The sequence below is a fragment of the Carettochelys insculpta genome, chromosome 4 (assembly GCF_033958435.1).
Source record: "Carettochelys insculpta isolate YL-2023 chromosome 4, ASM3395843v1, whole genome shotgun sequence".
NCBI lineage: Eukaryota > Metazoa > Chordata > Testudines > Carettochelyidae > Carettochelys > Carettochelys insculpta.
Window position 1 is genome coordinate 50,135,109 of NC_134140.1, and position 72,089 is coordinate 50,207,197.

Genomic DNA, 72,089 nt, shown 5'->3' on the forward strand with positions numbered 1-72,089 from the left:
CTCTGCATGCCATCAGAGGCACATGTTTTACACAAGAGTCTGAATGTGTAAATCTACCACCTCAGTTTGTATCTCATTAACAGAGCTATCCCACCCACTTTGATTTCAAAAATAACATCTCGGAGCACTCTAATGAAATTATTGTTCGATGTCAGGAAAGTGAGATGACGTCAGCCAGTAAAATAGAGTAGGATTTTTATTTTAATGTCACAAACACGCAAGATGTTCTCAAGCAAATGGCTGACTTTTGCTCATTATCATCAGGTGTGAATCCCCGCTCACCTGTATAACCACACATATGGATTGTTGTTTGCTCCCTCGCAATAATTTCAGCAACAAGCGCATGGGTGTGCATTGTAATGGTGCAGCTGTTTAGATGCCAGATTTTTTTACTGGGCTGAAGAAGAAACACGTCCCATCAAAAGCAAATGCACCTCTCACATCTCTCACCATTTGTTTTTCAGCAACAACTGTCATTTTTATTAGAGACTGTCATACATCTACTGCTACATGCTGTCCTGCAGATAGATTCATAAACACCTCTGGATGTGATTCAGGGTCAGATTGGTCTGACATAGTGCTGATGATGCAGCTGGTAAGAGCTGTAACATGCTAGTCCTCCCTATAAAGTGCAGAGGCAAGGACTTGTTTGCGGACTTTGTCTTTTCTATTTCTTGTTGAGGCTGCTTCTTTCACTCATTGCTTTTTGCATATTCATAACACGAGGACTGTCATCTCAAACACTAATACTGACCACCTACACAAAAGTATCACTGAATTAAAGAGTTAGTTTTTAGAAAGTTTCAGAGTCTAGTACTGCATGTGTAGGCAACTAAATTACAATTTTCTACCAGGCAGATTACATGCTAGATTGTATGTAAAAAAGCTGACAAATAGGAAGCACGACGTTTGCAATTCACATACATTTATATCTACCCACTATGCAGTATATGCAATCTACTGCTACTGATGCACAGTCTTCAATGAAAGACAACTGAAAACTAGCATCATCTGAGATACTTTGACAAGAATAAATTATTTGGAAATGTATTTTCACCTTTGTATAGCGACATTTTGCAATATGTCTCATAGATCAAGAGCATCTGGCAAAAATACTGGATCATGCCAAAATCAACTTAAAAAAATCCCTTTTAATATCAACAAACCCCACATGACAGTGAAATTAATTCAGACGGGGAAAACTGTAGTCATAGTCATGTTGTGTGTTTCTAAAATTGTGGGGAAAAAAAGGAAGACTCATTCAAGGTATCATTGTTTCACCTTGCCTACAGGTTTATGGCACTACTTGACAGTTTGATATTATACCTCATAACAACACACAAAAAATAAGCTTTCAAACTACCTACAATGTGGGAGCTTTTAAATAGAGACATTAAATTCCAAATATCTTTACCAAAGAATTGTCACATACATTTGAAGCTGTTACTAGCACTTCTTACCATACACTTGTGTTATACTTACTGGGGCAAGTTTTAAAGAACAAACAATGAAGGCTTATTACTGGATCTGAACACTGGGTAGGAATCGTGGATTACTGGTAGAAGACGTGGATTATTGATAGAAGATGATTTGTTTTTAATATTTGAGAAGTATGTTGTTAGTACTGGAGAAGGTATGCATCTTTTCTTTTCTTTCCCCCAGTTGGACATAGCTGGAGATAATTTGGCATGGCTTAAAATGAGTTCCTCAAGTGGCTGTCCACATGGATTTTTTTTTTGGAGGGGTGGGGGCAGAATCTCCAGGTCCTCATGCTTGGACCACCCAGAGGTGTAAAGAACAGAATCAGCTCAACTATCCCACAGTTCCATATCACTGATCATAGAGTGAGACAGAATTCCTCTAGTGGTGTTTTCCTGCTTCTTTGAGCACTATTATTCTTTGAGCTCGATTAGTACTAGTTACTAGAATTGTTAACAATTTAGTGGTGTTATTCTTTTTGCCGGTTGGCACAAAAACCCCAAACATTTTCAGTTAGACATTTAATTTACAGACTAGACCCCTTCCCCTGTACAGGGGTGTCAGAGATCTGACATAGGGATTGTACCTGAGGTTCAAACCTGGCCCTTGTTTGAAGTTTCAGTGCTGCTTAATGACAGGCATTAAAGGTGCTTTGTTTGCTTAGTAGATGATGATTTTCCTGAGCAAGGATCCTTTTCCGCATAGGCTCAAAAAGGCCTTTAAATTACCTTCTTTAGATTAGTCCTCTGGCAGTACTCTGTGCAAGCTGTTGTAGACATCAACAGGAAGATGTCATAGACTTGGTAAGCTCCTTACTGTGATAGTCCCAATGATCCAAGAGATTCTAGTCCAAGGTCCTTTGATATGTTCAGCAAAAGTCTCCAGTTGTCTGCCTGCATTCAGGAGATCAGCAGGAATGAACACAGCTCCAGAGAAGATCTGAGGTGTACGTCACCCTCTCTGGTGCCTCACGGAGACTAAGTATTAGCAGGTGTCTGAGTTGTTTTGGGCTCCCTAGTCAAAAGGTAGCTAATTGTCTGAAAAAGAGGCAGTGTAGACCACAGTACACTGCTGTCCAAAATAATCTGACCCTGAATGCATATGCACCAAGAGGAATTTATGAGGACATCATCTCTGGAAGGCCCATAGTTACTGGAAGGTGAGTAACCATAATTTCCTCTATCTCCTGTAACCTTTGAGAATAACTATTTGTCCTGTTGCATACTCCAATAAAATATATTACTCCATTCAACAGTGATGAATTAGAATATTGTCAGTACATTTCTGCTAAAATGATCAGTAGTTTGAAATTACATTTGAATTGTCATAATTGTGTTTTGCAGTTAATATCCCCTTGAGAAGAACGTGGCTGTTGACCCCTCAAATATATTATTTGCTGCATGTCTGCGAACTGATGTGCAGTATTGCAACATTTTATATTTAGACGATTTTCTTCACATTCTATATCCTAATTCTGTGGCATGACAAGGATTGAATGGCATATTATGTGGTATTGTAGAAAACACATACCTGGGCCAGATTTTGCTCCCCTTCCAATGGATAGTGATCAATACATGTTGCATACAAAAATACATTACTTCTGCAGTTAAATGCAAATGAGTTGCCCTTTTCACAGCAGGGAGCCATGTTGTAGTACTGCACCAGTGCAGTGACCATTAATATGGATCCCCATGGAGAACAGGAGCCATATTTTGGGCTCTACTTGCAGTAATTCATGAAATAAGTACACACTGAAATTTGGGGGTCAGTAAGTAGGTGACTACATTGTGTCATATTTCTGAGGTTGGCGTTCTTAAGATTTAAATAAAACTTGAGTTAAATTTATCTCTAGTGAAACTCCATTAACTTAGCAGTGCTAAAACATGGATGATTTATACTCCGATAAACTAAATTACATACTTATATATGCTAGCTCATGCTCTGCTTCCAAAACATGTAATTGGACTGGAATGTGACTCTATGAAAATATTACCCACATTTTATTTAGCCTGCTAAAACAAGCAAAATTAGTTATCTGTGAAAGGTTGCAACAGCGTCACTATTTTTCTAGTCATGTGATTTATAACGATCAGCAACAGTAAATGCAGATATCCTCCACATGAACTATACAAGCATCTCTCAGCAATTACTGATAAGACTGGAATCTGTAGTCTGCAGTGGATAGAATTTGAATGATGAATAGAACAGCAGAGTGTTTGCGTGCACATATGGGAGGGAAAGTTGGCCATAGTGTTGAGTTTTAAATAAGAGATTACGTATAAACTGAGCCAAGATGCTGAACGTCATCTTTCTAAGGGTTTTTTTTTTTTGGTTGGTTTTTGTTTTTGTTTTTGTTTTTAAAAACTCCAGCCCAAACATTTAGTTAAACTTTGTAAATTGAACTGCTCACCTCTAACTGTTTTCTGAAGGACCTTAAAATTCATTGATTGTTTTTAGATCTGAAAGCAGTTGGCAGACAGTCAAAATTTGAATCTGATGAAGTACAATTGGTCTGTTCACAAAAACTTTGGACAAGAAAATGATGGAAGATGGAAAAGACAATAAAACAGTCTTGATGAAGCTAAGCCATCATGTAAACAAAGAAGAAAGCAAAACGGAGTTATTGAACTGGTTGGATCATACAACATTTGAAACAAGATTATTCTGTTGGAGGAGACCTGGTAGGTTAGAAGTTAATGCCTGTGATGATCTTCAACAAATCACTGGCAGCTCATTTATACCACAGCTTTCAATTCAGGGATACACTGGCAATATGTCAAAGACAAATAGACATATCTGATTTCCATAAATTGGAGCAGATATTTTAATTCAGTGGCATGGTTGTGGAAACTATAGTTCATAACATGATATGCTCCTTGTTGGTCCTACGAGGCCAACATTTAGAACTCTGTCAGCTTTTAGATTCATCCTGGGGACTTCACTTAGCTACCTTCTGGTTTTGATGTTTAAAAAACACAAACAAAAAAAAAAGCCACCAATCTCTACCCGTTATATACTTTGAAATTCTACTAAAATGTAATTTGTACTAAATAAATTGTATGGTTTGGTATGTATAAATCAACATTGCTCTACATGATTAGCTAAAATTTAATTCTGGTCTAAATGCAAAAAACAATACAGCAGCATGTACGTGATCACAGTTGGTAGAAAAAATTCTTTTGGAAAATGCTGATTAGTGAAATTTAAACATTTTATCGGAATGTGCCTGTTCTCTCATTAGTTTAGAGGGAAACCAGGCAGGCAGGCAAGCTAACTGGTGGACTTTCCAAGCTGCCTACCTCATGGCCACCCTCTCTATCTGGTTTCCTAACAGTCCACTCACCAGCCAGCCACTGGGCTGGTAGAAAATCAATGTCACGTGCTACCCAGCTAACTCCTTGGCTTGCCAGCTGGTGAGCTCATGGGCTGCTTCAGCTCTCTGGCTGGCTGGTGAAAGCTCCTTGGCCAGCTTGCCAGGCAGTAAGCAAGCCATCTAGCTTCTCAGCTCTGGGTGGGTTGGTGGGCCTGAAATGGGTTGTTTTGTTTTGGCAGGTCAGAAATACTGTGATGTCAATGTTTTGTGCTGATGCAGAACAATATGAAACACTGACAACCTGTACATTCCTTGTAGAATAGAAATTCTGTTCAATGGCCAGCTTTACAAGTAATAAAAGCTGTCTGGAGTACTCTGTTTTGTAGAAATGGACAATAAACATGGGACTTTAGTGTTTCACAGCCTTAGAGAAATTACCAGAGGGCAACCAGGGATGATGTTGGAGGCCTCTAGAATTTTTTTGTCCTTGGAGACTCAAATACCTAGACAATTCTATCAACCATCTAGTATCTTGACATGCATGGTAAACATTTGGTTTATCCCAAGTTATCTTCAGATCTCGACAGTCTGCCAGACACGTACGACGCTATCTTTAGCAAAGGGGTGGATAGTGGGAAAATAAAAACCTTACTTCTCTTAGTCAGATGATCACCTCATCTAAGTGAAAAATTAGCTTTCCCACTATCTGCCTTGGCTGGCAAACTGAGTAGAAGGGTTCCTTCTTAAAAAGTCTCCTGAACCCAATGAACTCTGAGAATTTTAGAATCCAGCAAGCCAAGAATTTATAGGGAACCTATTTAACAGCATGACCATTATATGGATGAACGGATGGAGAAATATAACCATGTGGCAGGATCAACCATGATACCATACCCCCAAAGTACCTCTTTCTCCAATTCCATAACTGACCAATGAATTACATCAGATAAAATACACAAGCCTGAGACTCAAATGCTGCTGGTGTAAGCTGTGCTTTGAACCAATTCAGCAGCAGCACAAGGATTTTTCACTGACACAGACTATTCGAAAGAAATGAAAAAGTCAGCAAGGCAACAAATCTTCCTAGAGAGACTAGAAATAGAATTTACTCTGAGTTGGGCTAATGCAAGTACTGCTGCTACTTCACCTACTGCTGAGAAGACTCCCCAGTCAGGTAGTAGGTCTTCTTGATGCTTGTCTGACCTAATGAGCTCTCTTCTCACCAGTCAGTGAAAAGGCATGAGGAGAGGACTTATTTTGATTTTAGAGAACAGGAGGGCACTGTATCCCCTGCCTCCCCTTCCCATGTTATTAATGCCTGCCCATATTTGTTCATAGGAAACAATGAACCATTTCCGATGACAAATGGCAGTCAGTGAAGTCTAAGGAAGATGCAAAAGCAGATCCTATTGTTATCCCTCCGTTAAATTAAATTAAAGACTCCTGCTGTAGAACTCCCATTTTATTCCCTCAAAGCTTTGAGACAAAACCCCAAGGAGACAAAGTATTCCATTGTGTCTCATCCTGAATCTGTGGGGACTTTTGTTTGTCTTTAAAAACACAGTAGATGATAATGACACGAAAAACATACACTGCAGCAAAAGGTAGCTGCTAGATGGGCAAAAGGCTAGCCGATCAAGAAACATACTGGTTTATAACAAAATCATGATACAGTACTAAGAGTTGGGATTTTTCTTAACCTGGAGTAAAAATGGTAAAGAAGAAAACTGCTGCAAAACCTGAAAAACGCCTTTGTTGTGAGCGGGCATAACCTTTGAAATTTCAGTTAAAAAGGACATCCCATGAATTGAAGATGAGGATTTTTAGACTTTCTAGTTCCCTAAAATCCTCTTTTATTTTATGCTGAAAGTCATGGTGTCTCTTAGTAGGGAAGCACAGGCAGGCAGTAGATTAGTACTTCTTTAGATGATCAATTCAAGTCTATTTGAATTGTATTAAGCATTCTCTTTACTTCTGTAGGATTTGTCATAAATCTTGCGCAAATATACTTAGCCCAACCTCAAAGACTGAGAGTTTGATTTTTCAGAGGGCTCAAATCTTTAATCTTTAAAACTTCTCTTGTTTAAGGGAGATAAAGCAAAGGAATCTACTTGTCAAAACAAATATAGCAAGAAACCTGACTACAATCTTAGAAATTACCTCAATGGGAAGTGACACACATGCTAGGCTTTTCGGTAGCATTCTTTGCCCAGAAGTGAAATCTATTCTAGGAATTAGTGCAGCCTGTTAAAATGATAGCACTGCTAAAAAGCAAATGAATCTTATTCTCTTTCCCTCTGTCACCCCATCCATTCTTCCTCTTTTTAAATAGTCTTCAAAGGTCTCCATCCTATCTTTGTTGCCATGGTCGCTCGCAGAGTTGAATCAACATTTTTTCAAAAGTAGTGTCTGCTCTACATGCTTTGTTATGGGAGCTACTGAATCAGTTCTGCACTGACTAGAGCAACAGAAGAACAGTCTTTTTCAAATCAAGTTTACTCAGCACATTAAACTAATCTGAGTGGGGGGAAAAACAAATCATGTGCTTGCCTTTGGTTGGATGCAAAATGTAGCAGGAATGAGGATGACCTCATGTCCTGGATGCAACATTTGGAGCAACAAACGGGGTTGAGAAGATACAGCTCTTCTGTGACATCTAAAGATGTTTTACTCCCTCTTTTTAGTCACACTGCAATGAAAGACAGCTGCCTCCGCAGAGGGAAGGAGGGCCAGGAATCAAGAAGCCTTCAGGGAATTTAAAAAAATATAATCAGACTTCTTCCTCCCCCACAAGTGAGCAGGCTGAAATAAGGGTGACCTCTGGTCAGCAGTGGTAGATGGAACTGGCTGAGTCAGTCCAAGACAATGCATGTTGGAAGAACTCTGGGGCAGCTTATTTAGTTGAAGAGTTAATGCACCTTTTGAAATTTTGCTGAAACAGAGTATCTCATAGCCACAAAGTTACTTTGTTGTTCCCTGTAAAATCTCTTCTTATAAGTCTCCTTTGCTCCCATACCTACAAAACTGTGATGTGGTTAGCCTGCTGGTATGTTGAAACCATTGCCTGTTAATGCTGACCAATACTGTTGCAGTGTTACATCTGCCTATATCCATCTGTTGTTGGCTTCTACAAAGGTTTCCCCTTGGAGGAGGGATCATCTTTATGTTCAGTGTTTGTACAGTGCCTGGTACCAGGGTTCCTAGTCCACAGTTAGGGCTCCTAGGTACTGTGGCAATTCAAATACTAAATGAAGTACATGTTGGATTTCTTCTGAGAGGAGACAAGGAAGAAAGATACCTCATCTTCACTTTGCTTTCCATGACTGTCTCCTTTCCCTGTGTCTGTGTTCCATGCCCCCATTCTTCCTCTAAATCTCTCCTTTTTTGAAACAAAAAAGCAGTCAAGTAGCACTTTGAAGACTAACAAAATAATTTATTAGGTGAGCTTTATTGGGACAGACCCACTTCTTCAGACCATAGCCATATGGTCCCACGAAAGCTCGCCTAATAAATTATTTTGTTAGTCTTCAAAGTGCTACTTGACTGCTTTTTTGTTTTGATGGTATATAAAATAACCCAGCTCCCTCTAAGTTACTATTCTCCTTTTTTGGTTATTCATCTCTGCCATTTGCTCTCCCAGAGCTGTTTTTTTTATATATATAATTCATTCTTCCCACATGAACTGTTTTTCCCTTGCTAAAAATCTTCTGACTTCTGCCTAGGTTTACTGTCCAAAGCTCTCATTAGTCTATGCCCCACTCTGCCAAAGACTCCCCTATGCTCTACTGACCTGCTGTCATGACTTCCCCCTAGATTTTCTTCTCTTTTCTCAACTTTCCATAATCTGTTTTTCTCTTACCATCCATTGGGGCTGGAGCTCCCATAGCCTTCTTGTCCAGTTCCTTTGTTTCCATTCACTCTTCATTCACGTCAGTTCATCCAACCAGTCACTCCTGCAGCCCAGTAAAAGCCTGTGTCCTCACCAGTTTCCAATCAGTCAGTCTGTCCTGCAAGCCTTCTCTCCAACCCGTTGTGTCTCTCACTCCAACCTCCTACCCACTTAAACTGATTCTCTGGCCTCACTCCTTCCCAAAAAAGCAATCCAATTTGTCCCCTTTGCTACCCAGTGCCCCCGACCAGCAAAGAAATCCTGTGAGTCACAGCTATTAATGCAGCCATTTGATTGTCCATCATTATCATAACTTAGCTCCCGTTGAGCCCATTCATTCTCTGGCCTGTCATGGGCTGCCATACTCACTGCTGGTTTAATGCTTCCTCCTGGTCACTAGGGATCAACTCTTGAGATTAGTTCCCCCTTCCATGCTGTCACTGTCTCCCACACAGGTCTGCAGCTCCTCTTTCATCCCAGGCAATACAGCATCCCCTTTGTGACTCAGCGCCTCCCCCTTCCAGGGTAATAAAATCTCTGCTCCCTAGGAGCTACAGGTAGTCTTCCCTTCCACTGCCTTAGTGGCACTCTCTCAGTGACTGCTAGCGTAAGCCAGGCCCACCTTATACTCTGGGTTCCAATCTAGGGCTCTGCAGTTCTGGGCTTTCCCTCACTGCTGCTTCCTGGACCTCTTCCTGCCACACCTTCCTTTCTCTCTGAGGCTGTACCAACTTCACTTTTCCAATGGAGTTGCTGCTGACAGCTTTCCTGCAGCCGTTCCAGGATCCCCTGCCAGCTACCTAGCTTTATTCAGGCCCTGCCTGTTACTACACAACTGAACCTGCTTCCAGTTAATTTGCAGCTCTCTTCTCGGTGCAGCCAACTTAACCTCTTTCAATGCAATGTGGGGTAGTCACCCCATCACACTCCCACAAAAGATCAGTGTTTTGTGAATCAACCTCACTTTATCAAGATAAGTTTGCCGCAGTTTTCCTGATCCTTTTTTTGCTTCTTTGGATCTCAGCACAGAAAGAATCATCAACAAGATTCCTCTGTTGCCTTCCACTTTTACCCACATCTTGGAGGTCCTTTTGCTGCTAATGAGCGGCCTAACATTTAGGCAATGACTCCGTCCTCTGTTCTTTTTATGAAACTGCCAAATCAAAAAGTAAACATATACTGTATGTCCTCAGACTTTTGAGCAAGAGTTGTCAGTGCAAGAAGGAACATAAGACTGAGCGAAGGGGATGCTACAATGGATCAGACTGTTACATAACCTGAACAGAGGTATATCCCAGGTGAAAGAGAACACGTCTATATCAAAAATGTTGTAGGGATGAGATAAAGGGTTAGATTCTGCTCTCCTTACCAAAGTAGACTCATTAAATGCAGTGGGGTTATATGTGTGAGAAAGCCAAGCAGGACTGGACCCCATATGTCAGATTTCACTGGTTCCTCACAATTTAGAATGGGTGACAGTCTCTGCTCAGGCAGAGTCCACGGATTGGAATAATTGATATTTCAGGTCAACACTTGAGGTGACTGAACAGTCAAGTTGTGAAGCATACACACTATAAGGCTACATTATGCATGGCTCTAACCAGCATTAACAGCCTGTCACAGCATACTATGTTCAAACAGTTTGAGCAAATACAGCCTGGAAAGGATGATAAACAACATAATATTTAGCATACCCCATGCTCAGATATTATAGTGATGGGAGTCACACACAGACCTGGGTAGATAATAGAAGGTAGCAATGTGATTTAATTGTGAAATAATGTGAAATCAGGTTTCAGAGGCATAACTTTGTCAAATTTAAAAATCTATTCAGCCAGCAATTTTTTAGAATTACATAAACAGTCATTCTTGGTTTAATTTTGTCTGATCATGAGAGTTTCTTAAGAGAAAATATTTTTGGTTTACTGGAGAGGAAGCGAAAAACGAATGTGAAAAGAAAAACATCTTTTCAGAACAACAAAACAAAATAAACCACATCCACATAAACAACATGGAAAGTCAATATAAAAACGTTCTAAAATAGTAAACTTTGAAACCATATTGCACTATTTAGTCTGAAAATAATAAGCTTTAGTGTCTATGCTAATAGAGAATGTATTTAATCTGATGCAGAGTTGGAGATGAAGCAATCCAGTTTACTATGGGAATGCTTAGCTCAGTGTCTGGTAGATTGCCAACCATTTAAAACGTTTCGTGTTAGTTTAATGATTGCTCCCATGAGCTTTGATGGTTAAGGGTTGACATCAATTCAAATACTAAGTCATCAGAGTTTGTACCGTGGAGTGGAGGGAGAAGGGGTTGGATCCAACTGTCTTCAAGGTTTCTTTGACCTCACACATTTTTCTTTTAGATGCATTGTACGTGGTAAATATCCTTTTAGTTGAGGTACAGCAATGTAAATAGACTTTCTCTGCAGCTACAACTCTTTAGGTTTTCTACATCTTCCCATTTAATTGATCAGAGGACATTCATTAAGATCAGCTAAACAAGTAACAGGATTGCACACTGAATGTTAACTATATAAACAAAAAAAGAGGATTTTAAAAGATGTATGCTGTATGCAATGGAGCACAATACCGTGGAACCTTTTAGCCTCATCCTACTCCTGCTGACGTAATGGGCAAAACTCTTGTTTTCTTCTCTAGGAGCAGAATTTACCTAGAAAAGGTAAAATAGGGAAACATATGTGAGGGACTTTACATACCATGTACTGTAGTTGATAACCAGGCACAGACATGTGAATGTGTATGGAAGGGTATAATTTGAGAGACTAATAAAGGTTTCCCTAAAATAGTACAACATGCGGTGAATAAGGTCTACTGATAAGATAATATTGGCAAAATTTTAATGAAAGTTTTACTTTTTGTCTAAGTACCTGATCACAAAGAGCAGTACTTACAACATTAAACAATTGCTGGGTGTATTTTTATATTACAGACTCAAAGTCCAACCCTATGAGACATCAAACTTTCTACTGTTAGTATTCATTTTCATTGAACGAAACAGTGGATGAAGAGAGGCTGCAATGTGTCTAGCTGTCATTAGGCCTTAGAATGCAATTATTTGCATAATACAGAAAAACAAACTGAAAATCAAAGTAAGTTTAATGTGAGAGAACTGCAATAACACCTTATATCAGTGAGGGCCGCCTGAAGTTCAGCCATAAATAAAACTACTCAGGCATTCGTAATGCAAGCGATAAACTGGTCTCTTTTACATGAGATTATAGGTCCTCTTGTGCAGGGAGGCATTCTGCATTTTGGTTCTTTTACCAGTTTTGTGATCTTGGGGCAAGCCTCATTTACCCTCTGCTGGGTAACAGTGGAATAACTAAGATATCCTCTGAAAGTACTAAGCTATTGACAAGCGCTATTAGATGTCATGACAGAGCAAATCTTATTTAGGGAAGCAACACTTCTAAAAACTGGAATGTTATTTTGATTCATTAACCAGGTAGAAATTTGTCTGTCTCAAATATACATAGTGTATCTCTATATTAACTGACAGCTGCACATGCTGCAGTGCAAATACCAACATGTTTTCCTATATGCAAGCATAATTTGTGAGAGATGCATTAATCATGATTGTGTAATTGGGCTTAGGTTTTTATTTTGTACCTTTCCAAAGTCAAGAGAAAGAGATTTGGTCACCCAGTGGAAAGCAGTAGAGCCCAAATGATGGTAATCCTGATTTGTGTGAACATTCTTGGAGATTTTCAACATGTATGAACATGAGATTACCTGTTTGAATATATTTTGTTAGATCTTGGTATTCTTTAATATATTGGCTGAGATCTGATTTTTCAGAAGATCCAACCTATAGAGATTATAGGCAAATTATCTTCAAGTTCTTCTCGAGATCTGCCATTTCAGGGGATTGGAGTGCCAGGCAACCTGTTGCTTGTAATGTTTGACTTTCAGCCCATTGCTTGGTTGAGAAGTCTCTGTCTTTAAGACCGGGAGATAGGAGGACCCAGACCATCCTTTCCAGACTCCCACCCCCTGTGTGCTTTGATCCCTGAACCACATGTGATTAGTGGGAAGGTGATAAGGTGTGTACCAGCCGGGCATGGGGGGGGGGTCATCATGTGACCCCCCCCATGTAACTTATTCCTGTCTCCAGGCAGGGGCCCCCTACACTGTCCCAGTTGCCTCCCCATAGCACGTTACCTGGCGGGGGATGCTCTGTCCTCTTCCAGGCAGCCTCCAGTGACTGTTAATAGATTTGTAAAATAATCAGTAAGATTCAAAACAGCTCGTGTGTATTATTTTGGGAAGAAACTGATCTAGTGACTGACTAGAATGTGGATCTCAAATTCAGGTGTGCTGAGTTCTCCTTCCAGGCTCTGCTACTGACATCCTTTGTGCCCACAAGTCACTCAACATCACTTGGCTTCAGCTAAATGAGCAGCATGTTGGGAATCACAGAACTGAAGTGAAGCTTCATTCCTTGCTTGTGTTTTGACTTTCTCAGAGATAAGCACAAAATACTGTTCAATTGCTACTAATCATAGTTTGTGGATCTGTTAAGGGAGTTATCACAGTGCTCCCATTATGCAGCCAACACTATTTCTCTTTTGGAAACTGGGCTCTTTGATTTGAATAGCACAGAAAGGCACAAATAATTTTAAAAACCTCCTGTCCTGTAAAAGGTAGGGAAGAAAGAAAATGCTGTAAAATCTATTCACCTTGCTACTGGATTTCTTATCTGCTCCCATTAATTCAGGAATGTAACATGCTTGTTCCAAAAATGTCTTCACTTCATAATCTGAAGCATTAGTACCAAATCTTCAAAAGGAGAGTTAAGTATTATTTTCAGTCAGTAAAGCTGCCTCTTAGAAAGGTAGAGAGCAGGGAAATGAAAAGGACTGGAGCTAAACTGCCTTCTCTCTTTATAGGCAATTCTTCGGTACCATCAGTGCAATAGCTGTCATTGCCTTCCTAAGAAGGTGAAAGGTAACGAAGTCAGCCAACCAGCACACATTAGAAGCTTGGAATGCCATTTGATATAGGTGAAGAGACAGACCGATATCCCCTGTGAAAATGCTCATTTTTTTCAGTTTGTAAGACATCTAGCCCAATGAAAAATAATTGTACATTTGAAAAACCAAGGGCGTTTTTCTAACCTAAAATGAGTTGTTTGCCTGTAACTGCTCACAGGGTATTCACGCTGCTGCTCTGATCTGGCTGTGTCAAACTCCTGCAGTCAGGAGGTTTACTAGAAGATAGTTCATTTTCTCAAAAAGTGGAGCTGCATTTGGTATACTTCCACCAAAACAAATCAAAAGAGCTTGAGCCCTGTGGCTCCTGTAGCAGCACAAATAGTTTGCATGGTGAATTCCTTGGTGTCCAATACTGTCTCCATTCGCCACGTCGTGAATAGGAGACCACATTCTGGAGAATGGGGCTCTTGGAGTGGAGTGCCGGGCCAGAGCGTGAGCCCAAGCCCCTGCCAGAGTGCGGTGCTGGTGCCAGAGCCTGAGCCCCTATCACAGGGCCCCCCAGAGCACGGTGCTGGACCCTGAGCCCCTGCCACAGGACCCCCACCAGGGTGGCACCAGGGCCTCTGCTGCAGGGCCCCCTGGAGCACAGGGCCCAGCCAGGGCTCCCTTTGGAGTGTGGAGCCAGAGCCCAATCTTCTGCCATGGGGCCCCCATTGGAATGTGGTACTGGGGCTGGAGCCTGCGCCCCTGCCCTTGGGGCCTGCTGGAGAGCCAGGACAGGGCTGGAGCCTCCTGCAGCAGATCCCCCACAGGTAATGGAGGATGCAGGACAGATGGATGGGGATGCCTATGGGGGATGCAGGGCTGAGGCGTGGGGAGGCCTAAGCAGAAGGTCTAGGCAGGTACTCTGCCTTAGAAAGGTTGCTGACCCCTGGGCTAGGGGGTGTCTGGCTCTGGGGGAGGGGCAGGGCATTTATTTAGAGGGTGAGACGGGTTAATGTGGCTAATAAGGAAAGATGACAACCACAACTGTGGCAATCTTTGAACTCCTATTGGACATCACTGAGCTAATGACATTTTTGTAGGAACTCCTTGGCAGGAGGAGGGGTGATGATGGCGCAGAGTCCTAAAAAAGGTGCACAAGAGAACTGTGTACATGATGGGCAAATATTTAAAGGGTCAGATTGTGTCTCAGCTGTGTATGTATAGGAAGAAATAAAACAAGCTGAATGTGAGCAGAATAAAAGAAAGAAGTGAGAGTAAATGCCTGGAGGCCTGATTGGACAATACCTCTATTCTGAGTCCTCTCATTGCATGGGGTTAAAAACAGCATTGAGGACTTTAACCCTGGTGACAAATCTCTAATACCTATCCACCAATACGGTGTTTACCATGGTACTTTTCAAACGTGCCTGGTCTTCCATTAGCAGTTCTACCTAACAGCATCACCTCCCCACAGCTGAAGCTCCACCAACTCCCTCTTGGTCCAGACTTGACTTAAAACCTTGTACTCCTCCTGGAGCATAGATCATCTACAAGTCTCCCCCACTTCACTCCGTCTCCAGACAAAACTTCTGACTCCAGTACCCCACTTCTCCTTCAGTCTCAGTAGACCTTCTCCACGTTGTCTGAGGTCTTCCTCTTGTCTGTGTCTACACTAGCCCAAATCTTTGAAATGGCCATGCAAATGGCCATTTCAAAGATTACTAATGAGGCGCTGAAATGCATAGTCAGTGCCTCATTAGCATGCTGGCAGCTGCAGCTCTTCACAATTCCCAATTTTCGCTGCTGTGTAGCTCATCCAAGCAGGGGTCCTTTTTGAAAGGACCCTGGGAACTTCGAAATCCCCGTATTCCTATCAGCAGATGCAAATAGCCATTTTGAAGATTTGGGCAAGTGTAGACGTAGCCCTTTTGTGTTTTTCTTGTGGGTTCCATGTGAAAGCTTGGTGGACTCTGTTGGATGATGGCTTTCTGAGAGTGTGACCTAACCCTCCCCACTTTCTTCTCTTGATTTGAACATCAACAACTTGATGTTCTTGGCCCAGAAGCTCTTGTAAAAATAATAGTAAGTGAGGCTGAAGGCAAAGGACAGCCTGGGTCCCTGATCTGAGCAGATCCTACCTTTGCGAAAGCCAAACTCTGTGCACCCGTCCTGTTTCTTTCCCAAAACTGACCCTCCTGGGGGGAGGTGGGGAGTTGATGGTTTAGTTAGGGGTACCACATTTAAAAAAAGGACACCCCTGAGATCATAACAAAAAAGCAGTCCAGTAACACTTTGAAGACTAACAGAATCATTTATTAGGTGATGAGCTTTCATGGGACAGACCCACTTCTTCAGATCATGTGTCTCTTTTGATACCTACCAACTCACATTTTATTAATGTTAGGCTACATTTACACAACAGCCTAAACTTGAAATAAGCTATGCAATTTGCACTATGCAAATTGCATAGCTTATTTAGAGTCAATTTCAAAATAGGCTATGTCGGCGTGGGGCACTGTCTAAACGGTGCCACCTGTCGAAATAAAGCGCTATTTCAAGGCATCCCTTCCTCCTCCTGCCATAAGATGTACAGGGACGCCCAAATAGCGTGCCCATTACTCTGAACTGACGGGCACGTTGCGTAGATGCAGGGCAGCTCTTTCAGGATGCTGCAGTATCCTGAAGTAACTCCCACCATACAGAGGTAGCCTTATAGTATACACAGCACAACGGGGGCGGGGGGGGGGCGAGTGTTGGTAGCTACTGATACAGATCCAGTCCCTCTGAGAGGTGTCCCCTTTCTGGAATTAGGGTACAGAGAAGTCACTCTCCCTGGGGCAGTAACAATTGTTCTTCGAGGTGCGTCCGGTGGGGGCTCCACATCAGGTGTGGGGCTTGCCCAGCGTCACGCGAGTCTGACAGCTGATGTGGAGCAGCCACGGGGACCGCTGGAGGAGGAACCCTGGTTCGGTCCGAGGTCACAAATGTGCACGTCCTCACAGCCTGTCCTGGGCAAATGGCACTTGCCAGCCGCTCGTGGGGCCCTGCCTTGGTTCCTGGCGCTGCAGGGGACTATTTGGCGCTGGAGCTGCTTGTCACGGGGCTGCCACAGCCCGAGGCCGGGTCCATGCTCCGGGGAGGCTCCCTAGGCCCGGCCAGAGCGGCACAAGCTGCCCCGCTGTTCACACAGGGAGGCGAGCGCCCTAGGGCAGAGCGCGGGCCCCTTCCCGCTGCAGGCTCGGGGCGGGCCGAGCCGAGCCGAGCCCGTGGACTCCCCCCCCACCCCTGGGGAAGCAGCAGCGCCGCCTCCTCCCGCCGGTGCGAGCCGCGCGGTAGCCCCCGGGGAGCTGCGAGTGGGTGGTCTCTGCGGAGGGAGGCGCTCGCTCCTCTCCCTGCGCCGCTGGCCTGAGCCAGTTCCTGCAGCTGGGCCGAAGGCGGCCCGCAGCCCGCGCTCGGCACATTTCTTCATTTCTCACTTGAGTGCCCTTCTTTAGTCCCCTTTCAACTGCCCACTTTATATCGGCTTCATTACACCACCGCTCCGTTTGTAATGTAAATCGGGCAACTCGGGGAAGTTTTTCTTTTGGCCTTGTCTGCGGAAGAATACCGAGAGGTATTCAAAACGTATTAACACAAATCAATGGCACCAATAAAAGCAAAATCTCCTTAGCAACATAATCTTGATTGCAAAAGGAGAACTGAGAGCATTTAGCAGAACAGTGGCCCACATGGAATACGCATTTGTCTCGAAGAATGCCGCACAAAGCCTAAAAGGGAGATGCTGAAAAAATCCAAAATTAACTCACCCTGAACAGTTACTCTTTTTTTCAAAAGTACACAACTGGCTACACTAAATCTATCGTGCGCTTTTCTGCTCAGCAACATTGTATCATACCGCTTTGCAAGCCGAAATTACAACACCCTGCATGCTTCAGAACAGCCCCAGGGTGGTTTTTATTTTTTTTTTAAATATATCTAAAAAGAGGCAGTTAGGATTTCCATAGCACAGTAACTGCAGGGATATAATGTTAGAGGCTTAAAGAAATAAGTTGTTTGATTAAATTCAGCGCTCTCCTTACAGCACTGGACAGAAGTCGAATTAGTATTGCCTAAGGAAGTAGTTTAAAGAACATGAGGGGGTTTTGTAAGACAGTGGCCTAATATGAAGCAATTAATAATGATTCTTCAGGGAATGATCTGCTGACTGTCATTTGCATGGAAAGTATATACTAACTATGTAGGTAACTAATTTATAAAACACACTTGAAACAGTGCCAGCTATGGTGTTAATAACTCAACCATAAAGATAATATATATGTCACCGAGTAAGAACAATCGTATTCTGGTCTGAAATAAAACTTCAGCTGCAGAGTTAAATAAAAGCTAGTCTGAAAGATTCAGCGTAGGCAAGACTAACTGATTTGAATGCAGCACTTCTAGAGAGTTCATGAACATTAAACCACTCAACACTGATTTTTTCATTCTCTCAATCAGATTTAAAGCATTAATTTGATATGAGTTAACACACACTCCTGAAGAGGAGCTCTTTGTAAAAAAGACAACTTGTCTCTCTTTGCCAAAAGTTGGTCCAATAAAAGGTCTTACCTCACCCACCTTGTCCCTCAAGACTACAAGTTATTATTCCACAAAATAGCTTTCACGTTCACAGATTTTATGAAAAGAAAATAAGCCTTAGCATACAGTTTCACAATTCTTTTATTAGTTTGTAATACATACAACTTATATGCTTTAAAAAGGTATTGTATTAGAATCCATTCCAACTCTGGGCCAGGTGCAAACAACAAACAAAAAAAACCCACAACCCTAACAGAAGACTGATGCATTAAATAAATTCCACAAGAGATTATCTTAAATAATTGTAGCAGATGTGGTTAAATGTGTATATTTACAGTTGCACAGTTTTTAAACTATCTTGTTTCCCTTTCCTCCACACCTCCCCCTTAACATAGTAGTGGCCTTTAAGATTTCAGTCACTCATCCTGGATTTAAAATATCTCAAGAGTGATGTTAAAATAGTCAAGTCACTGCAATCCACTCATAATATTCTCAACTATTTATTATCAGGATATCCTTAAGTTAGATGGTTACTTTTGGATTTAGGTATTTCAGAGGCTGCTACTAAGTCTTACTGTAAATTACATTTATTTCTTCTGCTATATTAACATAGACTGATGGCAGTGTGGTTATTTTAACAAGTTTATTTGGCCAGTTTGAGGTCATTTTTGTGATTACTGCTCTGTAATATGTTTCCCAGGATTTTACTAATCAGCTACAAAGCATCTTTATAACTTCACTTAATTGGCTGAGTTACATCAGGATTAATGTAGTCCACACAATCTACAATAAATTGTCCTTACTTTACTTGAACATGGGAACAGTCTTTTAAAAGTCAGCTTTTTTTACTGCAAAATTTAGATCTTTTAGGGAAACTAAATAATTTACACATTTGAATGCAAAACTACTCAGATTTCCTTGGAACAACTTATTCATTGAAAAAAAATTCTATTTTAAAAAATATATACAAAGCATATCCTGATGGATTAGGAGGTGTATTGCAACTAAAATAAATCAAAAAATAATTTTTAAAACTCACAAGAAAGTTCTTCTTTATACAGACCAATCAAGGAGGCCATTTAGGGGTCTTGGGCCAATAGATTTAAAAAAAATTTTCAGGGATGATGCTTGGTCCTGCTGAGAGGGCAAGCGACGGAACTCAATAACTTCTCTAGGTCCCTTCCAGTTCTATGGGATATGCATGTATACATATATATATATATATGTATGTGAATGTGTATAGTAAGATTGTCAGCTATCAAATCCACTCACTTAACCTGAATGTAAGCTAGCCTCACTGGATCCTTACTCTTGGGTCTTATATATGTTGTCATATTATAGGAATGGATGGACAATTGTCTTTGGAAACAATTATCTGTGCATTACAGGATCTAGTTCTGGAACATACTGTCGTGTAATTAAAGCTGTCCTGCTTTTATCTGTGATTCCTTTTCGTGCTAGACATCTTAAAGTTTCAAACTGAAGATATACAGTTACCAGAAAGGTAAAAGACACTTTTCTCTTTAAAGTGGAAGCATTTCTCATAAGTAGCATGGCTGGAGAAATCTATCAATTAGGGCACAGCCAAAAAGGTTAATGAGGCACTTGCTAGAGACCCAAAATGTAGTGGGAATTACAACTCTGTCTACAAAAGCTCAGGAAAGGGATTCAATTAGCTTTGACATAGCCTTCATCCTTCAATACTGTTTGATACAGAAAGAAACCCATTTTGAAGTATACTCAGTTCTGTTACCAAGCTCTATGCTCAGCCTTTTGCACCTTGCCTTCGTACTACAATTTATTATAATTACCTTGATTGCACTATTGCCTCATTGTAACTTGCACAAATGCTTGACTCCTGAAAATAAATGGGACAGCGTAAATTAATTTTACACAAGCTCATTTTAATGAAGGAGTATCAAAGGAAATAAACCTGGATGAAATTTTAAAAGAGACTGCCTTCCAATTAAACAAAACACAATTTAGGTTACAAAAAACCTGTTTAATCCAGCTGTGATGTGGTGGGGATATACACTGACAAAAGTAAATTTAATACACATGACTCAGTTGAAGGATTCTTTTTAACAGCCTTAACATACAAGTCTCAAAGCATACCGAATCAGGCTGACTACCCATTTTTCCAGGAGATTCATAGGATTATGACTGATGTTGTATCAATAGACAATAACAAAGTCCAGTTTGACATACTGCTACTAACACCACTAAGCATCTTCATCTGGTGCTGAACTCGAGCACTGCATTAACTGAGGCTATGGCATACTTGTCCCACATCACACAGTAGCAAGAACATTTGCTTCCACTGCATTTTTTTTTTTTTCACTGGAGCTCACTGATTAAATCTTCCAGCAAAAAGAACACTTGCATGTATCAATACCAGAAAATTCTGTCTCACCCAGTTTGCAGTCACACCTGTCATTGGAAGTGAAAGCAGACAGAAAGTATTTCAATATGAACCTAGTCATCTTTAGAAACACTCATGTTCCATACTCTAAGGCTGCACAATACAAGAAGGTAATTCATTTAAATTGCTTGTTGTTTAACATCCCAACACCATACTGCGAAGTGGGCTCTCTTGGCCACAGGCTGATTACATCCTAAATGGTCATGCATTCTGAAGTCCAAGTAGCATTCTGGGAAACAATGTGTAAAATAAGACTTCATGTAGACAGACCCATTCTGCCCATTAGTTCAGTTATCTTTCCTATGAATACCTAAGTCGTTATACTTTCATCTAAGTGTGGCCAGCAGAATCATAGAAAGTGGACCAAATTAGTCATAATGATGAAAGAATACAGATTTCTCTTCTGAAAGGCTGACTGCTTCAATAGCAAATTATCTAAGTAACAACTTGATTTTAGTCATGGATCTGAAGACATTCATACTTCAGGGGTTCTACAGTGAATCCAAGACATCTTTTCAGACTCAGATACATCCTTGATTGATATTAAGCAATATTCACATTAGTATTTTTGATCTCAGATGGGGAGAAGGCCTTTACCTATAAAAATGCAGTGCTTCGAGTTGCAGACCAGAGGTGCTAATATTATATATATGATTACCAACCTCAAATATTCAAAATTTTGAGTCACTTCCCCTATTACATTTGTTTAAATGCCTCTTGTTTTTTTTTTCTTTTTAAATACGTTTCCTTCTAGTTTCTGAGCCTTTAGGACTCATGCATTCAAGTGTTTACCTGCAAACATAAGGGCTAGAAATTTACTGGGTTTTTTGTTTTGTTTTGTTTTGTTTTTTTAAAGCTAAGATTCTAACCTCTAGGAGCTTCCGATAAAATAATGAGTCGGTAACACTGAATTTGGTAACTATTTGGGAAAAGAGTTTTTAATCCTTTCCTATGATATTTAGAACTCAACTACCACTAGTCCTCGGAATCTACAGCATATGCAATGAACAATTCTCTGATTCTGATGGGTAACTGGGACTCTAGGATTTCCTTGTAAAATTTATTAAAAAGTGCCATTACTAAAGGGATTTCAGAATGCTTATTAGCTTTACGTAACTTTTGTCCATAAAGATTCCCTCCTCTGCTTACCGGGTCATTGAATCAACTCCGTAAAATCCCAAGAGAGGCTTCAAACCTTAACAAATGGCCAACTTTACGGCAGAAACTAAGCCACTCTATAATGGACAGAGAAAGATGGAAGGAAATAGTGACAGAGGCATCAGACACCAATGGGCACTGAGCCCATGGTGGTGGTTGATGATGATGATGAACTTTAAATGTTCTTGCAGATATACTGTCAGGACTTCTCATGTAGGGCCTGATCCAAAGCCCTCTGAGGTGTCAGCCTTTCCCCAAGAACTCAGTTATCTCCAGTATCAAAAGATCAACTGATTTCTTTGCTTATACAATGGAAATAGAGAAATTCAGGCCAGCCAAGTCAAGGCACCTGCACTTACAATCAACTATCTAAAACAGCTTCCAGATACAATTACTGATGCCCTTAAGCTCCAGTTTTTCACACTAGAAGTGAAATAGGCATAATCACATAACTGAGTTAATTAAAAAGAATATACGTAAGAAATCTTAAGTGAACATCCAGCCGTCAAAGTCCAAGCAAAGATTGATGAGTAAGTAAAGTTAACTAGCTAAAGTGAATCAGAAAGACCACTTTCTTCTGTAGGGTATTTTCAGTCTATCCTTTATAATGGTCAAGAGGTTAATAAAGAGACTAGTCTAATGCATTAACTGTTTTTCAGGATGTCCTGTATAATTGAAAATATCATGCAAAAGAAAGTATTATTCTCTTTCCTCCTTACCATTGTCTTGTGGCCTGCCTAAATAATACATTGTTTTTATTTTGGTAGTTGGACTCATAGAAAACGAAACCATTGTTAGAGGCACATAAGTCTACTGAAGACTGGACAAAATACTTATGGTCTTAAAAAAAGCCCTACTGGCTGCTATGGAGATTAACTTCATGACTTTTTAAGGTCTTTTCCCATCTCCAGTTTCTATGGTTTTTTTGTAAAGGGATTCGTGAAAGGAAGTTTTGTAACTACTACTGGATGGTCTATTTTAACAGGAGACACCACAAAATTTAGCAATCTTGCTCAGCAGTAACTGCCTTAATGATCCAAAACTCCCTAGTCTGTCTGAAGGCAAACCCAATTCAGAGAAACTGACTCTGATGAGAATGGTTTCTGAGAGCATTTCAGATGTTTTGCTTGTCCTTTACATCAAAAAGTTTGCAAAGTTTTCGACTGACAAAAGTTCCAATTTGAACTTCTACAACAGATATTCAAATGTTGACCCAAGTTTCAAAATGATTTGCAAAGTGTGAATAAATTAGACTGACATCTATTTGATTAATAAACATATGACACTGAGCAGTCATAACTCTGATCTTCACACAGGCTAGTATCGTATATAAGAAGTTCACAACAAGCATACCCCAAGAGAAAAATCTTACACTGCTCAGGGTATGTCTACAGTCAAGTGGAAGGTCAAACTAAGGTACACAACTCCAGCTATGTCAACTACTTAGCTGGAGTCGATGTACCTTAATTCAGACTTCTGTGCTTTCTCCACTGCTGGAAGTCGCCCAACAAAACATCCATGAAATAGGTATTTTATACAATCCAGTAAGATCTTAGGTAACAACAGAACATACTTGTAGCTTACTCAAGAAACACAGCTACTTTCTTTAAAGCAGAGAGTAGGAATCAATAGATAAAAGCTGAGTGGAAGATTTCTGTTCTGCCACATGAATAGAGAACACGGATTAAGGTAATTCAGAGAAAAGCCTGACCTTTATAAGAGAGCTCCTTATATTAAACAATGAATATAACATTCACTAAGTGAAGGTTCATAAAGTAACTATTTTGAAGCATACAAAAATAGTTCATAACATCTAGGTACTTGTATGTATTAATGAAAAATGATACTTGTATTTAAAATGTAAGAAGGGAAAGGTATTCTTTTAGTGATACCCACTTTTCATTCATACAATTATTAAGCAGAGTATATCTGTCATAATTATTCACATTATTGCTCACTACCACAGATGTCTGAAGGACAGTTTCTTTGTATACATTAATGTTCACGTACAGTAATTCCAGACATATAAAGAACAAACTTAAAATTACTGAGTAGCTATTAAAGACGTACAGACATGAAGATATGTATAAACCATGAAAAATAAGCAACAGAATGGAATAGGACTGGCCCGACCCAAGCATACATCACATATCCATTTTTTAAAAATCATATTTGTGCAGCGAATAAACCTTGTAAAACTAAATGGGAAGAAACGCAGGGTGCAAAAAATATTTATCTAATACATTTCTTAAGTTCTCACTATTATCCAGTGCACCCAGCTTTGACTAATTTTTTGATACACGGTGTCTGCCTGCATTTGTGCCTGGAACTGTATTTTTCAAGATCTCTCTCAAACAACTGCCTAGGTGAGATTAGGGCTGCATTTAAAAAATAAAAAATGGAAAAAAAAACCAAACAAAAAAAGCTTCTCTTGGGACAATAAATTTATTGAAACAAATATTTTTGCACCCTCCTGCACAAGATCTGGTAAACAATAGGAAGTAGACAGTAAAGTTGTTACATGGCATTAGCCTGAATTAAGATATACACATCATAAGTTGCAATACTAATGTATTTTTGGGATCCTGAGTGCTAGTAATCATAAGATGCATGCAAACTCTTCCATAATGTTTTTAGTTTGAGTAGAATACTTCAAATTCCAGCTTAACAACATTTAGGTAGAACTTCTTCAGAACCAGCTGATAGATGTCTTCCCAAAACAGCACAGAGACTTCTAATGATGCATTGACATTTGGGTTCCAAAATGTACTATTCCAAACAAGGATAGGTCATTATTCCAGTAGAGATGTCTGAATTATATCTCCTCTCCCATCCCACCCCAAACTACCCCATAAAAAGAAGGGAAAATAAAAACATACAACTAGAATGTCACCAGCAAAATCTGGAGACGGTCACAGAAGTTACTTCTTAGGTGCATACAGGTTAAAGATTAAAAGAACTTCCACAATTTACAGTCAACTCATTATGTGTATTATAGGGTAAAAAAATATCTGCTCACTTGTTGGCTATTTTCAGCTGTATATTTATAGTTCTGTACATATACACACACATATAAAAGACTCTCTGAAAATCAAGATACATTAACATAAAAAGTACAAGTAATAACTTAAGTATTTAATCAGTAGCATAAAATGACTTTTGCAAATTTTGACAAAATGCACTTATAACATGCTGTTATTTAAAAAAAAAAACAAAAAACAATAAAACAAAGAACAAAAACAACCACAATAATTTGTAGAACCAATCCTATGTTACCACCAGGAGAGCACCAAGCAAGGCACCGTTGGAAAGACAACATACTTGGATAAGTCTCTAAAAATAAAGCAAATGCTAATCTGGTCGAAAAATCGGTGTCTTTGGTAAAAATTCTATCAGGATGACCTGTATAAAAGGAAAAATAAATTTAATGAAATTTGGCATCAGTTGTATCCATTAAGTGAGAAGATTCATCACAGCAACCATTCAATTTTTGTTCTTCCGTTTACTTAAAAATGTGAGGCGAGAGGAAGGAATGAACAATCAAAGGTCATGCTACCTTTTTTAGGAAAAGGACCACTAAGAAACGTTACACATTATGTGCCTACCAAAGGCAATAAACCTTAATAGCCAGAGTATCAGATGGGATAGCGAAACATACAGCTCACAGGTCACATTAAAGTAAGCAAACAGCTAATTATTGACAAACTCAGCTACCTGTCTCAATATTTTTTTCCTAACATGCATGAATGTTAAAACGAGAAGATGAATACATGCAAGAATAACTTTCTAATCAAGCTATCTATAGATGTTCTCCTCTCAAATCAGTGTTGCAATCAATTCAAAATTTTAAAAACCGCTCACTTTCAACAATTTTCCAAAAAAGTGCTAATTACTATTCTCCTGTTCTTCTATCTTATGTATTTCAAGGCTAATGTCCATATCAAACAAATTCTGAGGTAGGTAACAAGAAACTTGATTTACGTTTCAACATGAATATTCAGAGCTGGATTCTGATGTGTGATACAAGAAGCCCTCAACAGAACATATCTGAATATAATCTACCCCTTAGTGTGTTTTGAAGGGCACCTTAAAAAAAGCTACCCTTTCAAAACTTCCCCCCTCCATAAAATTGTCCAGAAAATTACTGACACATCAGTAAGATTGGGACTCCTAACACTCTACTCTGTTTAACAAAGGAATGTAATTGAATTTTATTGGTTTCTAACTGTGCAATTCAAAGCACGCTGGTAAAAGGAGGTAGCCTTCCTTTTAATCAATTAAAATTGCATTCCTAAAACGTTTGGAAACAACAGACGTTTTCATCATCAAAAACCTATCATATTAAAAGACTACTACCTGAAACAGTCAAAAAGCTGACTCTCGGTACATTTGGGGGTGTAGGAGAAAACTAGCTGTCTGTTTAAAGGGTAATGATATAAAAATCTATGTATTCTGTTTAGTGAATAAAGCTATTCTGTGAATTAAAAATCTTTATATTTCAGCTAGAAATAGGATTTAGTGTGAAAGTGGAAAAAAGCAGTAAAAGAGACCATTTTAAGGAATTCTACTGATTTAAACACTATTTTAACTATTTTTATATGCCATCTGTGATGGTTTTATTGTTTCAAAGAATAGATAAATTATCACATAACAAAAAACTAAGCGTATTTAAGAAATGCTACCGCTAGTATTTTTCCAAGGTTAGTCTTTATTTTCAATATTTAACCCCTTCCTCACCCATCCACCTACTCACTTCTCTTATTAAGGAACTCCTACGCATTTGAATCAGTTCATCAATTTAGCAGACTCGTCTCTCCACACTTAGTTCTCCCCCCTTGACTGTTCTCAAAGTTTTTGAAAACAGCAATAAACCAGAAAACAAATAAAAAGGCAGGTAGGTGAGCGATCTGAAATCCCATACTGACCGATTATAGAAGTATATATTTCCATAACTTCAGAACTCTTCAGAGAATAAAAGCAAAATCCAAGAGTCTTTTGTAGCATACTTATGAGACTGACTTTAAAATATTTTAGTGATCCTATTAAAGGCACTTTTTTCAAGAGAGTTGAGGTATGGGGCCGTTGATATCTATAAAGGCTAAAGGTTTCTTAAGCTCCAACAGCTTAGCTGAAAGGTCTTCTTCCATACTTTTAGACTTGATTAGCATTATATACAACAGCCATATCTGACTTGCTGCGTAACCAAAGTTGTGGTTATTCTTTATACAGCATCTAAAATTTCACACTCCATCAACACACGTTCAAGCTGTTTTATCTTGGCAATTAATTTATTATTTTTCAGAACACAGTGAAGCCTTGTTTTCAAGTCATTCATAACTTTATAAATCAGTCCCGCACATGAAACCATGCATCTGTGAACCGTAGAAAATCCTTGCACTCAGGCGATTAAGCTCCTGACACCTTTACTGATTAATAATCATGAAAAGAATAAGATCAGAAGCAAAATAAATGATCATTTAATAGAGAAACTCACAAAACAGCCCTTTAACTTACATATTCCATCATGTTATTCGTTTCACATTTCCTTTTGCTCAGTCTCCAATGCAAGCACAGCTAGACGAGGAGGAAAGAAAAAGAAGAAAAATGAGCTGCATTTTATTGCAGCACACAGACTAGCCCATTTGTCCACCTTTCATATTTTTCGTTCAACAAAAGCATCTGTTTCCATACTGTGCAATTCAAACTCCAGCAGTACGAAGCTGCTCCCTGCGGCACTCACCTTGTGGTATAACCTATTGTTTTCCCATTCTAATAACTTCTCAATCGATCTTCGTGTCTGGAAGACAAATGAGAAAGAATTTTACTCTTGACTGGTTTTAGAAAAACTTTGTTTTGCAGCTGCTTTTGTGTGAAAAGGGGAGAGGTATAGGACAGTGACTGAGTACAGGGTGGTCTGCAATACTAGCAAACCTTCAGTAGTATTAAATGGTAACAAGAGCAGAAATGACCTTTTTTAAAATGTAAAATCTATGCGCTAATGTGAAAAAATTACAACTTTTAACCACAGTGGTTCATACATGCATTTTAAATTGCTTGGAGATTAGCTCTGGCCTTAAAATGACTCCTGAGAATACTCAACAGCAATTTTTAAATCTCAGTAAGAATATTACGCAGTAATATTAATCTGAATATACTTCTTCCAAAAGGTCAGCATTTGAACAGCTGAAAGATGTTGTAAACTATTCTGTAATGCAAGGTTACAAATACAAATATCTAATGTTCTATCTAAGCAATGTCTTAAAGAAACATAAGATTTTCTTAATCTTTGAAAGCTGGCCAGGAAAATTGAAATACAGAAAATTAAGATGGTAATTTGCACAAATACTTAATTGCTTACAAAATCCATAGTTTACACAAAAATACAATGTAATTCTAGTATTTCAGATTCTCACTGTTTGGATATTTGCGCTTTAACATTTGCCATTTCACGGAAAGAATTCTGACATTTTAAAATCTAAACCTTAATAAATCTTTACAGCCGACATTTTGCATGTATGCAAAATTTTTTTAAAAAGTCCCTTTTTGAAGTGCAGCTTCTTGCCTAGCGATATTTTGAATATCTGCATATATTTTAATTATATTTACATTTTAGAAATGTGCTCCAACATTTATGGTCATTTGACTGCTGCAATGTATACTGTTCAGCCCTTAATGGGATTTGCTAGCAAGTAGGAATAAAAGAGGATAATTCATGATGCCAGGTGTTAAGATGAGACCAAACAGACCTGCAGGTGCAAAAGGACCCAGTCCTGACAAGGATCAACTGCAACATAGTGCAGCTGCAGCTTCCTTACAAGGCTATAGGGATGAAGGGGGAAAGCATCTTGCTGTGTATTATTGCAAAATAACAGAAGTAGTATAAACAAACACTAAACAATCACAAACTAGAAATCTGTGCATCAAGCAAGTGGAACAAAATAAAAATAACTGCTTTCAAATGATTGGTTTGGCATTTCAAAAGCAAAATGTTAATATTTGTTTAAAGTCAGCTACTTGCATTCTAGTTACCATGCAACTTTTCATCAAACATGTTTAAGCCTGAGCTGTAGTCACATGATTAAAAATAAATTATAATTTAGAAAAAAAACATGATTGGGTTGTGTTTCTACTACATTATATCTTAAAAACAGACATTATAGAAACTTTAAAAGGGGACTTTGTCAGTGGCTAAATTTATTGTATTTTTTTTTTTTGAATTCCAGGGGGTGTGTTTTGGTTTATTATTATCATCATTATTATAACTACTACTTTTTTTTTTTAAAGACAGTGCCCTTTAACAATGATCAGCAGACCTAACTTGTTTCTTTGTAAAGATAGCCTTTTAGAGTCTGCTCTCCTTTTAAATGAAAATAGGGCAGCAGTTATGGTCACACTTTTGTTAATTTAGTTGCCAGTCAGCTCCAAATCAAAAGAAAATAAGGCTGCAGAGTGTAATTAACATTCAGTTCAGTCGTTTTGTCCCTTGTCTAGCCCCCAAGCTTTGTTAAAATTGCCATCTGAATGCTGAAGGCTGTAGGGAAATCGATTTGATTCTAATCGCACCATGAAAAGAACATGATCTAACTGCTTTCAGCCCTCCGTAAATCTGTACTAGGTCTTTAGCACAATGCAACTTCCAATTTAAAAAGCACTGAATGTCTCGTCAATGACTTTGTGAAGAAAAAAGAACAAGGAGCAGACATAAAAATTCCAATAGTTGTTTAAGCATTAAAGTTCATTTGCATCACAGCAAACCTGAAAAGGGCTGACCTCTCAAACCGCCTCTCAGGTCTATGAAGTTGTAGCCTTGACAAGCTCACATTGACAGAGCTCATTGACTCTGAAAGGCTACTCTATCAATGGTGAAAAATGGCAATAGGTTCTACTCTGAGCAGGCATCTGCCTGCCCACCCGCTGCTAAACCAATGGCAAAACTGATTCAAAACCTGAATCTACCTTGTAATCTTCCTTTCCTGGACCTTTTAATAACAGATTAAGATCGCAATACAATTTAATTTTGCTGCTTAGTGGAACAAACTCTCAAGCTTTCCAAATGCCAATAAAATTGTACACATACCCGTGCATGCATACACACACACATAATAGTATACTATATATTGCATGTTATGTACTTACACAAGAAACTGAATATACAGTATTAAAATCTTGCACACAGAATGTACCAAAAGCACTTTCTATAAAATATTAAAAGAGCTCTTGTTACAGTAAAAGTGTCACCACAAATGTTAAACTTGTTAGGCTTATGTTGTAAGTTGAATCAATTTATTTAAAAACTAATCTGTTGTATCCAATTAGAACAACTCTAACTAGCAAGATTTTGACATATAAGCTTTGATGACGCATATTACACAGCTGGTCTTGTTCACTTATGTAAAACTGCTACTACAATACTTGTATCTTTAGTGAGATTTAAAATTCGCAGATCAACACTGAATTACAGCTATAAAAATGTAAATGAAATTTTAAATGGTAAAAAACATTACTGCAAACTCCACAGCTTGGGGAAATAGACATGAATTAAACCGCACCACACAATTCTCTACAGCAAGTCTTCTTCCCCACTTGACAGGTGAAAAAAAAAAAAAGCACTTGCACGTGCAGCTTAATTAATCACTGCACTTGACATCTCAATGATTTACAGTGAGGAGCAGGTGAGGACATACAAAACCAGAAAGGAACCCTTGATTTGAGTGCAACGTTTCCAGCATACTGGGAAGACAAGCATATAGATTCTATCAATGGTGTACAGAAAAACCTATACTGCAAATTATTTGTTAGTAACAACAAAGGCACAAATTAAGTGGACGAATGCTTTAGTTAATAGAAAGATTTAATACTGTTCACATTTTAAAAACTTTTTTAAAATCAATCCCATAACAAAATTATATTATTAATTCAAGTTGATCATGATTTTACAAAAAAAACAAAAAAAACACCACCAACAAATTGTTAAAGGACAGATGATGTGACAAACCAGACGATCTTTTCTCTCCATTGAGAAAAGTGGCATAACAAATTCAGCTTCTTCAATTTATGATCTAGATGGAGAATTTAATAAGACATTTCAGAAGAACGAAACCATAGAATCTTAAATTTCGACATGTAAATTAGATTTGATTCAGCTCCTAAAATGTGCATGTTTGATGGCTGCCTTTGAAAAATTATTCCTCCAACCATGACAAGATTTAAAGTCAAAACCACAATTTTCAGCCAGATATTGCTCCCACTTAAGTCAATGGGAGTTTTGGCACTGTTTGGAAATGGAGCAAAGTTGAGCCCTTCAGCTAAAAGCTAGTTGTGCTTCTTTAGTTATTTAATTTGTGTAGTTTCTCAGGTACGACGAGTGTGATGTCATTATCTAACAAAACTGCGTTGTAAATTCTGCGTGTTACAGATGGAGACAACCTGCTTCTTCCTGGGCACGTTCCTTATTCAATGCTAGTGTCTCTGAATCAATGGAGTAGCCCTTTCATCCCTCTGTATCTTCCTCTCAGGACACTAATCAATAAATACCCAGTGATACTAGCTGCTCTGCGCAACAATGTGACTGAAGACCTTGTCAAAACCCTCCAATTGACAGCATTGCACTTTTTATGTGCGCCCAAGGCACATGCAGCTGTGCACCGCTAACAGAAACACAAGCTGCCCACTGTGGGTGGCTGCGGGTGCCCTGCTAATCAGCTGGGCAGCACCTCAATCTCTCCTTGGGGTGTGGAGGGGCACTCAAGCACCTTACAGGGAACACTGCCGATTACCTCCACTTACTGGGTTTTAAAAACCTCTCAACTTATTTATCCAGAGTAAATTTAACAACTATAACTGCAGCGTTCAGTAACCCTTTTACTTCTTACTCCATTACAAAAAGCATATTCTTGTAAAATCCCAGCAGTGCTTCCCTTGCTAATAACAGTCTAGAAACCTTCGCTGCAGGAACCAAACAATGTTCTCTCAAATTCAAATGGGTAATCTGAGCGCCACTTTTATGCCAGACTCCAAGCCTCTGCTTCTCCATGAACTCAGTAGTATATATTGGTTTTGGTCTTCATTCCACAACATACCCCAGGAAACCATTTTAATTAACACTTTCCTATAACCCCTTGTATCGTTCAATTTCAAGATACCCTTCTCTACATGCATGTCTTCAGCATCTAACTGAATTGGGATGCAATTCCTGATCAAGGTCTCTAGGGCTGTGTCTACATTACCCTTCCCTTTTAGGAGGGACATGTAAATGCAGGGGCCGAAAATGCTGATGAGGCATTCAGGAAGAAGGGTGCTTTTAAAAGTGGGGCTTCCTTTTGAAGGAACCCCACCTACATGGTTAGTTTGCATTTTGAAAGCAGCACTTTTGATGCGAGTGGCTGTCGTTATGCAAATGAAGCACTGAATATTCATATCAGTGCCTCATTAGCATTTCTGATCCGCTGCATTTACATGCCGCTTCTGAAAGGGAGGGGTAGTGTAGACGCCGTCCAAGGGTTACTGCAATGCAAATAACCTGGCACTCATCTTAATGCTATTTTGAAAACTGCCCAATACTTCTAAGTGTGAGGTCCTAGGCTACAGTTACACTACTGCGATCTGTCGACAGAAGTCACCGTCAGAAGAAATTTCCCAACAAAACTTCTGTTGATAGAGTGCAGCCACACACAAAAGCCAATCAGAAGCGCACTCCCCTCTGTCAACAGAGCAGCCAGACTCCCCAGTTGCTCTCTAGATGAAACAGACACCCAGAAACATGGCAGACAGGGCTACGCATTGTCCTGGATACCCTGTCTGTCACAAGGCCCCTCCAGAGTGTCCACACAGCTTTTCTGTCAACAGGATCTGTCAACAGCAGTGTTATGCCTCATGGCTGTGAGGCAGAACACTGCCAGTGAAAGTGTTGAGTTTTGTCATTTTGTGTGTGGATGTTCCATGCTTTCTGTCAACAAAACCGGGAGTTTGTCGGCAAAATTCACTAGTGTAACCGTAGCCCTACAGATTAGTCATCCTATATTTTCATAAGTATATAAAGGACTGTGTTGTTCATAAATGCTAATTATGACTGACCTGTAGAATGAAGCCTTCTATTCAAACACAAAGAACAGTGACAAAGCCGGTTGAATTATAACTTTTTCACCCTACCCATTAATTTTGTTCATATTTCTGTAGGACTGCAAGAAGGCTCATTCGTCATGTTCATTTGGTCTTTGGCTTCTTTCCTGAAATTGCCAGAAAAGGGTCCAGAGATGTGACACATGCCCAGTAAGAACTGCACCAGGATCACCCCCCCACTTTTTTTTTTGGCGTAAGTCACAATCTGATGATCCTGCAAAGACTTATGTACATGCTTGACTTCAAATATGTAAGTCATCCAATTTAACTGATATTCTGCAACACTTGGGGCCTTTGAGGCTATGCTTCCAGACAGGAATTGTACTAAATATCTACACAAAAATGCTCTCTCTCTTATCTGTATCCTGACATATGCTGGATCCTTTTGCCCTAAACAGGAATTTTTACTTATGTAAGATTTTGTTTAGGTCCATGCAAATGTGTTAGCTTCCAGTTAAGGTTATGCAGGTACACATCTACCGACACAATGAAAGACAAGGAAGTCCCTTGTTAGATACATTTCACCTGTACTTTTCAATATACTTTCCTCATCATCCCAGATTACAGAAAACAGACCCTTTACAACCAAATGCCTATCTCAATTCACACCAAATTATCTAGTAAAATGTGTTTAGGTTGAGACACTGGGAATAGTTGAAACTATTGTTACATCAAACTATGGTATAAGGACAACTCAGCAAGAGGAATAAGAGAACTGAGGGATCATATATGTGCAGGAAATTTGCAAGAATGTAATGTAGTTAGTTATGAAAAAGACTTTTGTAATTGTGAAAATGGCACTGTAGAGAGTTAACAGTGTTGATTTAACACTGTAGGAAATCACCAGTGTCAGGAGTCTAAGGCTTTGTCTACACTAGCAGCATCTGTCGACAGTAGAATTCAGGTATAAGGGTCTGGCCACAGAGGGGCTCTTTGCTGCCGGCACCCCCCTCTGCTGAGACTGAGCGCTCGTGCAGCTATCCTAATGAGCAGTGGGACTATGCTAATGGGTGGCCATTTGCAATTTCGAGGCTGTTCATTAGCATGGATTTGCCGGGAAAGCCTTGCCATGTAGACCCAGCCTCTGTCAACAGAAGTGTTTACACTGCACTTCTGTTGACAGAACTCTGTTGACAGAAGTGTTATTCCTTGAATTTTCGAGGGATAACAGTGTTGAGACAAATACAGAGTTCTGCCAAGACACTGTCAACAGAACGCTTTGTGTGTGCAGAGGTTCTCCGAGTTATGTCTCATGCAGACACAGCCTAAGGGAGGTCTGTGTAGTTGTGGAGTGATGGGTAACATAATAGGTAGGTTGAAGGTGCAACTAGGGAGGTCTGTGTAGTTGTGGAGTGATCGGTAACATAATAGGTAGGTTGAAGGTGCAACTGAAGTGTGTATTTGGATTTCCTTTGGTTTTATTGCTGGTGTTGAGAGGATGAGCACTTGAGCAACATTAATTCTAAGCTACGCAAGTGTGTGTTTGTTCCATATCCTAATCATTTTTATTGCCCCTCTCTGCATTTTTTCCAAACGGTAATATATTTTTGTTCCTGAGATGGGGAAACCAGAATTGCAGGCAATATCCATTTTGGTGTATCATGTTATGTTATACAGTGATGTTATGATATTTTTCTGTCTTATGTGCTCTCTCTCTCTCTTTTGTAATAGTTCCTAACATTCTGCTCACTTTTTTGTTTGCTGCTGCTCATAAATGTTTTCAGAGAACTGCCCATGATGATTCCAAAATCTTTCTTGATTAGAAAAAATGGTTTCTTACCATTCCATAATTGTTGTTCTTCGAGGCGTGTAGCATACACCGTTCCACTGCAGGTGTATTTATGCACCTTAGGCACAATGACTGGACATTTTTCCCTCAGCAGTACCAGTCAGGGCAGTGTAAGCAAGCACCCTATGGCACCCCATGCCTCTGCACACACCTAGAGAGGAATGGATGTGTGCAATCACTTGAAGAACAGCAGGTAATTGTGGCTCAACCATTCCGCATGTATACTTGGGATTATGTTTTCCAGTTTCAACACTGAATTTAACTGCTGTTTTGTTGCCCAGTCACCCAGTTTTGTGGGATCCTTTTGTGCTAACTGCTATACTAAAACATAACAAAATCTGTGTGCCAAAAAATTTACAATCTAATACATCTCGATTATTACTACTACGATGAGCAGCTGAACCAGCAACACCAGTCTACAATCAGTCCCCAGCACCAAAGGCATAGAAGAATCCAGTTCACACTTTCATTTTAACATGCTTTACGGTCAATTTACTGCGCCAGAATGCTGGCGGAGGCCCGGGAATTGAAATCCCCTGCAGGGTTTCCCAAACTTTATATAGCTGGGACCTGGTTTGTTTTAGTACCTCTTCTGTGGCCCAAAAATATAAACGCATATTAAAAAAAATGAAAAATGTATAAGTTTTCACTTTTTATTATTTATTCACAATAATAATAGTACACAACAATAATCTGTATATTTTCTAAGAACGGGCATTTTCTTTCTAAGGACCAGTACTGGGCTGCGGACCACAATTTCAGAAATGCTGTTTTTAAGGCATACGTTTGCATAACTAGGAACATATCCCACCAAAGACAAAATGTGAGAGGTAGTGAACACGTTTTAGAAATACGAGTCATAAAAAAAAGCTAACAAGCTTGTCTTTAATCAAATGAATTAACAAACCCCTATTGTTCCTCTCACCCCATGGTCCATTCCTTGTCGTGGTGAGGTGGTTAGTGTGTCTCAATGACACAGAGAGCTATGCTATTGGGAGCTACAGCTCCTGGAAGAGTTAAACTGGAGAGGTCAAAGGATAGAAACAAGACAAATTGGGATCACCTCTCCCAAGTGTAAAAGACATTGGCTTAGGGTTAACAACCCTACCCACACACACAAAAAACAATTTACAGAAACATCTCCAAAAATCCTACAACTACACAAGTCTGGGAGGAGTTGGCAATCCACACAGATTAAGTATGAAGTAGGGTAGGGAAAGACAAAAGGCAGCTGCCACACAGATGATCCTCCTCTCATCAAGGACAACCACCTACTTTGGTATGTGGAACAAATGGACCAAAAAGCCTTCGACAGTGTTGACAGAGACACTTTGCGCAATTCGCTGCAAAACCATGCTATCACATCCAAAAGTTAGTAACCTGATCTATTGAACGTACGAACCCTCAACATGTCAAGCTGTTCACAATGGTGTCTTGAAAGAATCCTTCAGTCTACTCTCATGATTGCGACTAGGGTGCCTATTGTCACCTTTCCTGTTCTTGATCACAGATGACTGGATTACGAGCAGGACCAACGGATGGCCATCAACAGGGCATTCAGTGGACACTTCTCAAACAGCTAGAGGACATGGATTTTTGCTGACAATGTTGCCCTCTTTTCACACCAACATAAAAGCATGAAAGAAAAGGTCACAACACTAGACAGAACTGCCACAGTGACTGGACTGAGTATTAACAAGGGAAAAATCAAGACCGTGATGATCCACCAGTCAACAACATTGGGAGGGGGTGACCTGGAAGATGTGCAGAAGTTCACCTGCTTGGAGAGTATAATGGGAAGAGACGGAGGAATAGACAGGGTTCCTGACAATGCCAGGATAGGGAAACCATTAATTGCATTCAAGACTCTCCGTCCCATATCGAGTTCACAAATAATATGTGCGAAGACGAAACTGTGGCTCTTCGACAAAAATGTGCAGTGTGCGCTCTTGTATGGATGTGAGACCTGGCCTACTAAAAGGCTTTTGAATCACAAGCCACAGTCAGTCAGGAACAGGTGCCTGAGGTACATCCTTTGCATTAAATGGCAAGACTGTCACTAATGAGGAGTTTTGGAACAGAGCAGAACAAGAACCACTTGACGTTGATATCAAGAGAGGAAAGTGGGAATGGCAAGGCCACACTCTCAGAAAACCATCATCCAGCATAGTCCGTCAAGCTCTCACATGGAACCCACAAGAAAAACACAAAAGCGGATCTCAGACAATGTGGAGATAATCTACTGAGATTACAGGACCATAACTGGGGCACTCCTGGAGACAGCTAGAAGTTTTGTCCTGAGACAGACTAAATTGGAGGAGACGTGTAGGTGACCTATGCTCCACTGGGAGTACAAAGGTTTAAGTCAAATAAGTTATTGTTCTTCATATTTTTTGGTATTTATTGGAACAGATTTTTCTTGAAGCTGCATTTTTTTTGTCTTAACTGACATGAGATGTGGTGTCTCTGGAAGAAGACATACTTTACCTTCTGTTTTTCCTCTGCTATTTTTTCCATGCATCTTAGTGCCTTCCTTCTTATAGCCATCTTCTTCTTGCAATGCTCCTGCCTCCTATTGTTTTCCCTACCAAGCTTCTTTTAAATACTAACAGCATTAATTGGTAACTCTTTTAGCAGCTAAAGGACCAGTTAGACCATCAAAAACAACCCGTTAAGGTAATGATCAGAATACCACACTCTGATGTCTTTTCCTCCTTGTAGAGGAATTACACCATGAGAAATAGGTTGCCAGTCCCAGTGAACACAGATAGCCGGAATGGGATGTGTGGGATTTCGAAGTGCTGGGGCAACTTCAAAGTCCCCTTACTCCCCAAAATTTTAAGGAGTAAGGGGATTTTGAAGTTGCCCCGGCACTTCGAAGTACCAGTGGGTGCGCCGCAGCTAGACACATGCTGGTACTTCGAAGTTTTAAACTTCAAAGTTGCCACGGGGGAGAATTTGCTTAATGAAGTGCTGCCTATGCACAGCAGCACTTCATTAGTAAACTCCTAAACCCTAATTACCATCCTTCATTCGAAGGAAGGTGGTAGTGTTGACAAGCCCATGGTGTAATTCCTCTGCAAGGAGGAACAGGCATCAGAGTGTGGTATTCTGATCATTACCTTAACGGGTAGTTTTTGATGGTCTAACTGGTCCATTAGATGCTAAAAGAGTTACCAATTAATGCTGTTAGTATTTAAAAGAAGCTTGGTAGGGAAAGCAATAGAAGGCAGGAGCACTGCAAGAAGAAGATGGCTATAAGAAGGAAGGCACTAAGATGCATAGAAAAAAATAGCAGAGGAAAAATAGAAGGTAAAATATATTGTTTTCCAAAGACACCACATCTCTGGAAAATTCTCAGGAAGAAGGTGCCTCCAGAAGGACTTCCATCCAGAAGACCCCTCAGGGGCCATGCTTCTACACACCGTTCTGGAGTCCGGAAGAGCGTCTTCCGGACTCCAAATCATGCGACCTTATGCTAACGAGGTGCTGGGAATTTATATATGCACCACATTAGCATATTTTGGACCATTTATTGGTAGAAACAGCCTTTGAGTCCTTAAGGCTGTGTCTACACTAGCTCCCAACTTTGAAGGGAGGATGTTGGGAGAATACTAATGAAGTGCTGCGGTGTATATGCAGAACTTTAATAAGCTAATTCTCCCCCGCAGCAACTTCAAAGCGGCAGACTTTGACATGCTAGTTAGCCTGCAGCCGCAGCTAACCCGCCAGTATGTTGAAGTGCCCAGGCTACTTCAAAGTCCCTTTACTCCTCATAGGGCTACTTCAAAGTCCCTTTACTCAGAGGAGTAAAGGGACTTCAAAGTAGCCCAGGCACTTTGACATACCAGTGGGTTAGCCATGGCAACACGCAAGCCTGGTCTTCGAACTCTGCCGCTTTGAAGTTGCCGCAGGGGAGAATTAGCTTAATGAAGTGCTGCATATACACTGCAGCACTTCATTAGTAATCTCCCGACACCCTACTTATCATGCTCCCTTCGAAGTTGGGAGCTAGTGTAGACACAGCCTAAGTCCCTTTATTCGTCTCCATAACAGTGATTTGGACAAACAGTGAAGCTTTCTCTCAATTCTACATTTTACTTGTGGTCTTGCTGAAGGATCAGCTTTCAAGATGCTTTTTGCTACACAGCTTTTGCCAGTGTGAACACACTGTTCTGACATATTTGCACTCTTGTAGACAGACTTTGTATGAGGTGATCCATTATTAGGTCTATTTCCCTAATTTCTGGACCTCAAGCCTGAGCTAATGAGTCACTTAGCTTGTCAAACGTACAACAGAGTTACCTGTCTGAACCCTCTTCATGTGAATTTCAGGGTCATTGTCTGGTTCCATTTTCACTAAGAGACTGGATTTACAGGCAACATGCGTGGTGCATCTGGAACAACCTTTTGAACTGTAGCTGCCAGGCTTACTGGTCGCTGCAACCCAGCCTTCTTATCATTGCTTCTGTTAAGTATCCATTTCATGGAACTGCTCATTCTCCCTCCTTGTGCAAAGTGTTTTTATCCTATCACTGAACACAAAGCTTCTACCCTGCTTTAAACAAAATATATGCTTTCTCTCCATATACAAATACGCGGTGTGCAAAGGGAAAAAGTTTGGGAGATGCACATACATATATTCCAGTGCTTTTTTTTGTGCCATGGGATTGGTGGGAGGTTGGGGGTGTGGGGAGCCAGCTGAGTACCAGCACTGATATATCCCAAACTTATCGACTTGGTAGACCCTGCCTTACTGGTAACTCAAACAACAAGAAACAGAACAAGTCAGACAAGCATCTCTCCTCAAACTCGTTAGTTTCCAGGGTTTTGCTGCATGACTCCTTTTGTCCCCTTCAAGCCCTATTTTCCTCAGTTTCATATACTCCAGTCTCTTCTATTCTCATTGGAAATAAAATGCATCTGTCAGTATAAGTCAGCTATAATTTTCTGCTTCTTTATTCAGGGCTGAAATACTTCACATTAAATTAATACAAGGAAACTATCTTTATTCAAAACCTTAGAGCCTACCCTCTTACATGCTGCTAATGATTTCCTGCTGCAAAAGCACATTTAGGTTGATCCAGTATGGAAAAGCAATGGGTCAAACCAAGACTGCAGGATCAAAATGATATGCACTTGTCTAGCCACAGAACAAGTTCTGCCTTGGTAGTGAAAATGGAGGTTTCCTTTCCATTATACCACAAGCCTGACTGCAAAAGGACATTTTGGGCTGAGAAAATAGATCAAGCACATCCAGGGTACATGCACGCTAGTAGATTATGCTGAATTTGTTAAACTTTAGTTTTAGCACCTGATTTTATAAAGTTGAGTGTGCATGTCCACACTGGCACGTGAAGTTGATGCAGTATGTCCCCATTAAGGTTAGCAGCTTCAACTCTTTCAGCAATGCACTGTGGGTACCTATCCCACAGTTCCTGCTGTCCCCTTGCATTGTGAGTTAAGATCCCAGTGTCTGATGAGACGAAAATGTGCAGTGGGTGGTTCTGTGTGTGCAGTTGGGAGACGGGAACCAAGTGGCAGCCTGGTTCCCAGCTCCCCGATGCTTGTGGGACCCAGAAAACTGACCAGCCATGAGCTGGTCAGTTTCCTGGGTCCCGCAAGCAGTGGGGAGCTAGGAAACAGGCAGCAGCCTGGCTTCCGGCTCCTGGCTCCCCTCCCCTTGCAGGATAACATGAAAAAACTGAAGTAACAGAAGCTCTTGTATTTGTGTGTACTGTTGGAAGTTATCTTCTGAAATAAAACTGTTGTTCTTGTATGTATAAAAAAGCATTCATAAAGCCATGCTATTTGAAACGTTCAAAATAGCATATATTTGGTTAAGTATACTGAACTGGTTCTGTCCATACAACTTGTATTGAAATAACTACATAAATTTAACTCAGACCTTTTGTCATTTTGCTTCCACGTGGACCACACCTAAGGTACTGAGTTTTGAAAAGGAATAAATACACAAATGAACCCCATCACAATTTCCAGATTTACAGTATATCATACTGTACGACAATATAGTCCAACTTACTCTTTTACTGAGGCAAATAACTGGCCACATACTGCAACCTAACGTACAGCAGCAACAAAGGCAACCACAAAGGAGCCATCGGACATTAACTGGAAGGTTCTTCTTAAGACAGCTGTTAACTCTGTTGATGCTGGCTTTAAATTCCTCAGGTGCAACCTGTGAGGAAAGAAAAATAATCCAGTACTACTGCAGTATAAATTAAATGAGCATTCCTGCAAAGCTCAACTATATGCAAAAACCCAAATACCAAGCTTTTCTAGTAACAAAATCTTGTTACCTAAATAATAAGTTTTAGCGACTGTTAACTGAGTCTTAGCCATATAGCCATCAGTGGATACAATATTTGTATCCACATCTGTATCCACAAAAATGAACTGCAGATATCCGCAGATGCAGATACCTATGGATATAAAGCAGACATCAACAAATTTACAAGGTTCTGGAAACAAAATTTGTATCCACATCCATATCTGCAAAAATGAGCAGTGGATATCCGCATCCACATCCACAGATGCAGATACCTGTGATATCTACAGATTTGCAGGGCTCTACTTATCCACAGATGCTCACCTTTCCAGTTAATGATGAAGGGAATTCAGATTCAAATTTGTTGCTCAGTCCAAATCTAAAAAGAAAGATCATATCAGAAACGCAATCATTCAATGAAGAGATTAATAAATACCTCATCACAAAGGCTCTTTTCCAAAAGCAAACCAACATTAAAAGAAAACACACTTATCTGAAAGCGTCAACTTCTAAAGATTACCGTAACCAAAAAAGTTTAGAAGAAAAAAAAAAAACTGTCTTTTTTGTCTTGTTTACTCTGACATATATTTTATGTTGTCTATTTTTGGCTATGTCTATACTCTATAGTCTGTGGCAGCATAACCCTTTAGTGTGGACACAGCATACACCTACAGAAAAGAAAATTTCTGCTGGTGTAGAAACACTACCTTCCTGAACCACATTAATTATGCCAACAGAAGCACTCCTACACAAATGCTGACTCCCTGGGTGATCCAGGTTGGAACATCCACAAAAAACCAAAAACAGGGAGCAATGAGCATCAACTAGTCCCCTGCCAATCAGTTCCTCTCTCCCTCCTCCCACTGCCACTTAGCTGTTCTGCAGTGGGTAGGAGGTACTGGGTGGGAGTAGAAAGAGGCATGGAGACAGAAAGAGTCAGAGTGAGAATGAGGATTGCACAGGTGATCAGGATACCTTGAGGAGGGTTGGAGTTGGCGTGGAGCCTTGGGCAGAGCAACAGTAGGACACCCCCTAGTGAAAGCTCAAAGTTGGCCCCTGCATACACTTGTCAGCACAGTTACATCAAAGCTGTGGTTTGTTACCCTAGCCATATCAGTCCAGAGTGAGGTATTTTTCACACTTGTTACTAGCATATTTTCTGGTACAGGTTTTAAATGCACACAAGATCTTGCTGTTTGTTTACGGCTATGCAGAGTCAGACAAAAGATCCACTTAACACGGTATCCTGTCTTCTGAGGGCATCACTGTTCTATGTATAAGCAAGGGAGCAAAAATCACAGTTCGTGTTACAAAAAATCATTTTAGGACATAGTTAAAGGCTCTGTCAGAAGCTATTTTTTTTACTCAATTTGAAATTCAAGTTGACAGCACCCCTTTAAATACCAAACACACTGGTTTAAGTTTAATCTGCCCCCTCCACAAAATATGTAAAGTCAAGCTAAGACCATGAGTATTGCAACCAAAGCTTCATGAATTGAATCATTAATGAATCTTATGGGCAACTGTGCAATGACAACAATGAGATTACACAGCAATACATAAATCTGACAATTACATATTTATTTGATTAATTTATCCACTCTACACTGCTGTGCTATATTTAGGAAAATATATTGCACTGATATTTGTTAGGAAGCTCTGTCATCCTAGAAATGTAGAAACACAAAGCTATAGTACAAAAAGTTCAAGCTCGGCAACTTGTTCCATGGGGCAGAAGTGTCCCAAGGAGCCTGTCTTTGAAATGTTCATACAAAAGGACAAGTTTCAGGATTGACACCTAAGTTGATGATTAAGCCTAACGGAGTTCCACAGTGCCAGCCAACTCCAAAGAAAATCGACTAGACTGTTTTTAGTTATTAATAGTTAAATGTTTGAAATGATGTGGTCTAACACCGCAAACTATTCTAGCTTTGAACAGGTCTTAAAAACTAGATGAGAGAACTTTCAACTTGCCAATTAAATAGATTTCCTGTGAACTTGAGGCAAATCTGAAGACTTGGCAATTGTAATGTTGTGGAAGAAATCCCAGAATATACTATATACAATTTGACAAACCCAATCATCAATATCCTGTAGGGAGCTTTACTTGGTAAATGGTGGCCTTGCCCAGAAATCTGCGTAAAATTTAAGCTTTTATTTTCATTGTTACTGTTCTAGTTCTTCAGAACTATGGAGGGAAAACCTCCCTTTCCCTACAGGGCTGAGCAGCTGATGGGGACTCCCTGCCCCACTGCGGGCAACAGCTGAGCTGCCACTGAGAGGGGCGTGGCAGGGAGCTATAGGGGGCCACTACCAGTGTTCCCAGTTACCTGTGGCTTGTGCAGCTGCTCAGAAGAGATTCAAATCCTGTGCAGCTGATTAGCAGATTTCCCACAGCTAGGTTTTTTGTTTCTACTGGTGGTGCACATTGTTGATACACACAAAAATATTTATTTCACACTTGGCTGGAAAAAATCCACAGACAAATGGAAAAGAGTATAAGGAAAACTGGCCACCACCTCTGGAGCCTGGGGAGGGACTCCTAGCTGGCTGTGGTGGTCAGGCTGCTGCAGTGCCCAATGTCATGGAAATCATGGATTTCTTGTAGGGTAGTCGAGTGACTAAAACAATTAATTACAAGTAATTGCACGATAAAAAAATTAATCATGATTCACCACACCGTTGAACAATAATCAGAATGCACGTGCCCCTGTATCCTAACACAGTTTGAATCTCCTGCATCCAGCACTCTTTCGTCTGGCAACATCCCTCCTCCAACAGGACCATGGATGTTGCTGGCCCAGAGACCGCCTGGCACAGCGAAGCCCTGCTGGTGGCAGGGAACCCTGCAGGCAGCCTGCTCTGGGGAGTCCCAAGGGCAGGGAGCCAGGTCATGGAGCCCCACTACAGGGACCTATCTTGGGCTGGGGAGCCCAGCCCCAGTCAGAGCCCTGTCAGGAGCCCCACTGGCGGAGGAAGGAGGGATGGAAGCCAGGCTATGGCACCCAGCCCAACCAGCAGCCCCACAGCTCTAAGAACCCCAGCTGGACTGGAGGGGAAAAAACCCTCATCCCTGCGTTTGGAATCCATCTGGGGCACAAAACCCCTCCAGCAGCCCTGCAGTCACGGGACCCCAGCAGAGGGCAGCCCCATGGCTGGGAGCCAGCTGGGGCACAGAGCTCCGCTGACAGCACCAGCTTTCCACGTGCGTTAAGGCCTGCAATTAAATGCATCAACTCTGCCCTGTGTTAATTGCAGGCCTTAACGCACATTAATTGGCAGCCCTAAATTCTTCACTTCCTGATCTCTGAGACACAAGCATTTCCTTTGCTCTTAACAACATAATTGCCAGCGGTTATGAATTATCACACAGCTCTTTCTAAGCAAGCACGTTTATTCTGCAGAGAACATATTTAAAACAATAAAGGAACCTACACGCATGCAATGAAGCTTATCAGAGATCACCCCCAACTCAAACAAAGGTTGTGATGGAAGTCAGTCCTTCAAACCTGCCCAAAGGGATTTTTTGTGCTTACCAGGTCATAACAGAACCTCAGAACTGCACATGCATGAATACATTAATCTTTTTAAGATATAATTTGACCCTTTGATCTTAAGACTCAAAGAACAGACATTCAGTAGACAATAGTTCTCAGGATGTAGCTTCAAAAGGCTGGGATTTGCATAAATGGAGGTGAGGAATTTCATTCACCTTGCCCTAGAGCAGGGTTAGCAACGTTTCTGAGGTGGAGTGCTAACATTGACCTTTTGATCTCTATGTATGGTTGGAGTGCCGGTGATACTTTTTAAAGTCACTAATAATCCCACTTATTTATTAATGAAGCTATTATAAATAACGATGCAGAGCTTTACCATTTAGGTGGTGGTTGGTAGCATTATCTGGTCTTTTGTTAATTTACAGGCTAATCTACATGGTTTTGAGCAAGCTCCTGGCTGCACGGGGAGGAGAGGCAGGGCTGAGTTCCTGCCTCACACGCTGATGAAAACTGGCTCACATGCCACTCTTGGCAAGCCTGCTGGGGGTTGCTGACCCCTGCCTTAAGAGATTCCCTGAGCAAACCACTAAACACTCACCAAAATCCACTTCTGTATGGCACAATGTTCATTGCAGTCCTTTGACTTTTAGACATTTCCAGGGGCCTGTTTCACCTCCCTGCCCAGCCCAGAATAACACAACCTTTGTACATTTAATGCAATGGTCACCAAAGAAACTTAAAAAGAGAAGAGGAGCATCCTGTACAGCAAATAGGAAAATATCAAAAGAGAGCTCTCAAATCTGGAGACCTTCATAAATCAACACTCTTCCACACAAACCTCCACATGGCTGGATTTTACTAAAACAAGAAAGGAGATTTGCTATATACATTTATCTTCTCTACAGAAGAAAATGGACTGTAAACTATCTAAACTCCTACTTTCCACATGGGGCTACAATAGTGGTACCTTTAAGTCACCCAGCAATATTGTCAACTTATTCAACTACACACTCAACCCAGCAGAAGAATCTGCCCTTTCTCGGGGACTCTCTTTCTGCCCCACCACCCCCACAACCTTGATAACAGTTCTGTGGTGATCTGGAAGCCTACTTTCATTACAAACAAATCTTCTAGTCTACACAATCCTGATTCATCCCAAAAGCAGGCTCATCACATGCACAGAATGAGGCAGGAGTCAAAAACAGTATGTGATCACGTAATTAAAGACTCTTGTAATGCATACACACAAGGGGGCTGAAATCAAGGTTACACAGGCAGCCTTAATTTTGGCTTGTCATAACTTTTGAACACTTGACTTTGCAACCTTATGTTCTTTTAATAAAGCTTGAATGTGTAATTATTATAACTTTATACAGATATAGACATAAACAGGTACAACAAACATCAGTAATACAGCTTAGTAGCTCCCAGGGTGGTTGATTCCCACTGATTGGTAGCCATCAAAACACGCTGACTTTCCAGTAAATACAGCCTTTACATTAAATTTCTTATTTTGTTAACCAGAAAGATACACTATATGCACATCTGAACAATTATATAGTTTAAACATTTATTCAAATTCTTGATTTTTATTTTTTTCTGTGTTAGAAAATGGTGAGTTAAACATTTCTCCCCTTTACCCCCTTTTTTTAAAAACACATTTGTGATTTGCATCAAGCTGTGCTTGGATAGAAAAATTAATTCAGTTAAATTCAAAAAATATTTTTTGACAATGAAATAAAGTTCCTTTAAATGTACTGGATACAAGAAAAAGGGTTTACCAGAACAACTTTTGCATTTAAAACTGGTTTATCAAACAAAGTAAGTATTATCTGTAGTCAATGTACTGAACTGATTGTTTCTGGTCACCATTACCTACAAGATTATAGCTTTCATAGACCTCATATTCTAACACTTTGTTTTTATTCATAGATTGATAGAGAAAGCCCCCTTCGATTTTTTTAAGTCCCAGTTTTCAAATTTGAATTAGCTAGTTCAGGGGTCTACAAGCCTGAGGCTCTTTAAGGACTTATTTGTGGCTCCCAACACTATAATTGCAAAGTAAACAAAAAAACCTCCTGATTATTTTTGATATATGGTGAACGTCTAAAAACCCGAAAATGAACAACTCATATCTAACTAGCAAACAATATGTGATCTCAAAGTGTTGGATCACACCCCCCCAGGGTCCCCAGAGAGAAGGTTCAAGAGTGAAAGTCAGGAAGACAGTGATACAAACACACATGTAAAGTGTGAGGAAATAGAATATGTAAAATGTTTGTGAATGTCCTGCAACAAACATGTATCACATTACAAATCATTATGGCTGTGTCTACACTAAGACAAACCTTCGACGTGGCCATGTTAATGGCCAAATCGAAGAATACTAATGAGGTGCTGAACTGAATATTCAATGCCTCATTAGCATTAGCACACTTCCAGCTGGGGTGCTTCAAAAGTGCTGCTTTCAAACGCGCACGGCTCGGCTAAGTTACATGAGGGTCCTTTTCGAAAGGATCCCACACATCAGGAGAATAAGGGGATTTCAAAATGTGCAGCGTCCTTTCAAAAAGGATCCCCTTGTAGCTGCACCAAGCTGCATGTGTTCGGAAGCAGCGCTTTCAAAGTGCCACAGCCGGAAGCATGCTAATACTAATGCGGTGCTGAATATTCAATTCAGCGTCTCATTACTATTCTTCGATTTGGCCATTTGTATGGCCATTTCGAAGGTTTGTCTTAGTGTAGACACAGCCCATGTGTGCACTGTTCTTAAAATAGGGGTTACAAAAAATACAGTTTGATGATACTTATTAAGGACCATCTTGTATTCACATGCATTGCAGCTCCTGAATTATTAAGTTTTTTACCAAACTGGAAAAAACGGCTCTTCTGGCTATTTTGGTTGCCCACCCGTGAACGAGTCATTGAACTGAAAGAGTTGAATAAACAGAAATGGGTCAACCCTTCAACGAACACTGATGTCAAATCCTTAGCCACTGACTTTGACGTTCTTTAGTTCAATGGTTTGACTTTAAAACTTTGGCAGAAAACATGTGCTGTTTGAATATTATTTTTAAAATTTCCATTTAAATGATTACAATAGATTACAGTGAAGTGATACTTTAATAAAGACTGTCATAAGGTCATATTTTATTTAAGCAGGATTTAAAAATAATTTAAATTTAAAAATCTGATTTCAAAATTGGATTTTTTATTTTAAAAAATTTGATGGTTCTTTAATCTAGCCTGACTGATGCTTAATTTAATCACATGTAGTCTATTCACAAGCATTTGCTGAGTTAAGTGTATACATCTGAAGTCTTTCTTCTGCTAGATAATTTGGGACAAAATGGTTTACTGCAGAATTTTATATTTCCTGGAGAATGCATTTTAATTAGTTTTAACTCAGAAATAAACTGATGTACTTGAAAATTTATTTGGTATTTGAACAGCAATACTGTAATATCAGGAAGGATATCCTGCATTCATCCTAGATATGTGAATACCTACATTAAGTGCAAAAGTAGACTCAACTTTAACTATGGAGCCACGACTGGTGCTCTGTAACGTAAGCTTTATTATTAAATCAGAAAGGTACAACTATCATGCAAAATGTGTTGCTTTTATTAGGTGACATTATTTAAAAAGATACTCCATGCTCCTGCATTGTCACATACTTGTGGCTTTTTCGTTTTGTTTTAAATGGTTAATACTATTCACCTGTAACAGATAAACATAACTAAACTGCATTCGTCAGTACAGATTATCAGTTGGATTTTGCCTTCCTCAGAACACAGTTTTCATCAGCCAAAGTTAAAAACAAAACATTGAACTGTACTGAAACTTGCTGATGTAGTATATAATTAAAAACCAAAGAAAAAAAGAAAAAAAAACAAGTTTCGGTAAAATGATTCTCTGTTATTTATATAAACTGGGATTGAAAGACAGGTTTTTGTGCACTGATTGGCAATGAAAATCTAATTTTTCTTTCTCCATACTGATCAGCTTCTCAAAATTTAAGTAAATTTAGCGCAAATTTTGATTTTTTCCCCCCATATATACAGTACAGAATACAACCACTCTCAATGTGCTTACATAATTATAAATTAGTGAATTTAACCTCCATTAATTTTACCACACATTTAATGTATTTTAAAAAATACAAACATCTCATTTAAACTGATTTTTTTTTTAAAAAATCCATCTTAAAAGGAGTTGCATGATGAGCTTCTTTTTAGCATCTACGTTAAGAAATATATAGAAGGAAGAGAGACTCTAAGCTACATTTTTAGTCTCAAAAATAAAAATAAAACCCAAAACAATATTCTGCTCTAACTCAATATGTTTTCAACTTATTTATCATTTGAATTCTTGTAGTATATAGGAGGACCAAATCTCTTTTGTCATGGACCAAACCTCTTTGTGCTAGCTGCTGTATAAACACAAAACAAAAAGAGAGCAAGTTACATTGTGTTCCTACATCATCCTCAATTCAACAGTGGCCACTCTGAACAACTGGAAAGCAAAATATGTAACAGCAGCTCATTTGATGAGTGTCTTCCGTCATCTGCAGTGAGTGAAGCTGTGGAAAAAATAGTATGTGATCATATGACTAGCCATTATTATTGTGCACATGCACAAGGGGAATTAACATCAAAAGCATAACTAATTCTGCATTTTCTAACTTCTGAGCACATGAATTTGCAACCTCAATGTTCTTCAATTTTTTTTCCCCCTATGTAAGAATAGAAATCCCGTCTTGTGGCATCATTGTGCCTTCAACAGATTTGGAACCTCTAGCTTCACTATACAGACATTTAAGCAGACTGAGTAAATGATAGCAATAACAACTTATCCTCTACATGAAAGGTTATTAACCTTTCTCCTTCTGAGCCCTGCCCCATATGCTAAAAAAAAAAAAAAACCATCCAGGGCTCAGAAGAGGAGTGGGGACGCCAGGCTCCAGGCCAAAGATGGGAACCCTTGGACACAGGTATAGTGTGAATTCTGTTGGAGGCATGGGGCTAGCATGGGCTCAAGCTAGCTCTGCACAGTAGGATCCAGGGAGAGTGCACAATCTCCATCCCTTGACCCACCTGTATGGGGCTGGGTGCTTGTAGCTCTTCTCCGGGGGATCTTTTGGGGCGCTCTCTGACCAGCTGAGAGAGCAGTCTAAGGGGGCTGGGAGCTGAGAAGCAGCAGATAGGGGAATGCCATGGCTGCCCACTCCACGCACCACCAGCCAGAGGAGCAGCTGTCCCAGACAGCCTGGCTCTGGCTTCCCGTGGGAGAGGAGGAATCAGGGGTCAGAGCTGCCCCCAGCACCGCCCCATGCTGGATAAGGCACTACAATTTTGAGAAGGCAACTTCGCCCTCAGCTCTGCCCATGTGTTCAAGCTGTCTGCCGACATCAGGGTTTCAGCCCTGCCACTCAGAGGCAACCAGGGGAGGAGGGCAAACAGAAGGAGCATATGCCCTGCAAACACAGGGGAGGAAAGTAGGGGGGGTCAAGGGGCCAAAGCCAGAATGGAAGAGGATAGGGCAGATCCTATCCTCTTCTGGTCACGCACACTGAAAACTATATGCTTAAATGAAATGGGAAAAATAGTTTTTAAATGACAAGAGACTCAAACTTCTAACTCTATTTGTGCTATTACGCACAGTGTTCTAGCTTGTTTTAATATAGAACTTAGTTTAGAAAGCAAACTTGGAAAAGTCTTTATATGAGGGTTGTCAAGTAATCAAAAAATTAATGGCAATTAATTCCATGATCCAAAATTGTGATTGCGTTGTTAAACAATAATAAAATACCATTTACTTTAAAATTTTTGGACGTGCTCCCTTCATATTTATATTTTATTACAAATATCTGCACCGAAAGAACAAAAACACATTCCAATTCACCTCATACAGGTACTGCTGTGCAAACTCTTTATTGTGAAAATTAAACTTCCAAATATTAAAAAACAACATTCAAAAATAAAACAAAATGTAAAACTTTAGACCTTAAAAGTCCACTCAGTCCTACTTCTTATTCAGCCGATAACTCAGAGAAATTTGATTACAATTTGCAGGAGATACTACTACCTGCTACTTCTTTATAATGTTATCTGAAAGTGATAAAAGGCACTCACATAGCACTGTTGTAAATGATATTGCAAGATATGTGCCAGATGTGCTAAAGATTCATATGTCCCTTCATACTTCAACCACCATTCCACAGAACATATCTACGTTGATGATCGATTCTGCTTGGTAATGATTCAAAGCAATTTCAACCAACTCAGTCATTTTCATCATCTGAGTCAGATGCCACCAATAGAAGGGTGATTTCTGGTGGTTCAGGTTCTGCAGTTTCCACAGCATAGTGCTGTACTTTTAAGACTTTTAAAAGCATGTGTCATCTCCTTCCTCTTTGATTTTGTATGGCACTTTAGATTGTTAAAACTTCATTGAGTGCTGTAGCTATCTTTAGAAATCTCACATTGGTACCTTCTTTGCATTTTGTCAAATCTACTGTGAAAACATTCTTAAAATGAAAATGTGCTGGGTCATCATCTGAGACTGCTATAACATGGCAGAATGCAGGTAAAACAGAGCAGGTAGACACACAATTCTGCCACAAGTAGTTCAGTCACAAATTTAATTAATGCATTTTTGGAGAGTGTCATCAGCACAGAAGTATGTCCCTTAGAATGCTAGCTGAAGCACAAAAGGGCATATGAATGTTCATCACATCTATAATAAATTAGCAATACCAGCTATGAAACACCCATTCTCACTTTCTGGTGACACTTTAAATAAGAAGCAGGCAGCAATGTCTCCCAACAGTGCAAACAAAATTGCTTGTTCTAGAGATTTGCAGAACAAGACGTAGGACTGAGTAGACCTGTGGGCTCTAAAGTTTTACATTGTTTTACTTTTGACTACAATTAGGTAACCAAAAAATAAATAAATTCACATTTGTAAGTTACGCTTTCAGGATGAAGAGACTGCACTTCAGCACTTGTACGCATGACCTTAAGAATAGCTGACAAATCATGTTAATAAAATATTAATATTTTATTAATATTTAATGCAAATATTTTATTCATAATATTATTTCTTTATTAATAATATTTAATATTTTAATATTTTAGTGCAAATATTTGTAGTAAAAGAGATACTGCAGAGTGAGCACTGTACACTTCGTAGTCTGAGCTATAACTGAAGTCAGTAGTGAAAATACAGAAAACCTCAACAAACATTTTCAGTTGGTATTCTGTTATTTAGCAGTGTGATTAATCACCTTTTTTTAGTTAATCAGATGAGTTAACAGCAACTAACAGCCCGAATTTTGACATTAAACCAGAAGTAGTCAAGAGGTGGATCACAGGCCAAATCTGAACCACTAAATGCTTTTCAATGGATCACAAAATATTTTCATTCACTTCATACAAAAATTAAAAAAAATATTTTCTCTGGAGTCTGGATCTTGACAAAAATAATTACCTCTGCATTAAGCATTTTATTTGGACAGTATTCACCTGCATTCCCACTGCTATTTTTTTAAAAAAGTTTTTTTTTTTTTTTTTTTTTTTTTACTAAAGACCCTCTCAACCATAACCCCATTTTCTCCTCCTGTTGGATGACGTTCAAGTCTTTGTAACATTAATCTGTAGTCATGAAATGACTGATAATACAAATTCAATACTAAAACTCCAGTGTAAGATCAGAAAGGATCTGACAACAGATCAGTGGTCAGCAACCCCCGGCACAGGTGCCAAGAGCGTCCAGCCGATCTTCATTGGTACCCAAAGCATGTAGCTCAGCCTCACCCCTCCTCCCCCAAACAGCTGGCAGCTTGCTCAGAGCCATGCCTCCTGAGAATTCACAAAAGACCAGCTAATGTTACCAACCATCACCTGAAGAGTAAAGCTCCGCAACTTATTTATTAATGAAGCTATAGTAAGTAGGACTATTAGTGACTTTAAAAAGTGTAACCGGCACTCAGACTGTATGTAGAGATCAAAAGGTCAAATTTCGGCACTCCGCCTCACAAAGGTTATCGACCCCTGCACTAGACTACGAAGGAGGCACTCTTTATTTAAATACAAATACAGTCGGCAACTTTTTTAAAACTGCAGAATGAGAGGAAAATAAATGTTGTTCTTGCTTGCTAGCATTGTGATAAAATGTTCCAGGCCTCTAAAATGCACATTTCTGTACATGTGTAAGGAAGAAGAATATTTTGTAAGTAAATTCTGTAATAAAAATCTAGCTGAAAAATAGTTTTAGTAGTTTATTCCAAATATTTTTGAAATTTACTTCCAATGTCAAAGTCCTTATTTAAGGAAATATGATTATACAGAAGTAAAAGTTACAAATCTGTTGCAATTTCTTTAGAAGTGAAAGACTCCACAAGGAATGCTCAGTCTCTCAGATGTCATGAAATTACATTAAATAGATGTAATGCGGGGTGAAGAGAGGGGAAAAAATGGGTGGCAGAGGACATTTAGACCTTATTTAAAATTGGGTAGGATACATAAACTAGATGAATACCACTCAAAATAAGTGACTCACAGAAGGAATCTGGTTCAATGTTAACATTCCTGCCAACTGTTCGTATGAATTGTTTTCACTTAAAAGGAATTCTAATTTGTACGACAGGTACAGGAGCTCTGGCATGGCCAAAAGAGTACTGCCAGTACTCTTACTCAGAAATAGATTATTTCTCATGTGCCATTGGGTGGTAACCACCAGTGCTGTATTTAAACTGACCTACAAATAAATCAAATCATACCTTTCCTTTCAACATATTCTCAATCCCTAACTTCTCCACCACAGATTAGAGACCTTATGCAAATTTACTTCTCATCATACAGCAAATCAATCTGACTTTCCGTATCAATACTCTCCCTGACATGCACAACATTATTCATGAAAAGTTACCACACTACCATCAATATCAATACCACCTGTATCTTGAACAGCTCCGCATCACACAACAATAGAATACAGAAAACAAACAAGCAGTCCTGTAGCACATTAAAGACTAAGGCTACTGCATCTTACCCACGAAAGCTCACTACCTAATAAATAAAACTGTTAGTCTTTAAAGTGCTACAGGATTGCTTTTTTACTTTGTGAAAGCACAGACTAACACGTCTACCCCAGAGAGACTGATAGAATACAGGGCCTTTAACTTCTAGGCAGCTGCCTCAAATCCAGACCAGTTCAGCAGTGAATACAACATGAAGAAGTTTGTGCTGCTCCATGTTATCTTTTGCAATTTTTTCAAAGTGTAACAATTTCCACTACATCTGCGCATTACATTATTTTTAAACTGACTTCCTAATAGATCACACAAAACAAGGAAGCCTGTGAAGTTACTGGATATTAAGTACACTCAGAGTCACCACCAGACACTCATTGACACCTAGCCCAAAATAACAACACGGCCCAGTCACCCTCCTCACGTACCAAAAGCTAATGCCATTGTTTTGGGTGTGCTAGTCAGACTGGCTGGCTGCTCTCATTTAGGAAGATTTTTCAAAGCACAACAGGCCACTGGCCCTCGATAAAGGAGGATGCTCAGACTAACAGAAGAACAAATAACTCCAGGACTATAGATTATGTTCTTGTTAACAAACAAACAAAACAAAAAAAACAACTAGTTGTGAAACGTCTCACTTCCTGCCAGCTCATGGCTGGCTTTAATGCGTTGCATACCTCTGTTAGTCACAACCCAGGGCTGCTGGTTACCCGCAGTGTCCCCCCAAGCGCTCTGGCTGGGAACATTTCTAGCCCAGAGCACGGATCTCTTTACAACGGTCCAAACCACAAGCTACGGCGCAGGGGACCCGACACAGGTGCCCCCCGCGCAGGGGACGGGGACGGGGACGGGGAGGGAGGAGCCACACCCCGTCCCCGTCCTGCTGTAGTGGAAGTTAAAGGCAGACTCGCAGAGGGGATCCTGGCGGCAGTGGGGCGGCCCGCTCTCCCGGGGAGCTTCCCGCCAGGCCCTCCCCAGCCAGCCGGCACCGCAACCCCCCCACGAGGCACCCCCAGGGCCGCTCCGGCTCCCAACGCAGGGGCTGGGTAGCGCACAGTTCTGCCGCTCCCCGGCTGGGCCACAGGCTCGCCGCAATCGGCCCGCACCCCGGTGCCCGCGGCCTGCCCACCCCGGGCCGCGCTCCCTTCCCCCCGGCGCGGCGCGGCTCGGCCCGGCCCGGCCCTTACACGGTGACATGGCCGGAGCCGCGCACCACCACCGGGTCGGGCGAGTACTTCAGCAGCTGCTCCTCCAGCGCCCGCTCCTCGTCCTCCTCCTCCTCGTAGATCTCGTCGAAATCCGCCATGGCCGCGCCGCGCTCTGCGTCCGGACCAGGAGCGGCCGGGCTCCGCCGGCGTCGGTACTGCTTAGGGGCAGGAAGCGACCGTCATTATCCGGGGAGGGGGAGAGGAACAACAACATCCGGGCCGCGGCGCCGGCGCTAGCCCCAGCGCCGCCCCGCCCAGGGAACCACGGCAACGGCGCCGCCACCTACGCCGCGGCATCGCGATAACTGAGCGGGGGCGACGCGCGGCCCGTCGTTTCTCAGGCCTCGCTGGGGGCCCGGGCCGGGCGCTCCGGGCTGGGAGGTGGGGAGCAGCAGGGCAGTGCCGCCTGTGCCCGTCGGGCGGGGGTTGGTGCAGGAGCTCAGGTCTGGCTAAGTCGTGGCCCCGCCCCCAGCTGCTCCTTGTCCACATCCTCCTCCTCTTCCCTAAGGTGCTGCCGGGCTGCAAGCTGGAGCCTGGCTGGGCGAGTGCGTTCCCCGCCCTCCCCTGACTGGAGCTGGCCCAGCCACCCGCCCAGGAAGTCGGTCTGAGCCCCCCTCCTCCCCCACTCAGAGCTGGCCCAGGACTCCCCTCGCCCAGCCCCCAGGATGCTGCCCAGACCTGCTGCTCATCCCCCTCTGTGCTTCTTTGGCCACACGGGGCATTTGCACCTTTTGCGCTTGCCAGCGGGTGAGCAGTTGGCGATACATTGGTGACCAGGTGGCAAGTGCAAATGAGACAAATGTCCAGTTTTCAAAATAGTTGGGACATCCGGAGCCAAAAGAAGCCAGATAGGTCCTCTAGGCCCAGAGTCCCTCTCTTACCTGGCAGGGAGGGTAGCCGTGACTCCAGGCGGCAGACGTGCAGGCACGGCAGCTGTGACGTCAAATGGCAGCATCCCCTTACACCTACGTTCTGTGCCTATCGACGTGGGAGTGGGACCAGAGGTGCTGCTGGAGCGTGGACAGGAGCAGGGCTGTGTACAGGAACAGAACTATGCCTGGGGCTGGAGAGTGGGGAAGGGCCTTCCTTACCAAATCTGGTGCCCTACACAGCCCAAGCATTTGCATGCATGCACACGTGCCCCATTGGGTGGGGGATACACTCAAGGGCTGTGCAGGCAAGAACTGGGGGAGCAGGTACGGAGCTGCAGGGGGTGGGGCGGGACAGGGCAGGGCAGGGAGGCTGACCTGAAAAGGGAGAGGTGGGAGGCATGGATAGCGGCAAGTGGCACAAGCTGCAGACTGGGGGAGGAGCAAGGGCAGCCATCCAGCCAACTAAAGATGAGCAGTGGTTTCCTCCTCGTCCAAATCGGAAACGGTGAGTGGCATCTGCGTAAAGCTTGTTGGGGGCCAGCCAGGTGTGGGGCTGGCCACCAGAGCTGGCACTGCCACATATGCAGCCGCCTAGGGCACCACAAAATTCGGGGGTGGTTTGGTGTCCCACATTTCATGGTGTGCTATGCAGCTGTTTATTTTGTGTATCAGTAGGACTAGCCTTGGCTCCCTGCCCAGACCCAGGCACATTCATCTGTACCCCTGTAGGTGAGAGCACACCACAGTTTGGGGTCTGCTGTCCAAGGTTCTGATAAGAGCCACCCAGGAAGTCGCTACCTACCCTGGACAAGGGACAGGGGTGCCTGAGAGCAGCCCATGCCCCTGCCTCCCAAGGTCTGCCACCCAGAACCAGAGGAGGGTGCAAGGTTCCCAGTTGTGGTCCTGACTCCCTGGGGAACTCTTACCATGGTCCCAGTTGCTGACCAGGCCTGGGGCGGGGAGTTTAGGGGAGAGGGAGAAGCAGAGGCCCTATGATGGTGGAGATGTAAGTGTCCAAATATTTTTGGGTCCAGGACCTCCTCTTAATCCACTTCTGGAAGCAGGTGACAGTGCCAAGGGAAAAGGGGGGGAATCCTGTCCACCCTGCTGTGCCCCAAATTCCCATCCCAAGCCCCTTGCTCTGGGGACCATCACCCCTCTCCACCCTCCTGTGGTCTGATTTGAGGAACATGCGTTTATAGGATTCCCAAATGGAGGTGACAGTTGGAGGTTGACTCATGCCCCAAACCATGAAGTTTCATAGCCTTGGAGAGCCTGATGAAAGGGACATCACACAACACAGATTCTTGGCACTCCACCCAGATAAATTAGGTAAAATTGTCACTCATCTCCAACATGACCAAGTCCCACATGAAGCAGGAGAGTAAATTGTGCTTTGAAGATGGAACTGAGGATGTCATTACAATAAACTCAGAATTAAAAAAACCAAGAAAACTGCCCACATTCCCTTACTATAACTAATTACATCTGAAACATTTAACATAAGTTTGTCTTTTCAGACAATGCCTGTTGCAATATGTAAATGACTTGATCCATGATTGTCAGATGACTGCAGCACCCTTAGAATGGTCAGTAAAACAAAAATAATCTTACTGCCACTATATTTGCATATGAAATCCATAATATCAATCAGCATTACTTGAATGGCAGAGCTAGGAAAGAGCTGAAATGACAAAAGGTGGTTAAAGAAGTGAACTACAAACAATACAATAAATTAGTACTTCAAGAAAAGAGGGTAGGGAGAAAAGTGGGCAAAGACAAGGTTGATTCAGCAGACATTCTGAATGGCAGCAGAGATTGTGGCCTTCAAGAGTAGGAAAGAATAGATCAGGATCTCTGGGAAGCTGGCAAGTTAGGACTGAATTATGTTGATGAGACAAATGCAATATAAGCAAATAGGTTTAGCAGTGATCCTGCATTGTGGAATAACAATGAAAAATTTTTCAGGAGTTTTTAGTTGACGAGGGTCCAGCTGTCTGTCAAAATAAAAATATTAAAATATTTTCCGCCTGTGCTTGGGTGCCTGAAGTGAAGATGCATTTGCTGTCTGAAGATGTTCTCAGATGCACAGTGAATCTGTTATATGACACTGGCTTATTCACTTTTTTTCTGAAAATACTTACTACAAAATTCTGAGAAAACGTGCCGTTATTGAATGATTCAGGAATTAGAAACACACTGAGTGTCTTTCTGAACATGAGAAAAACTTAGATCACTGAAATTGTATGCTGGCATGGATATGGCATGCAAAGGGAACTGGTAGAGTTGATTCAGACCTAGCTCAGCAGTTTCAGGCAGAGTCAATACTGGAGGGATGTCTGTAAGCATGTTGTAGCAGTTCTTAAGAGAGTGCAGACTCACATTCCATAACAATGACGAGCTGCTAGTGTCACCACATAATGGTAATAATGTGGGGATTTTGGAGTGTATTGGTCAATTTGATTAATTTTTGTGGCTCATATCACTAAACTGGGACAGAGGGTAAAGCAAATACCTCTTCTTTGTCATCAACTACTTGTGAAGAGTTCATAGATTTGATGAGCCAGAAAGTTTTCTAAAAAATAGTTGCAGATCTACAAAAAGCCTAATATTTTTTCTATTATTGTGGATTCAACACCATATTTTTTGCATTTTGATCAGTAGATTTACCAGTTCAGAGGAGTAAACTGTAGAATAATTCGTTGGATTTGAACAGCTAGAAACTCATACGGGTGCAAGTCTTGCTGACTGTGTACTCGCAGTGATAAACATCTTAGGTTTAGACATGTAATTGCTGCTGACAATTATACTCAATGCCAGCAATATGTTGAGATGGTACAACCGTGTGCAGAGACACCTAAAGCAACTAAACGCTCTTATTGTCTACGTTCCTTGTGCTACACATTCTTTAAATTTCGTGAGTGTCAACAGTACTAAAAGTAGTTGTTCAAATGCAGTTAATTTTTTTCTGATTTCTGCAATCTCTTTATGTTTTCTGTCTAGCCTGTACATATCATGGGAAACAGGTGTTCCAGGATGACAAAAGTCATTCATTTATGACACCAAAAACTCTGTCTGACACATAATAAATGGAGCAGTTGCACAGATTCTGCAACTGTCCTACATCAGAACTAGGCTACAATTTTGCAAGCACTATAAAGTATGTCAAAATGAAACAGTCACTTGATAATGCAAATGAGAAGGGGCTTCCCTTCTGAGCAAAATAGAACATCTGGAAACAGCATTTATGGCACAACTTTGGGACACCATTCTTCAATAGGTTAAAACAACAAGCTTGGGTTACAAAAAATGAAGTCAGCATGAATATAGATGTTTAGTTAGTGTGATCTCTATAATCATTTATGATTTCCCAGAGATCAATTTGTTATTTTTGAAAATGCTGCTAAAAACATGCAGGAGTTTTTTGCTGACATATCAAAGTGATCTGAGTTCTTACCAAAAATGAAAACAATTAACAGATGAATTAGGAGAACCTGAGGTTTCATTTGAGGGAAGTCAAAAGTTTTGCAGTGATACTCGTTATGTTGTAATCAACTGCTTACTAGACTGTCTTTACCACCAACAGGATGCCTATAAGTACCTGAACCACCACTTTGGCACACTATTTGAAAACAACTTGCTGGACGTTTCTGACATTCACAAGCATGCCACTGAACTTCCTGCAGTTTACCCTGATAAGTTGAAATGAAATTTTACTTATAAACTCATACAATTCACATTCTTTGTACAGGAGGAGCCTGACAAATCTCCAGCCCATTTGCTGCAAATTTTAAGGAAAAGCAACCTTCAATCAACATTCCCTAAGGTGTTCATTTACATTGCTCTCAGAATTTCCTTGATCCTACTAGGTACAAATTGTGCAGGAGAATGTACAGTTTTGAAGATAATAGAGAGAAAAAGCAAACTGAGATCAGCAATTCATAAAAAAACATCTGAATGCTTTGTCTCTCATGGCAGTTGAGTCAGAACTGGTTTGACAAACTGATCTTTGATGATATTAGGCATAATTTTTCCTCCCCCACAACTCAGAACCAAACAATCATTTAAAAAGACCTACATTATTATTGCATGTTTTTGTATGTTTAATTTTGGTTACATAATGTGGTAGTATTATTAAAATGTAAGTGTAATGGGTACATAAACAAGACATTTATAGTATGATACCTGTAACACATTTTTTCCATTGCCATGGACTGATGTTACTGGGAGTGATACACAAAATCTGGCCAGCAAAAGAGAGGTAGCTGTGTTAGTGTGTACTCACTAAAAACAAAACAGCAGAAATGTAGCATTTTAAAGACTAAAACAATGATTTATTCTGTGATGAGCTGACATTTATAAGTACAGAAGACCAAAAAAAAAATTGCAATAAAAACTGACAAGTCAAATAGCATTAAAGTGAAGTGAGCCATTCTGTTAAAGATCTAAGAATTTATACTCTGGAACAAAAATAATTTAACAACAGATTAGTGTGAGAGATTTGTGAGTTAGAATACATATTCAAATTTGACACATTAACACATGGTATGAACAGAGACATCAGTTACCTCATGCATTACAAGGACTGCTTCCCTTCCTTTGATGCTCATAATTATCTCAGACAGGACAATTAACATTCCCCCCACCCTTCACCACCTTCCTTCAATCGTATTTGATTTGTCATTTTTATTGCAATTTTTTTTGGCCCTCTGTACTTATAAATGTCAGTCTGTATTGGAAATGAAATTGATCTGATGAAGTGGGTCTGTCGCACGAAAGCTCATCACAGAATAAATCATTTTGTTAGTCTTTAAAGTGCTATAAAATCTGGATGTAATTTTTAGTTCCCTAAATTACTCTCAACTCACTAGATGGGATACAGATCACAGAATTAAAGTGACACAAATGTAATCTCTTTGTCTTTGTATGAATGCATTTTGATTCATTTGTGTTTTAATGGGGTGGAGGGTCCCAGAGGTTCTGGGTGCCCAGGGCCCTCAAAAATCCTAACCTGCCCCTGCTTTGCCCATTAACTATCTATAGCAAACCTGGGACAATTTTATTATGGCATTATTGATGAGAGTTTTTAAGCACCATTTTTTCTTTTAAATGTGAATAATCAAGTGTGCACCCTTTATTTTCTTCTCTATGAAGTATGAAGAGGCAGGGTTTTTTTCTTTTTGCTTTTACCGAAAAATATCCTTTTTTTTTCCTTCACTGGCTTTGCTGGAATTCTTGTAGAAAGAGGAGAGGAATGAAACTGGAGCTTTATTAGCCCTTGTTCAACACCCTTCTGTGTCTAATCTATACAATGAGAACTTTCTCCCAATATTTAATCAGGTCTTTGGATTAAACAGCTACTTTAAAAAAAGCAAATACAATGCAATTAGTCAGGAAAGCTCTTCTATGCTAAGTTCAGCATACAGTTTCTTGGTATGTCACACAATACTGGTGATGTCATAACCCTACTAGTTCTTCAGTAAAATAGGGTGCATCTACACTAGCCGGATACTTCAGGGTAGCTGGCACAACGTCGAAATAGTACGCGTCGCGTCTACACGCACCGTGCGCTATTTAGACATTGAGATCGATGTTAGGTGGCAAGACGTCAAAACCACTATTCCTATCTGAAGGTGGGAATAGCGCCCTACTTCAACGTTCAACGTCGAAGTAGGGCGTGTATAGACGATCCGCATCTTGCTATGTCAACATAGTGGGGTCCTCCATGGTGGCCATCAGCTGAGGGGTTGAGAGACGCTCTGTCCAGCCCCTTCGGGGCTCTGTGGTCACCACGTGCAGCAGCCCTTAGCCCAGGGCTTCTGGCTGCTGCAGCTGGGGGCCCATGCTGTGTGCACGGGGTCTGCAACTTGTTGTCAGCTCTGTGCATCTTGTGCTGTGCAGGCCAAGTGTGTCTGGGAGGGGCCCTTTAAGGGAGCGGCTTGGGGCTTTGCTGGTCCCTTATTTCGACAGGGAGCACTTGCGTGTGTGGACCCTCCGCATTTCCTTCTGGGGCGGCTCCTTTTGACATTGTCCGTTGCTACTTGGATGTTGAATGTTGATGGCACCAGCCCTGGAGGATGTGTAGACAATATGTGTCAAAGTAGCCTATTTCGATGTTCTTATGTCGAAATAGGCTACTTCCACGTAGTGTGCTAGTGTAGACATAGCCTAGTGTCTTCCAAGAGTAACACTAGTGAGGAGATTTGCATTTATAATATGCTTTAAAAATGAAAACTATTAAGACACTTTCCCCATGCCTTTAGGGCTCTTTTGCTTGTTTTTGAAAAAGCTTTTAGGTTTTTCTTTGCACCCTTAACTCTTGTCGAAACTGGAAATTAATGCAAAGAGTTCAAAATTTCAGCAGTAGAATAAGGCCTTTAGTAACAGACAGAATGTTGGGCTGTTGTGGCAACTGGGCTGACCTGGGATTTAATGGCTACAAGATGGCATTTTAGAAAGGGAGAATTATCATTTGATTTGGACAGAGTAAACTAATGGACTATGAAGCGTGACGAAACAGTTAGATCCTGGGCATGGATAGGGTGGTGAGAGGTCTATAGCAATGGATCTATAGTAATGTCCAATAGTAATTCAAGGATTGCCACATTTGTGGTTATTGTCCTTCCTTCCCCCCCACTCTAAAGAAATGCCCACCCCCACCCACCCCCGTCCCCCAGAACCAGGCACCCCCTCCCCAGCTGAGTGCTGGTGACTCACTTCCCCAGAGCCAGCTAACCCCAGCCCACCTGCCCCTCACTCTAAGTGAATGCTGGCGACTAATTGGAGCCCCTGCTGAAGCCACAGGCGCCTGTGGAGCCATGGCTGCTACAGCTGCACCGGGGCTGCTGCAGCCACACCAGAGCCATGGCTGCTACAGCTGAGCCGGAGCCTCCAGAGCCACCGGGGGCCTGGAGCCACATCCACAGAAGCCGCGTCAGGACCAGAGCAAAAGGGGTTGCTGCCGCCACTGCTGCCATGCCCTTTTCCACCAAGACGTGGCTGAGTGGGGGGGAGGGCACCGCACATGTGCAACTCTGAGGAGTTGCATTTAAAGGCTCCAAGAGCAGCATGCAGCTCCAGAGCCCAGAGTCACCCCACCGCAGTGTCCTGTTTGCCACATGCGGTGAACATATTGGACACACAGGTCTATAGACTTTTGTGTAACAGGCTGACATGGAAGGATGAATTGGTTGGGAATACTGATTGCCAGTTTGACACCCATATCACACAGAAATGGATTTCAAACAGGTATTTAAGATAGTCACTGATAGAAATGTTCTTTATGTGTTGGTTGCTTGTCAAAGGATACCCTGGTGTGAGACCTAAGATCCATTACAATGCCTGATTGTATTTTTGTGCTGGGGGTTGGGTGAAACCTTGGTGAGGGGGTGGGTGTAATACAGGTGCCTTTCATTCAGTTTAAATACAAAATGCGATTAAGCTTCTTTACAGACTAGATCACTCTGGCAGTAGGAGGTACTTCCCAAAGACATGTGTTGCCCCAGGACCAGTTCAGCATCCCCATTCCTATGCCTGCAGCCTGCCTGCTGCTTCAGCTCAGTCTCTGCTGAGACCCTGCTGGGGGCAGGGTGCACATCCTGGCAGGAACTAGGGAGTTCTCCCAGCATGCTGCAGTTTGTAGCCCACATCTCTTTGTTCCCAGGGCTGGGGCTAAAATGCACTAGTCCTTGGGCTACACAAAGCCACACGTAAGACCAGCTAGAAATCTAATTTGGTCAGCATTTGAAAGTTAGGTCACAGTAAGCATGTTGTTCAGAGGCATGGGAAAAATCCTCCCTGACTGACACAGTTCTCTTGACATACTCCAGAGTAAGGATGCCACTCTGCCAGTGATAGACAGGGTATGTAGCTAACTTAATTTGGGGAGGTGTTCTTCCATGGACAGCAAAAATGCTTTTCTTGCTGGGGCATCTGCATTAAGGGATTGTAGATGCACCTTCCAACTTCTGCAGCAAATGAGACAGGCAACCTCATTTCTGGCATTTCCTGACTTTTAAGGGTTTGACTTTGCAAACTTGATGTTCTTTTGACAAGTTTTTGTGCAATTTCTCCATTTATTTGAAGAAAAAAACCAGAACTTCTGTCATGTGGTAATATGTTGATATTCTGATGGTTCACCAGCTGGTTTGGAACCTTTAGATCTGCTGCACGGGCTTTTCCCACGTGAACTAACCAAGTAAATCATAGCAGAAATAAGTTGGCATCCTGTGTCTGACTTAGTACTAAAAGGGGTTGTGACATACACTTTGCCCATAGATTTCACAGATAGTTGATAGCAAAGGAATAATGAGACTCTGGAATCTTGCTTTTCTCTTCAGGGGACTGTGTCCTATTTGGCAAAAGTTCTTCTGCCTATTCCCCAGAAGCTTGACCCTATTCTGTCTTGTTCTCTCCATCCTGTCCCAGTCTTCTGTCTTTCCTCTTCGCATCCCAGTTTCATTCTACTTGTCTCCTCAGTCCTAGCCTCCACTTAGTAGACTTCTCATCCCAGTCCTCTTTCCCAACTAATCCTAGTATTGTCTCGGAACCTTGTTCAGCGAGAACAGAATCTTCAGAGATTTCCTCCACTAAACCCTAAGAATTTGCTAATGAACATGCAACCTGTGATTTTTCAAAGACTTATGACTTGGCATAATTTGGATGAATTTTCATGTGGATGGAAAAAAGCACATCCCTGACATAAAGTGCCTCACGCACGATCACATTTCAAGTTTCTGCTCCAAAGCACAAGCTTTAGCACTTTTCAAAGGAAGAGTTGCCAAAAATGATCAAAAAATGTATTTTCCTCTACCTCATTCTTGGAAAAGGGTTAACCTTTTTGACAAACTTTCCAAAATAATTGCCAGTGCCAGACACTTGGAATGGAAAAGTTTAGCCCCAACACTTAAAATGTGGAAAAGTTTAAGACAACTGTACGTAGTCTTTTAATTGGGGTGATGGGAAACCGTAATATAAGGTATTTGTGCTACCCTTTTATAGTTTCTGAGCACCTCATAGTCTTTCACTTAGTTGTCCTCACAACACTCCGGTGGATAAGGAATTGCTATTGCCCCCACTTTACAAATGGTGAACTGTTGCACAGATAAGCTAAGTGACTTGCCAAAGATAGCTAGTGGGGCAAGAAAAACCTGAATTCTCTAACTTCTGTGCAAACACATTAACCACCAGATCATTTTTCCACTACCAGCCCTGCTTACAATGACTTCCAGTAGATTAAATTCAGTCATCTCAGATCTGTCGCTCCTCTGGGAACACTATGAACAATTACAATTGTGTATCAGCGTCATTGTATTTCTAAGGCATCTATTTTGTATCTAGGTGACAGTAATTGGACTGGACATCCTGACTAATGCTACAGGGCCTATGGTAAAAATAGACATGTAATAATTAAGGATGTTAATAGTATTTCCCTTTGCAATACCCAATGTATTTGTTTTCAACATCTATCAGCATATAGTGGCTTAGCTGCTTCACTGAATTTATATTCCCACCTACCAAGATCCTAACTCCCAATAAGATGCTACCTTCTTTTTCCCTCCTGCTTTCTTCCTCTCCTTTCTCCCCATTTTACTTCTTTTCCTGTATTACCTTCCTTACTCATACTGGCCTCTTTCTTCTTCTCTTTCTCCTTGATTGCTTTTTCTCCTGTTTTTCTGTCCTGTTGCTTTACTTTTATTCCTTTTTTCTCCTTGCTTCCCGGCTTTATTCCTTCCCTTTCTTTGTGCTTTCATCTTTAATATCTTCCTCTTTACCTTCCCCTTGCCTCTTTCTTCTTCTGCTTGCCTCACTCTTCCCACACTTGTGAAGTTCTTTCCCTTTCCCTTGTTTCTCTGTATTATTATCCTAGCTAACTAGTAAGAATCTGGGTTTCTAAGGAGAAATTTCTCTATTCAACGGGGCATCAAGGAACAAGCAACAAGGCCAGGAATAACGCTGTTCTTTGAACTCCTCCTACTGCCAAGCATCAGAGGAAAGCTGGCAGTAACAACTTCTTTTTTCAGGCCTGACCTTAATTAATTCTGTAAAATGGGGAAAGGGGTTAAAAAAAAAGTGGGCAACTCTCAAAGAAAAAGGGAACAGAGTAAGCAGAGGGGAAAAAAGGAAGCAGAGAGGGGCAAGAGATGGATGCTGGCTAAAGGGAACTTATAGCCACACATATCACAGTGCATTTCTAAAGCTACAGACAGAGAATTCTATATAATACCTCAGGCTTCCCACAACCAAGCACTCACCATATATTCCTGTTTTTTCCTCTATAATTGCTACAGAATCCATCCTTTCCCGTGTCATTTCTTGTGTTACAGAACAACAAGAAGTCCTGTGGCATATTATAGACTAACAGATATTTTGGAGCATAAGCTTTCATGGGCAAAGACCCGCTTCATGTCCTAAGCATCTCTGGCCTCCGTTATTCTTATGCAGCTCTCCAAAAGCCTATGCAAAGTACCAAAGATAAACTTTTGACTTGATTGCTTTCATTGGGTTTGGATAGCCTTCTACATAAAATAATTGTCCAGATCATCAAAGATATTTTCAGGATGGAACTGATGCCAAAAGGAAGAGTGAAATAGAACAATAGTGATAAGGTGGCAGGAGATGTTTTTAGAAAAAGAAAAATTAAAAAATAAAATAGCTTTTATACAGAAGTGAGATAAAAAGTGTAGGGGATAATAGCTACAGCTACAAGAAGAAAAGTCTGTATCACAGAGGAAGAGTAAGAAAAAACAGCTGATGTTGAGTAGGCAATGGAAAGAAATTCATTAAGGTGTTAAGCTATAAAAATGAACAAATCAGAAAAGGAGGTGGACCAGTATGCCAAGCAAGAAAAATAAATAGTACCCACAACCCAAGAAATGGCAGTAATGTTGGAAGAAAAGGACTTTGCTTATCTAGCTAGTTGAATTGAAAAGTAGGATAGTGAATTCAAGGTCTGCAGTATATTCCAAATGGTAGCCACATAATTTTGTTTCAAAGGATAGGAGAAAGCAAACACTCTATTAGAATAGATATAAATTGATAGAACTGGCTGGGATCTTGGAAACTGTAGGTAATAGCTGGGCATCATCAATCATAAAATGTCAGAATGGTAATACTTAGAATGGGGAAGATTGAAGGCAGTAAGAAAGAAAAATTGACTTGGAAATGGTGGGCTAATAAAAATAGGAAATCTTAACGTATACAGTTCCATGGAAAAAGAAACTGACAGGCAAAGGGACTGACTGTTTTCTACTCAAGATACCAGCAAGAACAATCCAAACCAAAGGGATAACAGGAAAAGGAGCAAAAGATTGAAGTAGTTTAACTATATAACACTGAACAAACAACAAATGCAAACCATGAGAAGAACAGTAAAAAGGGGTGAGTTTAAAGCGTTCATAGAGACAGGGAGGGGCACAGCCAAGAAAGGAAAAGTCAATACAAGTCACTATTAGCCCAGTCCAAAGAATCCATGTCATATAATCAGAGAATTGATGTAATTTCCCTGGCTAGGTTTGCTGATCTGTTTATGTTGAAGCATCCTTTAATGCACATACTCCTTATGAATCTGAAGTAATGTGAATGAAAATGCTCTTTCTAAAACAAAAGGCTTGATTTTGAATCATTGACATTTACAGGTGTTTTGTCAGTCACTTTAATGGTGCAGAACTGAGCCCTTAGAAAAAAGAGATATGTGGGTAGATACAATTCTCTTCAGCTATGTCTACACTAGAGAGTTTTATTAACAGCACTTTTGTCTACAGATTTCTATGTCTCCCCCATAAGGCAGAACACCTTTCTTGACACAATTTGTCAACCACAAACTCATCTGGATGCTGCAGCGGCCCTCTGTTGACAGACAGGGCTTCTGTGTCACCATGCAGCCCTGTCTACTGTGCTTCCAGTTGACCGTTCTGTCAAGAGAGTGGCTGGGCAGTCCATCTGCTCACTGTCAAAGGAGCATATTGACAGAGCAATCCGCTTTCATGTCCGGCCGCAGTCTGTCAACAGAAGTATTGTCGGAAGATATCTTCCAACAGTAACTTCTGTCAATGGATTGCTGTAGTGTAGACATAACCTTCATGATTTTCTCTGTCTTTTTCACTTTAGTCAAGACATTTAATCCATTTTTCCTCCATTACACAAGAAGCTAAACCTAGTACGTGGCACAAGTGAGGAGAGGATTCAAAAGGTACTTATGTGGGGATGTAGTTTCTCCTCAAAAGAGACTCTTTATAACCTCCATGCAGAGTAAAGAGTAGATCCTTTACAAAGAAAAAAGTAGATATCTTCCTTTTCAATGCCTTTAAAATATACCATAGTGAGGAACAGGCCCCTTGCAACTTAAAATCTGTGGTCTGGAGCAGTCGGATGCTGCCACTTTTAAGGGCCACATGACACAACACATTAATAAAGGTAGAAGAATTCCCTAATCCAGAAAGAATGTGTTAGATGCCTGACTTAAAGAACTGTTTGCGTACCACATTATATACTTCCAAGATAAATTCTTGAATGCTTCGAGGGATTCCCCTGAAGTGTTTTCCCCATGTTCTTAGCAGTAAGAATCACTGAAGTGAAGAGTGTGTATGGTCACTTATTCCATGAGAGAGAGAGCAAGCACCCATGCATACTCATGCTCTCACACATGCACCTATTTGAAATGTTAGGTGTTCTTGCAGAAATGTTTCCCATTTTGAAATGATTTTTTAGAATTGTGTTCATATTAGGGCTGCAAACTAGAAAGTATAGTGAGAGTCTTAAAGCAAGTTCAGGTTCCCTTAAAAACGACAAGTGTAAAATTCCAAATCATTACCTCCTGTAGATCACTTTTTAAGCACAACATATTTTGAAATTGATTTTTTTCTTGAAATACCGGCATGATGGTTCACTTTTTGACCTCCGTTGCCTGAATGCAAAGACTAAGACAGTGAAGAAACTCCTTTCTGAGGCACTCTTTGCTGAAGACCGTGCCCTTATGGCTCACACTGAAAACGATCTTCAGCACATTGTCAACAAGTTTGCTGAGGCCTTGCAACTTTTCGGACTAACTATCAGCCTCGGACACACAGAAGTTCTCCATCAACCTGCACCTGGATCAAATGCTCCTGTACCAAGCATCTCCATTGATGGCGCTTGGCTTAAAGTAGTGGAGAACTTTAAATACCTGGGTAGTGTCATATCCAGTGATGGATCACTGGATAATGAGATCAATACGCAAATGTCCAAAGCGAGCCAGGCACTTGGCTGTCTGCGTGTCAAAGTTCTAAAGCACCATAACATCCGGATGTCAACAAAACTGCTTGTGTACAGGGCTGTTGTTCTCTCATCTCTTTTGCACGGATGTGAAACATGGACACTATATAGGCGTCACGTCAAGCAGCTGGAAGCATTCCACATGCGCTGCCTCCGTAACATCATGAAGATCCGCTGGCAAGACAAAGTGCCCAGTCTTGAGGTCCTCGAGAGAGCCCAGATGACAAGCATCAAAATGATGATTATGAAGGCACAACTACGTTGGAATGGTCATGTCAGCCGCATGGATGCCAACAGAATCCCTCGCCAGCTTCTGTATGGTGAACTCTCCCAGGGCATCCGGTGTATAGGTCATCCACAGAAACGCTACAAGGATACCATCAAAGCCAATCTGCAGTACAGCAGTATCAAACCTAGGGACCTTGAGGATGCCGCCAGTCACAGAACACAGTGGCGTGCAACAGTCAGAAATATGTGCATTGCCTTTGAGGAAGACCGCTGCCGGCATCTACAAGAGGCACGCGAACGACGTCACAGAGCATCAGCAATGCACACCCCACAGATTGCAAACTTCCCATGCACCATCTGCAGCAAAACGTGCACCTCTAGAATTGGCTTATACAGTCACCAGAAGGCACACCATAAGACCAATAACAGATGATCTGCACAGATTTGTCATCATCGAATCGATGGACTACAATTATTTTGAAATTGATTAAAACAGTTTTCAGTAGACACTTTGGGTCTGATTCCCTCATCATGCTGGCAGCACAAAGAGACCTAAAGTGGATGTAAATACAATTTATAGGCACATTTAACATAACTGGCAAAAAATACAAGGTGAAATCTTGATGCAATTGAAGTCTATGGCAAAGCTTCTATTGACTTAATTGAGCCAGATTTTCACCTCCCTACTTAATTTTGCCTCCTTTTTTCCGGCCCTTTGATATCTTATTGGATAGTTCATGTTTCTCTGGAAGTCACTGTTTTCATCTTAGCAAATGTGACTGAATCTCTAAAATGGTTACTCCCACAGATAAAAATAAACTGGAATGAATATTAACAACTACTTGACCCTTATCACTGGACCGCAAATAGGCTGAGTCCCAAAGTTAATAACATAGGATGGTTGTACTTATATGAAGAACTATGTGAGAAAATACATGTTTAAAAATCTTTTCTATAGAGGAAGGAGACAACCGTGGGTTACTTGTTTTTATGTGGCAAGAAACGTCTGTGTAAGACACTTTAGGAAAATGTTATACTTGGATCCATCTTTCCTTGGAAATATAAACTGTCTATATTTTAATTCCTCGCACAGTCTTACAGCTTTTTCACAGACGTATGCATAGTCCTATACAAGCCACATCTGTCTAATCTGTTAATAACCTAGAACTACATATTCCTTCAGGATTGAAAGCATAGTTCTTTGCCTGTCAGATTTACTACGACAAATTACATTATAATTACTTTCCTATTAAATACTACAACAAGTTTTGATCTAGAGGGAATGCCAAAAGATGACTTTGTTTAAAATTATCAAAATATGCACAGCTAAGATTTCCTCCAGACTTCCTTTTTGTTCATTAATATTTGGATATACGAACGTATTTGTACCTATTATCTGCAAGCAGTTTTAGGGCACTAATAACTCCCTTCTTTCAGTGAGGACAGTTTCTTTTTTTCTGAGCATCTCTAAATTCGTACCTTTCACCTTACGACTCTAAGGAAATCTTTTATCTCTCTGATCACATAGGGTCTGAACCTATGAGATATTAATAAGTTTATAGAATATTTGAAACCCTGCTAGTAAGTCACAAGACAGCATGTAACAACATAAAGCTAAAGGAAGGGTATGTGAGCGTAGAAATTAGTGTGATACTGGTTAAGTATAATATGTACCGTGGAAACTTATAAAATCTGAGAATACCTAAGAAGATGAAAGTATGTGCTTCTTCAGAGGGTATTCAGAAAATCTATGGACTTACTCACTATCAGAGGTCAGAATCAGTGGGACAGAATCTGCACTGATTTATGCCAGAGTAGATCAAAAACTACACTGGATTTACACTGGTGTAGTTGAAAGCAGAATTTGAGCCAACTTTCATGTGTGGGTTTTAAAAGGGTCTGAAAAATATTGTTTATAATCGCGTCTATTTAGAAAAAGTGTTGCTGGTGTTGTGCGTCAGGGTACCAGCTGATGCTTACAAAAACCTGGATACCAAAATTTAGAATTCCTTTCTAAATTCTACCACCTACCCATGAAGTGTTGCCCAGTATAGGAGTCTGGATACCAAACTTGATAGACCATTGGTCTGATGTAGTTTAAAAAATTCTGCATTCCGACCTTGGGAAGCTGTTTAAAATTCTTTCTACTGTTACAGTGAATGTGATCCCAGGATGTATGGTGGACTAGGTTATGCTCTCATGTTATAAAGTCATGCAGGGGAATAAAGAGGAGTTCCAGGGTCCCAGAAGATCTGACCAGGATCGAGGAGGTGGGTGTAAGCTGTACTTTGACAAAAGATGAAGTGACCTACTCATTTCTCACAGCAAGAGGCAGGTAGGGAAGGATTCAATATCTTTAAGACACAATTCCTTCCTGGGGCACTCCTTTTTTGTGCTGGCACATGTGAATGCAAGGAGGCTGACAGACTGGCAAGACCCCTGGGCAAGGGGGGGTGCCCCACATCTGTGCTCCCAGAAGAGCTGGTGCCTCAGTCAGAAGGGGCGGAGCTGGGGCAGCCAACCCTCAGTGCTGCCTGGAGCACACAGGACTGCAGTCCCCTCAACCTGATAGCCACCCAAACACACCACATGGGGCTCCAGCCATGATTTTAAGGGTCTGTGGCTCCAGTTGCCACTGCTCCTGCAGTAGTGGCTGGGAACCCCGGGCCCTTTTGAATCACTGGGCCCTGGAGAAATGGCCTTCTTTACCTCCCCACTGCATCGGTGGGCCATCTTGAATGCCACTCTTTAAACTGGGTGGAATGGCTCAGTCCAGGCCTTAACTTATATCCATCTGTATAAAGATGAAACCAATTAATGCAATGTCTCCTATAATTGGCACCCATGAAAGGCCTGGGCAGAACAGGAGTGCAGTAAGGTAAGGGCACTGCAACCCTACTCTTTGTGATGTCACTTTATTGTGTGTTTCTATTGAAAATCCAGAAAAATATGCATATTCAGGGATGCATTTAGGATAATCAATAGGAATCAACTAACATATGTGTCTTTATAACCATCT

The 72,089-nt window shown here is 40.9% G+C and overlaps 1 protein-coding gene across 1 annotated transcript; it reads right to left on the reverse strand.

Moving 5' to 3' along the window:
* Positions 1-24,210: 24,210 nt before the first annotated feature.
* On the reverse strand, positions 24,211-54,891 carry CHIC2 (cysteine rich hydrophobic domain 2). The gene is made up of 6 exons (XM_074992787.1): positions 54,699-54,891; positions 41,305-41,359; positions 40,735-40,890; positions 27,525-27,581; positions 27,299-27,358; positions 24,211-25,186 (listed from the first exon to the last, which is right to left on the reverse strand). Exons 1-6 carry the CDS (start codon positions 54,815-54,817, stop codon positions 25,136-25,138), a joined length of 498 nt encoding a protein of 165 aa, XP_074848888.1. The 5' UTR covers positions 54,818-54,891; the 3' UTR covers positions 24,211-25,135.
* Positions 54,892-72,089: the final 17,198 nt, after the last annotated feature.

Excerpts from the sequence above, each read along its gene's own strand:
- CHIC2 (XM_074992787.1), bottom strand. The coding sequence starts at position 54,817 with ATGGCGGATTTCGACGAGATCTACGAGGAGGAGGAGGACGAGGAGCGG. Across the intron at positions 41,360-54,698 it reads GGCTCCGGCCATGTCACCGT|ATTTGGACTGAGCAACAAAT; the intron begins GTAAGGGCCGGG and ends CTTTCTTTTTAG. Across the intron at positions 27,582-40,734 it reads TTATTTGCCTCAGTAAAAGA|ACACGAAGATCGATTGAGAA; the intron begins GTAAGTTGGACT and ends TTTGTCTTCCAG.